General features: G+C 62.7%; 5 protein-coding genes across 22 annotated transcripts; 2 read left to right on the forward strand and 3 right to left on the reverse strand.

The window, feature by feature from the left end:
- Window positions 1-2,149: 2,149 nt before the first annotated feature.
- Window positions 2,150-7,368, forward strand: PERM1 (PPARGC1 and ESRR induced regulator, muscle 1). 5 transcript variants are annotated; one of them, XM_047724459.1, is made up of 5 exons: window positions 2,182-2,267; window positions 2,667-2,889; window positions 3,255-5,397; window positions 5,908-6,033; window positions 6,288-7,368. In XM_047724459.1, the coding sequence occupies exons 3-5, from the start codon at window positions 3,396-3,398 to the stop codon at window positions 6,395-6,397; spliced, it is 2,238 nt and encodes a 745-aa protein (XP_047580415.1). In that variant the 5' UTR covers window positions 2,182-2,267; window positions 2,667-2,889; window positions 3,255-3,395; the 3' UTR covers window positions 6,398-7,368. The 5 variants fall into 5 exon arrangements, with proteins under 5 accessions (XP_047580412.1, XP_047580415.1, XP_047580413.1 ...); XM_047724456.1 differs by lacking the exon at window positions 2,667-2,889 and having other exon boundaries at window positions 2,150-2,267; XM_047724457.1 differs by lacking the exon at window positions 2,182-2,267 and having other exon boundaries at window positions 2,307-2,889.
- Window positions 7,369-7,470: 102 nt separating this feature from the next.
- Window positions 7,471-16,028, reverse strand: PLEKHN1 (pleckstrin homology domain containing N1). 5 transcript variants are annotated; one of them, XM_047724463.1, is made up of 17 exons: window positions 15,174-16,028; window positions 14,975-15,074; window positions 13,086-13,190; window positions 12,234-12,380; window positions 12,064-12,144; window positions 11,868-11,940; window positions 11,410-11,537; window positions 11,196-11,327; window positions 10,830-10,910; window positions 9,983-10,058; window positions 9,720-9,859; window positions 9,433-9,582; window positions 9,099-9,239; window positions 8,796-8,936; window positions 8,427-8,636; window positions 8,099-8,147; window positions 7,471-8,014 (listed from the first exon to the last, which is right to left on the reverse strand). In XM_047724463.1, exons 1-17 carry the CDS (start codon window positions 15,254-15,256, stop codon window positions 7,899-7,901), a joined length of 1,953 nt encoding a protein of 650 aa, XP_047580419.1. In that variant the 5' UTR covers window positions 15,257-16,028; the 3' UTR covers window positions 7,471-7,898. The 5 variants fall into 5 exon arrangements, with proteins under 5 accessions (XP_047580419.1, XP_047580418.1, XP_047580417.1 ...); XM_047724462.1 differs by having other exon boundaries at window positions 7,471-8,017; XM_047724461.1 differs by having other exon boundaries at window positions 8,400-8,636.
- A 147-nt stretch (window positions 16,029-16,175) lies between these two features.
- On the reverse strand, window positions 16,176-22,533 carry KLHL17 (kelch like family member 17). 4 transcript variants are annotated; one of them, XM_047724466.1, is made up of 12 exons: window positions 21,904-22,437; window positions 20,793-21,052; window positions 20,584-20,705; window positions 20,187-20,408; window positions 19,591-19,707; window positions 19,178-19,391; window positions 18,715-18,859; window positions 18,463-18,630; window positions 17,950-18,038; window positions 17,769-17,842; window positions 17,382-17,563; window positions 16,176-17,104 (listed from the first exon to the last, which is right to left on the reverse strand). In XM_047724466.1, exons 1-12 carry the CDS (start codon window positions 22,029-22,031, stop codon window positions 16,876-16,878), a joined length of 1,950 nt encoding a protein of 649 aa, XP_047580422.1. In that variant the 5' UTR covers window positions 22,032-22,437; the 3' UTR covers window positions 16,176-16,875. The 4 variants fall into 4 exon arrangements, 3 of the variants coding, with proteins under 3 accessions (XP_047580422.1, XP_047580425.1, XP_047580423.1); XM_047724469.1 differs by having other exon boundaries at window positions 21,250-22,437; XM_047724467.1 differs by lacking the exon at window positions 18,463-18,630.
- Window positions 22,534-23,436: 903 nt separating this feature from the next.
- NOC2L (NOC2 like nucleolar associated transcriptional repressor) lies at window positions 23,437-36,761 on the forward strand. Of its 2 annotated transcripts, none has more exons than XM_047724453.1 (19): window positions 23,437-23,613; window positions 23,741-23,899; window positions 25,262-25,436; window positions 25,521-25,643; window positions 26,315-26,435; window positions 26,521-26,611; window positions 27,527-27,605; window positions 27,711-27,821; window positions 28,214-28,327; window positions 29,054-29,242; window positions 29,503-29,642; window positions 30,573-30,684; window positions 32,289-32,402; window positions 32,737-32,838; window positions 33,782-33,925; window positions 34,041-34,154; window positions 35,154-35,289; window positions 35,647-35,754; window positions 36,064-36,761. In XM_047724453.1, exons 1-19 carry the CDS (start codon window positions 23,588-23,590, stop codon window positions 36,168-36,170), a joined length of 2,265 nt encoding a protein of 754 aa, XP_047580409.1. In that variant the 5' UTR covers window positions 23,437-23,587; the 3' UTR covers window positions 36,171-36,761. The 2 variants fall into 2 exon arrangements, with proteins under 2 accessions (XP_047580409.1, XP_047580410.1); XM_047724454.1 differs by having other exon boundaries at window positions 35,665-35,754.
- On the reverse strand, window positions 36,705-57,350 carry SAMD11 (sterile alpha motif domain containing 11). Of its 6 annotated transcripts, none has more exons than XM_047724450.1 (15): window positions 56,345-57,347; window positions 55,109-55,200; window positions 52,662-52,778; window positions 51,013-51,194; window positions 49,652-49,702; window positions 45,641-45,765; window positions 42,472-42,561; window positions 42,158-42,292; window positions 40,094-40,256; window positions 38,904-39,019; window positions 38,598-38,650; window positions 38,243-38,514; window positions 37,669-37,793; window positions 37,217-37,327; window positions 36,705-37,096 (listed from the first exon to the last, which is right to left on the reverse strand). In XM_047724450.1, the coding sequence occupies exons 1-15, from the start codon at window positions 56,859-56,861 to the stop codon at window positions 36,822-36,824; spliced, it is 2,424 nt and encodes an 807-aa protein (XP_047580406.1). In that variant the 5' UTR covers window positions 56,862-57,347; the 3' UTR covers window positions 36,705-36,821. The 6 variants fall into 6 exon arrangements, with proteins under 6 accessions (XP_047580406.1, XP_047580402.1, XP_047580407.1 ...); XM_047724446.1 differs by having other exon boundaries at window positions 38,018-38,514; window positions 38,598-38,676; window positions 56,345-57,344; XM_047724451.1 differs by having other exon boundaries at window positions 38,598-38,676; window positions 56,345-57,343.
- Window positions 57,351-64,990: the final 7,640 nt, after the last annotated feature.

The raw sequence follows: 64,990 nt of genomic DNA on the forward strand, positions 1-64,990 counted from the left end.
CTGTGGAGGTGCAGAGACGGTGGGTAAGGAAGCTCTGTGCCAGGGCGCCTGGGTGGCTCAGTGGGTTAAGCCTCTGCCTTCAGCTCAGGTCACGATCCCAGGATCCTGGGATCGAGCCCCGCATCAGGGTCCCTGCTCAGCAGGGAACCTGCTTCCACCTCTCTCTCTCTGCCTGCCTCCCTGCCTACTTGTGATCTCTGTCTGTCAAATAAATAAATAAAATCTTAAAATAAAAAAAAAGGAAGCTCTGTGCCCTTCCCACACGCCTCGCCCTCTCCCTCTCCTCTCTCCAGCTGCTCATCTGTACCCTTTGTACCTCCTTTTGGGGTAAACTGGCAGACCTAAGGGCTTCCCCGCCCTCTGTGAGCCACTCCAGGAAGTTCGTTGCATCCCAGGGTGAGAGGTCGCGAGACCTCTGGTTTGTAGCCAAGTTGGACAGAGTTTCGGGCAGCCCAGGACCTGCTTGTGATGGGCACCCTGTGCGGCTGAGCTCTCACCTGTGTCCCCGGGTAGATGGTGTCAGACTCGAGCGAAACCGTGGGACCCACAGCTGGGGTCACAGATGCAGAAGTGAAGCATTTGGTGTGGGGAGTACAGGACACTTACAGAACAAAATAAGAAAACAAGCCTTTCTTTTCCCACAGACATAGGAGGGAACTTAGGACGCAATTCCACTTGTGTAAGTTCACTTACAGAGCGGGCCAGGCCGGCTCGCGCAAGGTGACCAGGTGGCAGACCCCAGCAGGCGGGTCCTTTCCGGGGGCGGTCTGCAGCCGCCACACGCCACACTCCCCGTCTGGGCCCTTCCTGTGTGTGTGACATGCGGACCCGTTTACCAGGACTCAGAGCACCCCAGCCTCTCTCACCCTGGTGAAGCTGCTCCCTCCATCATCACCCTCACAGCCTCGGCCCTTGCTGTCTCCCACCCACTGGGGCACCCAAAGACTGTTTGGTCCAAGGCCCTCTTCTCAGAGGGCCTCCAGCCCCTCCAGGGCACCCCTTCTCCCCACAGTACTTCCTTCTTGCTGGATGTTACGGTCAGAAACGATTGGACTGACCCAGTTGTTCAGATGTTTACTGTCTGGCTCCCCTCTTCATGTCCCCTCGCCTGGACGCCACAAGTGTGGGTGTCACAGAGAATGCGTGGGGATGGGGATGCGGGTTGGCCTGGAGAACGGCCAAGAGGAGCGGCTTTGGGACCCAACTCTGCCACTTGCCAGCTGTGTGGTTGTGCGCAAGTCACTCACCCTCTCTGTGCCCCCCCAAGCTCAGCTGTGAAAAAAGAGTCCTCCTCGTGCCCCCTCCCAGGACGGACAGGTTTTAGGAAAAGTGCTCATGAGGGCCTGGAACAGGAGGGGTCCTTCTGGAGACCCGTCTCTGAGGCCCTGTCACGCCTGCCGGCCTACTCTTGGTGACTGGCTCAGCTGGGGGCTGGGGGCTCCAGGCCCCCTTTCTTGGAGGGTCAGACTCCACCTCCTTCTTGGGACCATCTATAGCAGCCGAGATCAGGAGAGTTGCTGGGGAGAGTAACCCACCTTCCACCCTGAACCCTCCCAACACTCTGTGGAGGCCCCAGGCCCGTACTCCTTGGGGTTCCTGCCGCCAAGAGCCCTCAATGATCCCACTTGTCCCTTTAGCCCACTGGCAGGCTTAGCAGTGCTGTGGGGGAAGGGGCCAGGGAGCCTCTTGAGGCCAGAGGGGAAAGGTGCAGACCTTGCTCCCCTACTCCACCCCCAGTCAGCAGCAGCCCCCCAACACAGGACCTCTAGGAACATTCTGGAGTGCTGAGTCCCCACTTACCACTCTGCAACGCTCTCTAATCCACACAGGTGACAGGGCAAAGCCCTGAGGCCCAGAAGGGCCTCGGCTGGTGGGGGGATGGGAGATGGAGCTGCTGGCACAGGGCCCGAGAATTTACAGCGGGCGGGGCCACTTGAAGAGGAAAGGTCATCCTGGGCCAAGAGATGACGTGCAGAGTGGCCTTCAGCTTGGGCAAAGGAGGCCCGTGCAGGACTGGTTGCCGGGCAGCATTCTCTGGCCAGTGTCTGACCCTACCAGGAAGGCGTCCCTCACAGAGCTGGAGGCTCCTCAAATGCCATCTATTTGTGTCCTGGACCCTGACAGTGGACAGGAGACATGTGACCACAGGGATGGAGTATTTTTGGCAGTGGGGGTGGGGCCCGCGTGGTGAGCCCAGCACCATGCTGCTCTGGGACAGGCAGCTTGGACGCCCAGCTCCGCTGCCCAGTCTGGCCACGGGGTCCCAGGTATGACACTACTAGTCCCTCGTTCCCACCCTAAGAAGTCCTAAAGTCAGAGAGAGGGACTTCCCCAGGACCAGTGAGGAGGGCAGATTTCAGGGGTCAGGAAGGCACAGTGCTCTGGTCGCAAGGTGACTGCATGTCAGCACTGGTCTGGCCAGAGTGACCTCCCGGCTCCCTGGGGGTGGTGATAGCGGACCGAAGGCCAAAGAGCACTTCCCATTGGAGGCTGAGACACAGGGGGCTCTCAAGCAGTTAGGGTCACTTCTGTTCACTGAGATGAGGCAGAAGGAGGGAGCTCTGCCAGCTGGGCAAGCCTGGGTGAGGGGCAGAGACCTGGAGGACCGCCCTTGTGGTCCACTGGGAGTTAGGAAGATCATTTCTGTTCTGTGACCTCCTGCCTAGGCAGGGGGCAGAGCCAGGCACTCCCTGATGACCCCTGAGTGGGCTCTAGCCAGCACTAGTGTGACCTTGATAATCTCAGTGGAAGCCCAGAAGCCTGTTCCAGCCAAGGCTGGTGGAAGGTCATTGCCAAAGGCTGGTCACCTGCTAGGCACTGCGGCCCCTCCTCCATGGCCAGCTGCCACCTGAGGCGTGCTGGGACTGACCCGGGCCGATCCTCGCCCAGGTGAGCTGACTCCCAGTGAGTGATCCTTGAGATGGGCTCTGCTGTGTCCAGTCGGCCATGGTACCTGCAGGTCTGGAGGGGGACTGGAGAGGGTAGAGCTGACCCAGTGGAGCAGAAAACGCTCCCAGATGTGAAGAAAGCCACTTCTGGGGACAAAAATTCAAACGTGAGGAATGCTATTAGTGCGCTTGGCTAATCTGAGCCGTGTTTGATTCTGGGAACGTAGCACTGGCGCGTCACAAGGTTATCATTTGGGTTGGCTGGGAAATCGGGAGAGTGGGAGTTACAGGTTTTCTAACTTGGAGAAGGGGCCGTTTCTGACAGCCGCTCAGCTCCCTCAGGCTTCTCCTTTGGTTTTCTTTCAGGAAGCAGATGGGGTGCTGGCCCCCGAGCCAAGGAGGGGGGTGCGCCGCAGCGAGCGTCCGGCGGCCGGTGCCTGGGACCTGGGCCCGCGAGGACCCCGCCCGGCCTCCAGCTCTGCCACCCGGCGCCTCTGCTGACCTGAAATGGAAAACTTCCAGTACAGCATCCAGCTGAGTGACCAGGACTGGGCTGAGTTTTCGGCCACGACGGAAGAGTGTGGTCTCCTGCAGGCCGGCCTGGCCTCAGGGGATGAGCTCTTGTCCAGTGACATTGACCAAGGGGACAGCAGTGGCAGCAGCCCTCCAGGGCCTCCACCCCTTCTCGAGGGGCGGCCGGCTTCTGGGGGGAGGGGCTGGCCCGGCTTCAAGGAGGAGGACGAGGCAGCTCCCCGGCCGCTGGTCAGCAGGTCTTGGCATGAGCCTGTCTTGGCCCCGGGGCCCAATCAGCAGACGCCCAGCACGTCCTCACGGTCAGAAGCTCTGCTGTCCCTCAGATCTGATGCCACCCCCCAAAGCCAGAGCTTGTCACTTCGAGGGCCGGTGTCTTCCCGAGGCAAGATGCAGAGGCTTCTGCAGGGGCCTGCCCCTCAGGGCCCTGCCCCCAGTCCCCCTGGTGAGCCTTCCCAGAACTCTGAGCCTCCTGGCTGCACCCCGGCTCCCCAGAGGCCCCCTGGCAGCCCCGGAGCCCCGGCACGCAGCCCTAGCCGAAAGAAGAGGCGTGCCGCTGGGGCCAAGTGGGGCGGGTGCCTGAGCACCCCCGGCCCGGCTCCCCCCCAGCAGGGTTCCCCGCTGCCTCCTGAGGTCAGGCCCAAGGAGCACCTTGGCCTGGCTGTGTCGGGGGGGCAGGGTCTCCTGGCTGGGGCAGCGGAGCAGACCGCAGGAACTGGGCAGGGACAATGGGGTCTGGAGTCTGCAGGAACCCCTGCACAGCTGACCCAGCAAGGAGCAGATCCGGATCTGCCGACACCTGTCCCTGTGACTGCGGAAGGTGCAGACCTCCTGAGAATGGCCCCGGGAGCTGAGCTACACACCACGTCCACACCTGCCCGGGCCGCTCGTCCAGATATTTCAATGGCTGAGTCAGATGTGCCTCTGTCTACACCTGGCTCCAAGCTTCAGCCTGACATGCCTCTGTCTACACTTGCCTCCAAGTCTAGACTGGACATGGACCTGCCTGTGCTGGACCCAGTGGTCAAGCAGGAGGTGGATTCGTCCACACCTGCTCCGCCGCCTCACCTTGTGTCCAAGGCCCAGCCTGACGTGGGCGTGTCAGCAGCTGTTCCCGCTTCCCGGTCCGGGCCTGACGTGGTGAAGGTGGAGGTTGGCCTAGTGGCCACGCCGCATTTGAGCCCTCTTGGGTCTCCAGGAGGACACCGGGAGAAGCCCAGAGAGGAGCCCTCAGCAGGTGCCCCTGGACATCACTCAGGGGAGCCCCCACCAGGCCGGGTCCAAACCCCCAGGAAGAAGAAAGTGCGCTTTTCCATGGCTGTGCCCAGCCCTGAGGGGCCAAGCTCAGGAGAGACCTCAGGACCCCCGTCGCCAGCCACAGCCCGGCCCTCATCCCCCAGGACAGCCACGGGGGGCCGAGGGGGGCCTGGAGGCTGGGACGCCATGGCAGTTGGGCCCCGGTCTCCGCAGCCTCGGATCCTCAAACACCTGCCTCCCCCTTCCCCCTCCGCTTCGGTGGGGCCCAGGCCCGGGAGCAGCTTTGCAGTGACCCTCCCAGAGGCCTACGAATTCTTCTTCTGTGACACTATCGAAGAGGAGGATGAAGGTGCTGAGGAGGCGGCAGAAGCCGACCAGGCCCTGTGTGAAGCACGGTGGCCAGACGTGTGTGAATTCTTCTTCCAGGACCACGGAGCCCAGAGGCCGGGGCACGGGGGGAGCCACCCTGTGGCCCAGCCCCCACGAGCTGAGGCTGTACGGGCCGCTCCACCTGGAGACCCTGTGCCCATCTCCATCCCCGAGGCCTACGAACACTTCCTTGGGGAGGACTCCCCAGGAGGCACGCCTGAGCTGGCCGCCCTGCTCCAGGTGCAGGCCACGGAGCCCCCCAGCTTGGCGCCCTGGGGCGTGGGGCCTGGCACCCCACCAGAGCCCGGCCCAACCACAGCAGAGCAGCTCAGTCTGGCAGTCAGACAAGCAGGTGTGTGTCGTGTGGGCCCCATGGGCTGTCCAGGCCTGGGAACATACTGTCCAGGGAGTCCAGCCAGGAGGGCCACTGGGGAGGGGCAGGCTAGGACCCCGAGTCATGAGCCAGCAGGGGGTGCTTGGGGATGATCTGGGAAGGTCGGACTAGCTCCTGGCCATCGCAGGACGTCGTCCGGGTGGGGCAGACTAGGCCAGACACGGCAGCTGCTCGGGGATCTGTGTCTGCACGGACCATCACTCTGTATCTGGGCCCCGACGACGGCAATGCCCCCAGCCTCTAGCACGGCGGATGCTGGGATGGCACAGACCTTGCCGCCTGGTTAGGCTGTCAGTAGACTTCATGTCACACTCCCCTCGGAAGATGCGTCACAAACCAGGAAGTGGCTCCCCAGAGGCAACCCGCTCAGGCCAGCTTGACTCAACTATGCCACACGCCGCTCTGTGTCTTGGGACGGAGGTGTCTGAGGGGGGCAGCCCGAACACAGAGCGTGCTTCTCTCTCCTAGGGGGGCTCCGAGATCCTCTCACCTCTTTGACCCTCAGCCAGAACGACATGTGCCTGGTGTTTGTGGCCTTTGCCACCTGGGCTGTGAGAACATCAGACCTGCACACCCCAGATGCCTGGAAAACAGGTTTGGGGGCCCTCGGGGAGGAGCGGGCTGGTGCCCGGGAGGACCAGTGCCATCCAGTCTCACCTGCTGGGCCGGCGGGGTGAGGGGTGCGTGGCGAAGCCTAGGTTCCTCCCGTGACCTTGCTCCTCTCACAGCCGACCCACCCCTCGCCCCCCTGGCCTCCTCTTGCCCTTTGAGGACCAGGCCATGCGGGTAGCAGGTGGTGACCAGGCCGGAACGGAGCCAGCACTTAGGAGGCTGTGTCTCCCTCACAGTCTTGCTGGCCAACATCGGCACCGTCTCTGCCATCCACTACTCCCGCCGGCAGGTGAGGAAGGGACGCCGCAGCCCCAGCCCCAGCCGCAGCCGCAGCCCCAGCTCTTAGAACCCAGGCTTGGTCCAGGAAGACACAGGACAGAGAAATGGCCACGGGCACTGAGGACAAGGTGCTGCCCTCAGGTCTTGCCCTTTGACCCCTGTGTTCTACGGCATCTAGGAAGGAGCCAGTGTTCTTGGTCCTGCTCCCTTGGATTCCACCGGGGTTCTAACCACTGGCTAAGGCCAAGGCTACGCTTCACACCTGGGAGGAGGGAGATTCCGGAAGGCTGGGTGGGTAGGTGCTGAGCAAGCAGCTGGTTAGTAAGGTGACCAGATAAGCTCATAAAAACATAGGGTGCCAGTGAAACTTGAATTTCAGACACGCAGTATTTGATGCTTTGCACTGTTATGTGTGGTTTATCTGAAATCCAATTTAACTGGGTGTCCTGTATTTTACTGGGTTATCTAGTCAGCAGGGAGAGGCAGGGTAAGGCATTGGGAACTTGAAGGTGTTGGAGCAGCAGCCCCAGCTGGAAACCTGGGAAGGGGCAAGAGTGAGGAGACTAGATGGCCTTTGGGTTGGAGGGGGGTGTCCCAGGGACACTCTGCCCTGTTGACAAGTAGGGTGAGGAAGGGAAAGCCTCTGAGGCCTCTGTGACCCCTAAGCCCCAGGCTGCCTTGGCTCCTGCCGGAGACAGCGAGCAGGTCCCTGCAGGGGCGGGTTGGACGGTGGCTCCAGCAGCCTCTGCAGGGTGGGGGTCTGTAGGGCAGAAGCTGGAGCCCCTCCTCTGGGGAACCTTGGATGAGGTGCAGAGGCACGATACGGTGGCGTCGGATAAAGGGATCAGACATTTGGGATTGTCCTAAGGCTTTGAGGCATCGGAGATGGGGCAGGAAGGTGGGTGGGAGGCTGGTGGTGGCAGAGCCGTGGAGCCCACAGGGCTGGGTGCACAGGGTCCCCAGGATGGGGGACTCCTGACTGCTGAGCGGAAGACGCATGGACACACAGCACAAATAAAACCTTCTCTTTCTTTCTTATTTAGTCTCTTGTCAGTTTCTCTTGACCTGCCCCAGCCACTGACACTCGCCCAGAACGCCCTCTACCTCTGCTTGTCGTGTCTCGGACTTTGCTGACCTCCTACCGTCACGCCCTCTGACCTCACGTGCGCTGACCCTCACTAACCTGACGTTCTCAGCCCTCTGACCTTCCCACCTGCTGCTCCTCCCACTGGCAGGTAAAGCCTGCGCCCAGTGGCCTTCCTCATTGCTTCCCGGGAGGAAGGGCTGCTGCTGGGTCCCCTGCGAGGCCTGCTCTGATCTGTGGTCCAGCCACGTCGCCAGGCTGTCTTCAGGACGAGGCCCCCCTCCTGGCCCCTCCAGAGCCCAGGGAAGTTTGGGAGCTCTCTTCAGCCTGCTGGGATCAGACACGGACTCAGCACTGGGTGGGGTTCAGGGGTCGGATGCCAGTCAGCCTGTGGCCCTACAAAGAATGCCCCAGGCTGTGCCGTAGTCCCCAAGGCAGAGCCCACGCTGGCAGGTGGTCCTGAGAACCAGCCACCCAGAAGCCATCAGATCCACTGGATGAGCCCCCCCGCAGCCTCAGCTCCTCCTCGGGGCCACCGCTTGTGGGAGGGAGAGGAAGTGTTGTCCCGGATGTTGTCATAGCTCTTGGGGGGATGACCACCTGCTGGGGAGGACAGAGATGCCAGTGCCTTTAGGAAGCCACACCCAGAGCTCCCCTCAGAGAGAGACAAGGGCCCTCACTCACCTGAGGGAGGTGGCAGGGGGTCGGGCGAGACTTCCTGCACAGGGGAGACCTGGGGATCACAACCACAAGTCTGAGAGCTGAGCCCTGGGGGAGGGGGCTTGGAGAGCAGCCCACCCATCTGCCAGATCTGAGCCCTCCCTTTTCTGTTAGGTGGCGTAGCTTCCCTTCCTGCCACCACCCCCTACCCCTGCCGCTTCCTGTCTTTGGTCTCAGCTTGCCCCATCTTCCTGCTTCCATTTCTCCTGCTCCCCCAGGGCCCCAGACCCCCACACTGTTTCTACCCCTCCACAGGACCCCTTACCTGGCAGGGGTGAGTGCTGCTGCTCACATGCTGAGGGGACTCTGGAGGGAGTGGCCCCTGGCCCTTGATGGAGCCTCGGTGCCGCTGAGAGGCTCTGGGCTGCAGGGCTCCCTTCTTGGAGAGCAAGTGGGGACCGGAGAGTCCAGAGCTGGGGCCCGAGACAGGCACAGACACAGGGACCGAGGGGAGCGGGCTCGAGGACTCAGGTCCAAGTGAGCTCTGTGCTGCGCTGAGGAACTGCCAGGGAAGGGGCGGGGACCTGAGGCCCTGGACCAGGACCTCCGTGGAGGGATCCCGGCCCTCTGAGCCCCTTGGCCCCTTGGCCACTCGACATGGCCTAAGCAGACCTCAGGCTGTGGATACATCTAGCCTTTCTGTCATCCACAGGGAACTGACCTCATCCAGGCCCTGGACATCTGTGATCTTGTGATAGGAGGTAGCAGGTGGTGTGTAGGGATCGGCATAGAGTGGGGAGTGTGGGGTCTTCAGAGAGTGGTCTGGGGCCTCAGGATTGTCCTCTAGGCTCTGCCTGCTCAGCTGCAGGCAAGAAGATACAGGTTTCTTGGAGCTGGAGGTGGCCTGAGCCCTCCCTTCTCTGTGCAAGGCCTCTAGGTGGCTCCAGGACCATCTAGGCCTAAGAGATGGAGGCCAGGGAGGTGGAGGGTGGGAGGGAGAACTGGGTCAGTGTGCTGGGCCCACCTTGGTCAGGTCCAAGTACAGCGAGGTGGCCAGGCTGGGCTCCTCGCTCCGGGCCTCACTCCTGGGTGACCGACTGCTGCTGCTCCGTCTCAGCTCGGCCCTCTGCCGGCGGGTGCTGGTGCGGCCAGGGTCGGCCTGGTCCTGCAGAGACCAAAGACCTTCCAGAAGGTTCCCAAGGGCCCTCACCCACTCAGTCCTCTGAGGCTGCACAAAGTTCCCTCCAGGTCCTGCCTGGGGTGGAGTGCCATGGGGACCCATGTTCTCCCACACAAACTGTCCTCACGGCCTCCTGTGCTTGTCTTCTGCTTATCCCTCCTCACCTCCTGATACTCACAGGCACAGGCTGGGCAGGGCAGCCTGTGGTGGACGGCACTGACGACTCAGGGAGAGAGTGGCTGGTGTGGGTGGAGGGGGGCGCAGGGCACCCTGAGTCCCAGCTGGTTCGTCCGTCTGAGGAGAGGGAGCCTCGGCCGCCACCCATGACCTGGCCAGCAGGAGGCAGGGAGTGGGGAGGTGAGACAGAGAGCAGGACCCCTCTCCCTAACCACCCACGCCCTAGACCTACGCTTCAGCCCAGAACGTGAGACGTGGGGGCAGCATCTCCTCCTGTGGACCCCTCACCTGTGTGGACCCCCACAGCCCTGGGAGGCCAGCCGGCGGGGGGCCTCCAGCCCGGGGCGAGACGGTCTGCAGACAGAGCAGCCAGTGGCTGTAGTCCTCATAGCTGGCACACAGCACACGAATGGTGTTGATGAGCGGGCCTGACACACAGACTCCGTGAGGGGTGCTGGCCAGCAGAGAGCCAGGCCCCTGCAAGGCCCCGGCGAGGAGCTGGGGCACCCAGCAGGCTCCTGCCCTCCCTCCTGGGCCAGGCCTCTGCCCACCTTCAATCAGGAAAGAACGGATCCGCTTCTCCTTCTCCTCCAGGTTGATGTGGATGGTACTGAGGGGCAGCTCCCCCTGGGGGGCAGTGACGGAAGATGGGGCCGGGGCCTGGGGGGTGAACTCTGGGCCTCTGCCTGGGCCCATACTTCTGTCTCACCCTGCAGAGCTGGCCTGGGCCCTCAGATGGTTAGGCAGAGGGCAGGACAGGGCTGAGCCGCATCCCTGAGGGAGGTCTGCACTCCCTGACTGGCGTGAGGGATCTCTGTGCCCCTGGACTCTGGGTGGGGCTTCACTGGCCAGTGGCAGGCACAGACAGATGCCTCTGGGGACTGGTTCCCTGGGTCACCTACTAAGACTGGGGGTAGGTTGGGGGGGATCATGGGGAAGACCCCTGCATTTTCCTCAGTGACTAAGGGCCATGATACCCCCAGAGCGGAAGCTAACTGTGGTGCATACAACAGACGCACCCCAGCCCCAGAGCACCGTCCTATACACGCATGCACACGCGTGCCCCCAGACCCTAGGAAAGTGGCCACTCAGAGGTACAGGCCCCTCAGGCACACTGGGGCCTGGTACAAGAGAGTCTCCCTCGAGTGGTTCGGCCCCAGGCGATGGTCCTGCTGCTGGTGGCCAACATTCCAGGCTGATAAGGGGTGCTTGGGAAGGGACGCCTCCTTGGCCACACCACCGCCGAGACCAGACTGACCAGGGCAGCAGGGCGGGTGGGTGGGGCCAGCACACTCTGTCCCAACAGGCCCCGAAATACAGGTTCCTCCTGAGCTGCTGCCCTCTCCCACCCCCACACATAGGGTGTCTCCCGGGGCGCGTCCTCATTCGGGACCCCACCTTAAAGCAAAGCCCATCTGCTTCTTCGGAGAAGATAGCCAGGGATGTCGGGTACAGGACCAGGAGCCGGTCCCATTGCTCCTGTGAGGAGGTCAGAGGGCGGAGTGGGGGCAGGACCTGTATGTGCGAGGCCCTGGCCCCACTTGCCTCCTGAACCCCTCCCTCATCTCCTCCCCCCACCCTCTCTCCTCACCCCTCCCCATCTGTGCACCCTCCCCCATCTCTTCTCACCCACCCTGTGCCTTCATGTCCTCAGCCCTGTGTCCCTATGATCTCACCCCACTCCCATCTCCTCACCCCTCCATCTCCTCTCACCCCTCGGCCCCCACCTCCTCCCACCCCTGAGCACCGCCCCCCACCACATACCTGTGAGGGCAGATGCTGCAGCTTGACCCTCGAGGCGCAGACGGCACTGCCCACCGTCCGATGTCCAGATGCTGCCCGGAGCCGGATCAGCCTGCGCTGCAGAGTCCAGGGCAGCTCATCCTCGGAGGGGCCCTGGTGAAGGGGGGTCAGGAGCAGCAGAGGGCATGGGCACAGAGGGGAGAGGAAAGCGGCCTGAGGGGTCCCCAGCACTGACCTGCAGGGGCGCTGAGTGGCAGAGCTGTGGCCCTCGCACGAGGGCTATCTGCTTTTCCAGGTGGTACAGCCAGTGACCCAGCTCAGCCTGGCTGGGGCACAGCACATGAAGAGGAGCAGGCAGCGGGCCTGGGGGTAGAGGTGGGGCGTGGGCTGGGCCAGCAGCCCATAGGAAAGGCCTGATCCAAGGGTTCCCTGGGCACCACAGGGCCTGGGACAGGAGAAGCCTGTGGCACCATCCCGGACCACTGGCCTCCAACAGGCTCTGGAGGTCCCCTGCCCACTGTTCTGCACCCCAGCTTGGCAAACGCTTATGTGCCCACTGGAGGAAAAGCCAGGATCCCCCCATGGGCTCAGGGTCCCTCCAGGTTCGGAAGCTCAGCCAGAGCTCAGGATCACTGAGCAGCCCCAGCGAGAGGCCCCTCCTGGGGGCCAGATCCACTCATGCCCCCCACACACCTGTGATCTGGAAGGCGTGCTCTCTGGACCCCTCAAGCGGGCAGACGCTCAGTTCCATCAGCGGTAACAGCCCCTGCCAGAGCACATGGAGGGACGGGAGGGCTCGGGGACCCCTAGTGGACATGGATACCCACCTCTCAAGAGGCTGCTCTCTCCCTCTACCCCTGGCCTCCCCGCTTTGCCTATTTCCCCTCACCTGGAAGGTGAGTCCTTTGGAACCATGGGCCTGGAAGTAGAGGTAGGAGGGGAACAGCTCCAGATAGCAGTCGCTGATGTCCTAGGGGAGAGCAGGGCTGCTGGTCTGAGGGCCTGGGAGACAGGCCCCAGGTACCCGAGCACCCCCCACTCGGCCCGGCCTGGCCCCACCTGGCTGTGTTGGAATCGTAGCTGGACCTTGGCGTAGTACACAACCTTGCCCAGATCCCTCACGGGCACCCTCCGCCGCCCCTTCTTGAACACACTCAGGAACGGCTGCTCTAGGTTTTCTGGCTGGATCTCCAGGCCCCGGAGGTCCTGTGGGGAGCAGAGCTCAGGGGAGGGGGCCTGACCTGGGGCCAGCTGCCCCACCCATGCCCACGCCCGTGGGTACACGATACCAAGGCGAGGAACACACACACACCACCACTCATAGGTACAGAAGCCCGACGCACGCTCACGGCCTCTTAGTATGGAACTAGGGGCAACAAACATGCGTGACATCACGTGGTCTGGTGGAGAGACCGTGAGGCCTGAGCTCCATGGATATTCGACCCCGATTTCTGGTATTTCCTAACCTGTGCACCTTCGTCTTGATTATGTGGCCTCCCCAGACTGGCCATGTCTGAGGAAGCCGATGTGCAAACCCCCTCTGGGCCTCCAGGGTCAGCTCCAAGTGTTTACTACCTGGCTCCGGGGAGGGGATCTGCGTAAACACTCCCACCACGGCCACTGCAAGCTAGCAGCATGTCAGTTAACAGGCAGCTGGGAAGAGAGGCGCCCCACCAGCCCTTGCGCGTGTGTGCTGACCGCGACCGCGCACCGCAGCGGGACTGTGACTTCAGCCACAGAGAAAGCCGAGGTCCCGGCACTGGCCCACGGGGTCCTCTTTGATCTGCCTCCTCCCTTTGTCCTCTTCTCCTACATCAGGCACAGGCTGACACCAATACTTGCTGTTCCCCCACCCATTAGGACTTGGCTCAGATGTACCCTTCTCCGTGAGGTCCCGTCTGGTAACCTCACACTGTAGCCTTCCCCGTCCCCTCTGCACACCTTTCTTCCTCTACTCTTCTCAACACCAGCCGCATCTGGGCTTACCATGTCTTTCACCTGTCTTATCTTCTGGTTCTGTCATGTGGGTGGGAACACCAAGAGAAGAGGGTCTTTGTCTGTTTTGCCCACTGCTGTATCCCTAGAAGTAGGCCACGCCCGAGATGTGCTGGGGGTTCCCCGCTTGTCTGCTGAGGGGAGGGAGTGTTGGGGCACAAACACTTGGCCAGTTCTGCCACACAGAGAACCCTCTCTAACTGGGGGCTCCATTATCCTATTGGAAGTCAGATAGGGATGGGCAATGACCGGACACCCTGGCTAGAAGGGTTGAGGTCTAGGGGCTCAGGGGTGAGTTGGGGAGGGGCCATGCTCTATTTGGGAGCTGGCAGAGGCTGCCCTGAGGGCTTTTGAGCCCTGGCCAAGCTAAGCTGCCCCTTGGCCAAGCCCAGGAATGTGAGGCCTCCTTCCCTCTGGGTGGGGCCTCCCGTATCCACACCCAGTGTGGGGAACAACGCAGGGATGGGACCCATGAAAAATAGGCCACGAACAGGAAGGACCATGCAGCCTTCCCTGTGGCCCAGGCTCAGCCTTAGGGGCTAGGGAGGAGTCAGCTCAGAGCCTTGGCTGGGTGCAGAAGCCCCTACGGGGGAGGGCCTAAGAGGTGGCTCCTCCCCCAGCCCCAGCTCCCAGGTTCAACAGGCCTGCTCCCCTCTCCTGCTACTATGCTCTGGCAAGAGAGGACCACCAGGGCCACCACATCTCACGTGATTCCACCAGGCACATATGACGTGTCCTGGGCTTGGACAGAGTTGAGGTGTGCGATGCAGTCACGTGGAGGAGCTCTATCGCGGCCCAGCCAGACCCTGGACAGAAGCGCCTGTCCACCTCTCTGAGGCAGCATGGTTTCTCAAGCCCGCACTTGCCTGCATGGGGCCCTGGGACCTCAGAGGGCAGGAAAGGGGACAAGCCTGGGCTTCCTAGCTTGATGGGGACAAGCTGGAAAGGTAGGCTCTGGAAGCACGCACCAGTTGCTGGAGCTCTGACCCAGAGTGACAAACGTTCCTCCTTCCCTGGCCTGGGGTTAGATTTTGGGTATCATTTCCCTCGCATTCTGGGGCTTTTGCACATAGCAGAACCTCCTACCATACCCGATGCTATCCAGGTTACGGTAAAGGGCTGGGTGTCTCTCCCCTCTCAGCTAACCCTTAGCTCCCCAGGGGCTGGGCAGTGTGAGAGGGGCCAGTACGCAGCTCAGAGGTAGCCTAGCATGTGGGAGCCGTGTCCTTGCTGTGTGGCCTTGGTAGGGGGTATCACGGTGGGCTGCTATGGAATGAGGCAGGGGTGGGTGCCGAGACACCCCCTGGGAGAAACTGAAGCCTGAAGCAGGTGAGACGCTGGCTCAGTGGGCACCTGGAGCCCCTCACTCTTGCGGAGTGACGGCAGCCGCGCCAACGCAACCCCATGCCACACAGCAACAGACATGCCGGTCCACCTCCAATGTGCCCGGACGTGCTGTCTGGCACCCAAGTTGTGGGGGGCAGTGGGTGGACACCCCAGGTAAGGCTCTGGGTGGAAAGCCTGGTCACGGCGCCCCCTCCAGTGGAGCAGAGACTCCGGAGGCCCCGCCTGCGGCCCGCCCCACTGACTCAGTGTCTCGGTTTCGCTCTCTGCTCAGGCTTTCCGCCAGGTGAGCTCCCCAGGGCGGGGCGGTGTCTCCTTCCTCACTTGACTCTGGATCTGACTCCCCCCAGGCTGACAGGGAAGACCCTGGGCCCCGGGACGCTAGGACAGGTACACGCAGTCCCACAGAGACCACCACCACGGCACCCTGTGAGCTGGGACACGCCCACCCGCCTGCTCACCGGCCCAGGGATGTAGTAGAAGATCTTGTCAGCGGTGGCGTCCGGGTCGGGACCTGCCTCGGTGCCAAACAGGCCGGCCAGCTTCCTTGCGCCATCCTCTCTGGGGACAAGGGAAGGGGGGCTCACAGCCTGGTCCCCGGGGCAGCCTGAGGGACCCCCCTGTGATCTGGGGACCAAGGCTGTGCTCCACACCCCTCACCTATTTCCCTTCAGCGAGGGCTTTCTGGAGAATGAGGCCCGGAGCCTCCTAGGGGCCTGAGGGACGCAGTGGTTGTTCCCCATGGGCGGCGGTGGTGGCGGAACGGAGTGGAGCAGGTCGACCGGGTCCCTCGTACAGAGCCTCCTGTCCCGCCTCCCAGGCGGAGCTCTGGGAAGTCTTGCCCCTTGCCTAAGGGCCGGATGAGGGTGGAGCCTCTCTGGGAGGGACCCTGACCTAGGCCCAAGGCTTTCAGTTCTCTGACCTGGGTCCTCCACACGGGCAGGCCAGGCTGGAGTTGGGGGGTTGGTGGGGAGGAGTCTTCTCCCCTGTTCCAGCCGGGAGCACCCATCTCAGCCTCCAGTCTGTATGCGAGGAGCTTCGGAAGCCTGGTTTGTGAGTACTCGGTCTGCCCACACTCAGGCTAGGGTTGCCCGGGGTTGGGGCTCTGTGAGCCCAGGGCTCCCTCTCCCCAGTACCACCCCTCCCCATGGAGAGCACACATCCCGTTTCCACTTAAAGGCCGCATTCTGAGTCACCACTGACTGTAAGGGGGTGTGTGATTGTTCTCAGCTGCTGAAATAGGAGTTTGTGACTTTGGGCAAGGGGAAGCCATGACCCTCCCCCAACCTCTCCCACTCCAGCCCAAACCTCACCCCAGGCCCAAGTTCCAAGAAGGGGGCCACAAACCTCCTGGGTGCACCCAGGGCCATCACGGTGCGGTGAGGTAGGGTTAGTACCGTGCATGCCTCTCCCCAGAGCCTGGGATGAGATGGGACCATGAGGGTCTCTCAGGGCCAGGCTGACCGGGAACCACACTCCTAGTTGGGTGCCCATGCACGATACCACATCCCTGATCCACCTGGGTGTGATGATGTTGCCTTGAAGGACCCAGATACCAAAGCAGAGCCTCAGCCCAGCTGCACACCTGTCCCCAGGCCCTCCTGGTCACCCCAGATAAGACCCCAAAGGGTGGAGATGTACACTCAGCCTGAAGCCCACAGAGCCCGAGAAACATGTTTATTGTTCAAGTTGGCTCATATTGCTGTGTGGGGTCTGGGGCACACTGTGCTCAGCTCAGTGCAGGATCCAGAAGACACACCATGCCCACGAGAAGGAAGCTTGCATCATGCCCTTCTTGGGAGTGTGCCTGGCTGGGCAAGGTAGGGGAGGCGTGCAAAGCCCAGGCTGGAAGGGTCTGCACCTGCTCAGAAACCGCCCCCCACCCCTGCAACCCTGGCCTGCTGCTCTGCACCTGCCCCCGCAGTCCCTCCAGGTCTAGAGTCTGAGCTCACCTCTGACCCACCCACAATCCAAGTGTCCACCCCCATTGCTCATTGGTGCCCCCAGTGGGGCAGGACACCTGGGAAGGCAGCTTGGTCCCAGAGACACAGGACACGTCAAGGGGAAACGCGTGAACTAGTAGGTGCTGCGCGGTTCACTGACCGATAAATAATAAATAAATAAATAAACTAGGAAGTAAGTAAACGGCGCACACGCCCACGCACACGCCCACACACACACACTGAGCAGTGGACACAGAAGTGGCCGGCCTCGACGCAGAGAGAAGGACAGACAGGGCAGGACTTTCTTGGTGGGGGCCGAGCACCCCGCCCCCGACACGCGAGGTGCTGGGGCCGCCCTGTGGGGCTTAAGGCATGTGGGAGACCGCGGGGCCGGGCCTCTGGGCAGTCCGCGCCGCTGGTCAGAGGCTGGTGGACGACACGGACAGCGTGGGCGAGGAGGGCGGCGGGAAGTTGAGCAGCTCGAGCACTGCCACGCCCACGCTGCTGCGCCTCGTGAACATGCAGGACGCGGCCACCCACTTGTTGGTCCTCGGGTTGTACTTCTCGATGGAGTTGAGGCTGGAGCTGCCATCGTTGCCCCCCACGGCATACAGCCAGCCGTCCATGGCCACCAGGTCATGCGTGCTCCTGGGGGTGGGGTGGGGGCGGGTAGGTGAGCCGGGGGCAGAACTGCTCTCAGAGCCTCCGGGAGCTGGGGGAGGAGCCCCCGGGGGCGGGGCCGGGGCGCTGGGCGGGGCCGGGGCGCTGGGCGGGTCGCAGGGAGCTGGGCGGGACGCATACACGGATAGGAGGCGTGGACACATCACACTGGCAGGAGCCTCAAGGCAGACCTGGGAATCTCCGGCGGGCAGTGGTGAGGGTGGGGGGGAGACACTCCCGACTTGTGGGGGAGGGGCCAGCGCACCTTCGGATGTTCATGGGGGCCACGCTCTCCCAGGCACCGGCCTTAGGGCTGTATCTCTCCACAGAGTTGAGGCAGCTGGTGCCGTCGTTGCCGCCGGCCACGTAGAGGGCCCCCTCCAGCACCGCCACCCCTGCGGAGCTTCGTCGGCTCAACATGGAGGCCACGGGGGCCCATGCATTTACCTGCGGTTGAGGGGACCAGCTGGGGGCAGACCCGTCACCAGCCTCCCTCCTCCTCCACAGTGCAGGAACCCTACTCTAGGACAGGTGTCTGTGGGATGGGGTGGGACCTAGAGGGCTGATCATCTGGGTGATGTGGGTGTCCGGAGTGAGGACCTCAAGTCGCTCTTGGAAAGGGAGATTCATGGGCTTGGGGTGTGTTTCCTACCTGGGGCTCATACTTCTCCACAGTTGCCAGGTGTGACGAACTGTCGTAACCACCCACAGCGTACAGGTTCCCATCTGCAGAGAGTCAATGTGCCCGTGGTGTGCCTGCTATGGGTGGGGTCCCCAGGGTGGGGGCAGTGGGGGTGGGGTGGACACCACACAGAGCAGGCCCTGTCACCCACCAAGCATGGCCACACGCACGTATCGCCTCCGGGTGCTCATGGCCGCGATGGACGTCCATGTTCCCGTCAGAGGGTCATAGCGTTCAGCACTGTGGACACCAGGCCTGCCGCTGACCTTGAGCAGTGGCAGAAAGGCTGCCCTGGTCCCAGGACCTGCCCTCTCCCACGGAATGATTAAAATCCCATCCTGGGCAGTCACAGAGACTGATCCCAGAATCCCATTGGAGCAAGTAGCAGGCCCTCTGGGTGGGGACAGGGCCCCTAGCTGGCCGCCTGCACAATCCTGGGCACGTGTCCGTGTGGTGCCCAGCCCCTGGGCTGGGGGAAGAACTTGAGAGGAAAAGAAGGGGCACTGGGCTGGTGCAGATGAAGAGGCCCAGGGTGCCCTGGTGACTTGAGTCAGGTTGGATCCCTCTTTGCTCCCCTCAGGCATGATCTCTGCAGTCCTGATGCAGCCACACCTGCAGCCGAACCAACCCCAAGAGGCCACCCGGCCCTGACCCCGGCCACTACCTGTTGAGGCAGGAGGCCCCATCGTAGCCACCAGCTGCATACAGGAGCCCGTGCAGGGCAGCCACACCCAGGCAGCTGCGCCTCGTGCCCATGGACACCTCAGGCTGCCAGGTGTTGGTCACAGGGTCGTACGACTCTACGGTGGCCAGGTCTGAAGTCCCATCGTAACTAGGGGAGGGGTCCGCTGCCGGTCAGGACTGGCCCAGTGGGCATACGCTAAGCCCCTGACCCCAAACCAGCTTCCACACTTACCCACCCACAGCATACAGCCGGTTCCCAACTGCTGACACGCCCACCCGGGCCCGGCGTGTGGACATGGAGGCCACCACGTGCCAGCGGTCAGTGCGCGTGTCATATGCTTCACAGTCTCCGTGGATGGCGAACAGGCTCCCACCACCTAGGAATGGGGCAGTGACGGGGCAGGACAAGAGAGCCAGGGAGGCACGGCTGGGGGTCTCTAGCGTAGCTCAAGGTCAAGAGTACGGGGGCTCCAGGATGGGTGGGGATGAGGATTGGTGAGTGGGTCATACCACACGGGGTCCTCCACAGGTGAACAGAAGAGCAGGTGTGGGGTGGGGACAGGATGTGACCAGCGCGGTATGAGGTAGGCTTGTGCTGGGCTCAGGGACAGAAGCACAGGTCAGTGATGGGAGAGGAGAGGGGGAGCATGTGGGGGAGGGTCCTGGACCCGAGGGGACAAGGCAGGCGAACATACCCACAGCGAAGAGCACGGGGCCGGCGCCCTCACAGCGCCGGGGCCGCGTCCGGCTGGTGCCCAGGACACCCCTTTGCTCAGGCAGCAGGTGGAACTTGAGGGCCTCGATGAGCAGGTCCTTGCAGTCAGGATGGTGCCTCACCAGGCTCTCAGCATCCACGTGGCCCAGCAGGAAGTCCCGGCTCAGCAGGGGCAGGCGCACGCACTTCATGAGCTGGGAGGCAGGGGTGCCACGGTCAGGCAGCAGGCCCCAGGGAAGAGCTCCCCCTCAGACGTGCTGGCTCTTCTTAAAAACGTCTCTGCATCACTCCTGTGAGGGGGTCTCTGTACACAGCAGACCCCAGGGGCACCCAGGCCCTCAGCCACTATGTGTCCCCTCCTAAGCACAGTGGGCCCCTAGGTGCTGGCCTCACCCTTGGCACATGCTGTCTCCGAGCGTCCACGTCATGTTTGACCCAGCTCAGGACGGCACGGTAGACGTCCTCCTCTGAAGGCACGTTCAGGCTGTCGCTAGAGACCAGTTCCAGCACCTAGGGGTGGGGACCCTCAGACCTGAGATCTAGGGAGGACCTTGGGGGCCCATGGAGCCCTGAAGGTGCCCAGGAGGGAGAGTCCAATGGGGAGGCCAGTGTTCCTACAAGAAGGGACCAAGCAGGGTAAGGAACCACAGACTCGGTTTCCATGGGCCCAGGCTCAGAACAATTCTAGGGATGCAGAACCAGGGCCCACAAGCTGTAGGCAGGGATGTGGTCAGAATAGGATGGGATCCGAAGTCAAAAATTGAAGGTTTGGGTGGGTCAGAAGAAGGGGGTATGGTGGGGGTAGGGTGGGGAGAGGGCAGGGGATGGGTAGTGAGGCTGGAATGCGGGTCAGAGGCTGGAAATAAGGGTTGGGGGGGCAAAGGGCCAGGTCCAAAGGGCCAAGATGAAGGAAGCCAGGAGTCCTGGGGTTGGGGCCAGGGTCTAGGGACTGGGTCAGGGTCGAGGCGGTGCCCCTGCTGGCACGTTACCTGCTTTAGTGGCAACAGCATGAACTCCTCGGTCTTGGCCACATCCACAAAGTGCTGCAGCACGTACCTGTGTGCGGCCTTGAGCAGGTCGCTGCATGAGTGCGTGTCAGCAAAGCCCCGGATGCCCAGACAGTTGGAGGGGTCGAGCTGACTCAGCAGGAACTTGCAGCAGGCGTCACGGACGCCATTCAGCTGCAGGAGGCTGGCAGCTGGGAGCAGAGTCTGTGGGATGACACGAGAGAGAGAGAGAGCCAGGGGAGCAGGGGCAGGGAAACGGGCCATGAGGGACTGAGGGAGAGGCACAGGGAAACACCAGGAGCTGAGGCACAGGGGCCCAGCGGAGCTGTGCGAGGGACTGAGGGAGAGGGAAACTGAGGGAGGGACCAGGCAGCCTCACCTGCACGTTGCCTTCGCCCACCACAATCTCAGCCGTGTATGCAAACTGCACCAGCTGGTCCAAGGCCTGAGGGTCAATGTCATGCAATGTCACGTGCGTCTGGCGGCTCTCACTCATCTCATCTGTGGGGACAGTGGGTCAGGCCGGTCCCTGCCCAGGGAGATCGGAAGAGCCCCCCGAGTGCCCAGAGTGGATGTGGGGGTACTTGCTTGTGAACATGGCGTGGAAGTAGGGACTGCAGGAGGCAAGCACCACCTTGTGTGCTCGGATCTCCTTGGCCGCCACGTGCAGGACGATGTCACACAGGAGGCCACGCTGCCGCATGCGGCTCATGGCCACGAAGGCATCGTGGTAGTGCCGTTTGGAGTTGTGGGACACGGTGTGGCCCTCGCGGCTCAGCAGCTGCATTGCACCCTCCATTGGGGCCGTGGGCCGGGCCTGGCGAGGACGCACGCGCTCTGCCTCCGGGCTGCAGACGGGTAGGGCCAGGTCAGACGCGCGCTGCAGGGAGCTGCTCACCCACCCCTGAAACTGCAGGCAGGGCCAGAGCACCTAGGTGGCAGCCCCCCTCCCTGACAGCTTCCCTACCTGGCTTCCATCAGAACCCCCCCCCTTCCCCTTCACATACAGGGGCCTCCCTAGAAGTGCAGCAAAACTGACCCACACCTGCTCCTCCGGTGACGTCCAGTCGCACCAGATGCCAGCGTTGGCCCTACGCAGCTTCCTCTGCCAGGACCCCTTCTGGCACCGTACTCCCCTCTGCGCAGGTGTCCCCACAGAATAGCGCATCTCTGCCCGTAACTTGTAAGAACCAAGTTCCCTTCGCCCTCTTTGGGACCAGGTGCTCGTCTGTCACTGGCCGCCCTTCCCGTTCCCCGTCAGAGTCCAGTGTCCTCAGCACGGGCTGGGCACACAGGATGTGCACCAAGCGCGACTGGCTAAGGCTTCAGGACAGCTCTGAAGACGGCCCCTATGCCACCAGCAGGTCGAACCTCACCTGACCCTCCCCCCTATCCTGCAGACAAGTCGCCCAAGTCTGAGCGGCGCAGCCAGAAGCCCAAGTCTGAGCGGCGCAGCCAGAATTCAAGGGCGGCGGGAGAGGACAGCGCCTCCGGGAAGCAGCCACTTCTGCGCGCCCGGTCCCACGTCGCTGCGTGCGCGACAAACGGGGGGAGTTGTACCTCCAGGGGCGGGCCGAGCCTGCGGGGCGCCGAGGCCTCCTCCTCCGGGCAGCCAGCCAAGGTGGGCGCACGCCCCTCCGCGCATCCCTCCCGGACCCCCTGGTCTGGCTCACGGTCCCCAGGCCCTCGGCCCACTTACGCCGGCGGCTGCGGCTGCGGCTGCGGCTGCGGCGGCGGCGGCGGCGGCGGCGCCTCCGGCCCAGGCCCCGGGCTGCCGTGCTCTGGGCTTTGCGTCCTGCCAGCCGGGCGCTCGCTGCGCGGCTGCATGGGCTCGGCTGCCGGACCCGCCGCGACCCGCGGAGAACGCGCAGACGAACGGACTTCTGACTGCCGGAGGGCTGCTAGGCGGTGGCGGCCGGCTCAGCGTCCCTCGCTCCCGCCCGCCCGCAGCCGCTGTTTCTCGGCGCCGCCCGCCCCGCCTCCCGCGCTGCCCGCGTCTTCGCGGCCGGAACGCAGCGCTGCAATCCTCCCAGCCACGTCCGGGCGCCTCGCCCGCTCTCCCCTCCAGGAAGCCCCCGCGGCCCCGCCCGCCGCCTACGTCGGAGAAGCCACCCCGACCATCCATCCCCGCCTGTTCCTTTAAGAAGCCCCGCCCCCGTAAGCACCCTGGACGGCCCTGCTGCCCTTGGGGCCTGTGGCAGCTCGGTGCCACGTTCTGCCTGCCCGCGTTGTGACCCCAGGCCGGCCAGTTTGCCCGGCCGGGCTTCGCTGGGTTCGCTCCGTGAACCGCTACAAGTACCAGGCCTGGGACTGGGCGCCAGCGGCGGGGTGGGGGTGGGGCGGGGGCGCAGGGCCCGGGGGATCTGCCAGGAGTCACGCCTGCTCCCAAGAAGCCTGCGGGATCGGGCGTCCCAGGCTCACACACTCCGGCCCTTTAGGGGGCGGGGATAGGAGGGCATCGTCTGGTTCTCCCGCCCCTTCTGCAAAGCAGCCTTCCGGCCTCTGGGCTTCTGTACCCGCCCTTCCCACAGGCGGGGCAGGGAAGAGTGGCCGCTCCCGCCCAGCCCACACTGTGGACTTAGGCAAATTCCCGGCGGAGGACTCGGAGGACCCAAGTATCCGGCGCAGTACTTCCCGGACGATTTGGCCAAACGGGCTTCAGTAACAGCTCCGGGATCTGTCCACTGCCCCCCACCCCCGCCGTGGCCTGTCCAGTGAAGTAGAAGCGACTCTCATCATTCTGACCCTCATTCGATGCAGGCGAGACTGGCCTGGCCATCAGAGCGTCATTTTTCCCGGCGAATTGCCCACCGATGGCATTGCCTACGCGGCTAGCCTGCTTTTCCTGCGAAGCTGGGCTCTTTATTATTGATTCGTGAGAGCTCTTTGCATAGGAGTCCTGTCTGTCAAGTGTCTTCCCCGGGGCGCATTTTGTCCGGCGCCTGTGCATTGACCCCCTTCCAGGCACGTGCTTCTGGAGCTCTGGGGAGGCTGTGGGCAGCAGGGGAGAGGGTGCCCCAGGTCCTGGGCCTCGTCTTCCCGGGGCAGGTGATTCGTGAGCAGCAGGCCAGCGTTCCATCCTGTGCAGTCCTGCCCGACTTTCGAGATCGACAGCCCGACACTCAGCGATGTGTGCGGAGCCGTGACTGAGTCCGGCCTGCGCCATTAGCCTCCATCCGGCCGGCCACCCTGGGAGCCCGGAGCACAGAGGATGTGAACTTGCCCTCCCGCTTGGATGCCACCGGAGCCTCCGTTAGAGAAACTTAGAGCCGCCACTGGGGCGCGGCGGGGCGGGGCCGAGGGCGGGGCCGGCCCGGAGGAAGTGCGGCTGCCGGACAGCATTCTGGGGCCGGAAGTGGGGCGCACGCTGCGGGCGGGCGGCGATGGCGGCGGCGCGGGCCGGCAGGCGGTGAGTCGGGGGTCCGAGGCCCGATTGGGCCCTCCGGTGCCTCCTGGAGCATCTCCGTGTCCCCGGCGCGCAAGGCTGGGCAGGCCGGGCCGGCGGGGAGGCCTGACTCGGCGGTCGTAACCCGCAGGCGCCTGGCGGAGCTGACAGTGGACGAGTTCTTGGCTTCGGGCTTCGATTCTGAGTCTGAGTCCGAGTCCGAGTCCGAAGGAGCCGCGGGAGCCGGGACGCGGGCGGTGCGTGGAGCCGACCGGAGACGGGATGGGCCAGGCGGGAGCCCCTCGTCCAGGTGAGGGGAGCGTCCCCCGCGGGACGTACGTGAGGCCAAACCCTTTCCACTGTCCTGGCCCGTCACGCGGGGGGGGGGCCGGGGGCCTCCGACCCCGCCCCAGACCTTGGGCTCGTCCGTTCCTGCCGCGTTTGCTGTGACGAGCCTCCTTTTACTCCCTCGTGTTTTCATGCCTCGCCTTCTTAGAGAGCCGTCAGCCACGTGCTTGGCCCCGAGAGAGACCGCGGGAGAGGCGCCCGGGCAGGGGGAGAGGGAGGGCGAGCAGGCTCCCGGCTCAGCAGGGAGCCCCTGCGGGACTCGATCCCAGGGCCCTGGGACCGTGGCCTGAGCCGGAGGCAGGCGCTTCACCGACGGAGCCCCCAGGCCCGGACAGCCCGGATCTGGGGCGTTCACTGGTGCGTCATGAAAGGGTCCCTTTCCGGTCTGGAAGAGGTTCGGCAGCCCCGGTGAAGCAGAGGCGCGGTTAGGGCCAGAAGACGAAGTGCGGCAAACGGCGCCGGAAGACGGGTTAGAGGAATGGGGAGGGGTGCGCGGGCTCCTGTTGCTGTTGGTGCGGAAGGGCCTTTGAGGAGCTGCTCGTGGGACAGAGACCCGAGGGAGGAGGCCACGCAGACGGGGGAGAATGCTGTGGTGTTTCAGGTTTCGGGGATTCGGAGCGGCGGAGCTGCCGGCGTGGGGGCAAGTCTTACAAGGGAGGAGTGACAGGGAGAGTGGGAGGTGGCCCTGGAGAAATGATGGCGGAGTCAGACCTCGCAGGCCGCTTATGCGACGTGCGGTAAGACGGGAATTGCTCTCAGCGCTTGAGCCGTGAGTCGTGTCACAAGACAGAAGGCTCAGGGTCCCTTGGGCTGCTGTGTTGAGAATAGCTCGGAGGCGGTGGGTGCAGAGGTAGGGAGAGACCGCTGTGGCAGGCGGGAGGTGGACAGGTGGTGCTGGTTTATGAGGAGCTTGAGGGCTTTGAAGGGGTGTTGCCGGTGAGAGCTCATGGCACTTCGCAGGCTGGCTGGAGAGCGCGGCGTCTCTCCCTTGAGAGCCTGCAGAGGTCGTGCGGTGGGTGCGGGAGATGGAGCGAGTTCGGGAGAATCGAGAATCGGGGCTGTGGGACATGCAGGGGTTGCAGCCGCAGAGAGGCTGTCCGATGCGCAGAGAGGCTGTCCATGCGTGCGTCCAGAGTTTAGGGGAGGGGGATCTGCTGAGAACGCGACCCTGGAAACTGCCCTGCAGCCCTCGTGGAGGGAGCGGTTCAGGCCCTGCGGCGTCGCTGTGGAGGCTGGCAAGCTTACAGCGTGGAGGCCAGGAAGCCTGTGCCCCCACCCCTGTGGGCCGAGCCGGCCGTTGTGCCTGATGACCCCCCCTTCTTAGCCGGCGTAAAGGTCGAGCATCTGAGCACAAGGACCAGCTCTCTCGGCTGAAGGACAAAGACCCCGAGTTCTACAGGTTCCTGCAGGAGAACGACCAGAGCCTGCTGGACTTCAGTGACTCAGACAGCGCGGAGGACGAAGAGGGCCAGCTGCACTCCCTGCCCGACACGCTGGAAGTGAGGACCTAGGCCAGACGGGTGGGGGCAGGGGCACACTTCGGGCCCGCCCCCTGCTCTAGCCTGACCCTCTGTCTGGTACAGGAAGCCAGCGTGGAGGAGGAAGATGTGGATGAGGGTGGGACCCCCCGAGGACTGAAGGGGAAGAAGAGGGATTCTGCTCCTGTGACCCTCGCCATGGTTGAGGGATGGAAGCAGGCGGCAAAGGTGAGGCACGGCCTGGGGTGGGCAGTTGGACACCACCGCCACCTGCTTTAAGAGGAGTCTGCCCTGGCCTCGTTGCAGTGGCTTGGATCTGTGCCGTCGGCCGGAGGAGGGTGGGAGGAGGCCTTCTCTGAGCCGTGGCGCGGAGTCCTGCTTAGCACATTTCTTTATGCTGAGGGGCTCCAGGATTGCACTCTGTCCTTCGGTAGAGATTCTAGGGGCTCTTCTGCCTCCTTCCCCTCAGCTTCCCTCTCAGGTGCTCCCCGGTGCCTGGCATCCATCGTGGGCAGGACATGCTGTGCCTTGGTCGGTCCCTGGAGCCGGCGCCCTTCTTCAAGGCTTTTGCGTTGGTTTCTGTGGGAAAAGGAAAGGACAGAAGGGAGAGTTTGGGATACCACCTGTCATAGGTTGCCACCCAGGTCTCCGACCCTCAGCCTCTCCTCTCTGACCCTGAGCCAGGCTCCCTTCCCTTCCAGGAACATTTTGGACTCCTCTCTGTTCCCTGCACGTGTCTCCATAACAGGGCTTCCGCTGCTGCTCCGCGTCTCAGAGTGTGGGCAAGGGGGCACCTTTCTCTTTCAGAGCAGGTTTCTGGAGCTCTTGTTGCCTCATGCTCTGTCTGACGCAGCTGACTCCCCCCTCCCCAACATTTTGGGTCCTCTTAACCCCTTTAGCATCACCTTACTCCAAAGCTGTTCCACGAAGTCGTGCAGGCGTTCCGAGCTGCTGTGGCCACCACCCAAGGAGACCCGGAAGGTGCCGAGGCCAGCAAATTCCAGGTCACGGACAGTGCTGGTGAGCTGGGCGAGGGGACGCGGGGTACAGGCCCTCTGTTCCGTCTTCTGTCCTGTGAATGGCATCTGTGGTCCCCTGATTGTAGTGTTCAATGCCCTGGTCACCTTCTGCATTCGTGATCTCTTTGGCTGTCTCCAGAAGTTGCTGTTTGGAAAAGTCCCAAAGGACAGTAGCAGGTAAAAGGGAAGAGGGGAGGTAGGGAGGTGTGGTCAGGCCCCTGCATTGGGGAACGCAGAGGCCTTGTAATCTAGGGGTCCTCTAGACCCAACCAGGACAGAGGGTTGTTGAATGAACATAGAGCCAGGCCCGTTGCAGTGTTCCTGGGAGAGGCAGGGCCACTTGGGTGGCTTTGTCCTCCTTTCTTTTTTCTTCCCAAGAAGGTACATCCTCTACCCAGAATTTTTTAGGGGGCCCAGAGTGTGTGCTTGGCTTTGCGCCACTAGTTTTCTAGGTCGGGATTCTCTCTTTTTTGATCTTTCTTTCTTTCTTTGAATGAGTATCTTCTCCACTCCTTTGCTGTTTGGTCTGGGGAGGTGTGTGTGCCCATATAGGTAGGTGCCTTTTCACAGCTGAGTTTCAGAACCTTAAGTTCCATATTAGAGGAAGACCGAGCAGAGGAGGCTGTGAAAAGTCTTCAGATGAGAGAGAAGAGCAGCAGACCTTTGGCAAAAGGGGAGGCACATTTGCGTGGGAGGGCCGTGCAGCCACGTGACTAGGAGGTAGTGAGGGCCTGAAGGGTCAGACTATCCCCAGACGCCAGAAAGAAGGCTCCAGGGAAGGGTCCTGCGTTACCTTCTGAAAGGGAGACTTGGGGCGGTGGCGGACCTGGAGACAGGAGTATCTGGGTCTGGTGGAAGTTGCGAAGGTGAGACTCGGGATCAGGATGGTGCCGTTTTGTGGAGGCGGCCCTGTGGGAAGGGGGCAGGGAAGCTGACAGACAGGTAGGGGTGGGGCTGGCGTTGGCCAGGTACGGACTCTTGCATGAAGGGGGCCGCTGCATGGGGAGAGCAGTCACCAGGAAGGGTGGTGGGCTTGGGGAGAAAGTGCATTGTGGGGGTTCACTCACGTGGCTGTGGGTTTGGTCTCTGTAGGGTGCTGTACCCGTCTGGCAGCCCACTGTGGGGCAAGCTCCGGCTGGACATCAAGGTTTACCTGAGCTCAGTTATACAGGTGTGGTTCCAGAGGGGAGAGGGCCTGCTGTGCTCCACGGGGCCTGGCCGTGTCTGGTGGGCCAGCGTGCGCTTGGGGCCTCACGGCGCTCTCCTGCTTCCCCAGCTGGTGGCCTGCGTGGCCGAGGCGACAGTGGCAGCGGCCGTGCTACAGCATATCAGCAACTCCGTGTCCTACTACTTGACCTTCCCCAAGCAGTGCCGCCTGCTGCTCAAGGTCAGCCGGCCGTTCCCCGTGCCAGGGTGGTGGGGGTGCGCGTCGCTGCCCTTCCAGCGTGCCCCTCTCGTGTGCCTGTCCCCACCAGACCCCTGCTTGGGTTCTGTCTCTGCCAGCTCTTTGCTCCTGGGGCTGCCCAGAAACCAGTCCCTTAAGGTGGGGGCTTTCTGACGTTTCTGATGAGAAGCGAAGCAAGATGTACTCGTTTTCCCACGTGCTACGTGGTACTGCCTTCACGGGGTCAGTTTTACGTTTTTGTTAGCCCCGAGTTGAGTTCTGAGTGGTTCTCCTCTGAGATGCTTTAGGAAGGGCTGTCTCCCAGCCGTGGCCACGGGGCTCTTCGGCTGGGCTTGGGGAGGCTGGGGCCGGCAGCGACATCTTGCCTTCTGCAGAGGATGGTGGTCCTGTGGAGCACAGGTGAGGAGACGTTGCGCGTCCTGGCCTTCCTGGTCCTCGTCAGGGTCTGCCGGCATAAGAAGGATGTCTTCCTGAGTCCTGTTCTCAAGGTAGTGCGGGCCCAGGGCTTCTGCCTCTAGTGCCCCCGAGTCCGTGTCCATCAGGGTCTAGGTTGGAAGTGCTGGCCTGAGGGCCGGGGAGCTGCCTTTGTGGTTGGTGCCCTCTGTTGGCGCTGCGGCTCTGGGCTCACCCACAGCGTCGTCATAGTTCCCTCCCTGAGAAGTTGGGGACTGTGGCAGGGATGGGAGTGCTTGAACGCCCGGGGCTCCACATCGGCTACTCCGCACACCTCTCTCCCTCAGTGGATGAGGACGTTGGGTGTGGAGAGGGCAGGGACCGTGCTGCTTGGCCTCAAGCTTGGATGGCCTGTCCCGTGTGGAGTCCCTCTAGAAAGCCCTGTGTAGGCCTGGCACATAGTGGGGCTCTTCCGCCTCCCTGCTTCCCAGTCCCTCCATGGTGTCCTTGTGTCTTCTCAGTTGCTCATGCTGCCTCTCCCCTTGGCACTGTCCCCTACCTGTAGGGTCCCTCCTCGGCACTGCAGACCTTGTTTGAGATGGGTGGCTGTACGGTGCGGAGGCTGAGCAGCAGTAGGGGGCCCAAGGGGCAGGCAGTGTGTAGGGGGAAGGGTCTGCAGCAGACATGGCCAGACTGTGGCTCCTGCCAAGGCAGCAGCTCTGAGAGAAAGGCCCAGGTGCCTGGCGGTGGCTTGGAGCTGGGTGGTGGGTACCTAGGGCCCTGGGAGCTCAGGTGGTTCCAACTGGGGTCTTTCCGGGCAGCAAATGTATATCACGTACGTGAGGAACTGCAAGTTCACCTCTCCCAGCACCCTTCCGCTCATCAGCTTCATGCAGCGGACCCTCACCGAGCTACTCGCCCTGGACTCTGGCGTCGCCTACCAGCACGCCTTCCTCTACATCCGCCAGCTGGCCATCCACCTGCGCAGTGCCATGACCACGCGCAAGAAGGTGTGTGGGTGTGCCTGCGGGGCGAGGGATGGCCCCAGCCTGACCCAGCTGAGGGCCTGAGGGCTCCTGGAAGCCTCAGTCTCTCCGGAGAGACAGCCCAGCATGTGTCTGGGGTCAGGGCCTTTGCTGGTGGGGGCTTCGGGCATGGGCAGCGGCGGGGGGCGGGGGGCTGAGATCCTGTGCACCTGGCGGGTGAGGAAGAGCAGGGCCTTGCCGGGAGCCCCGCGCTGAGCCGGAGACGGCCCTCGCTCTGTGTGCAGGAGACGTACCAGTCTGTGTACAACTGGCAGTTTGTGCACTGCCTGTGCCTGTGGTGCCGCGCACTCAGCACCCTCTGCCCGCGGGAGGCCCTCCGGCCCTTGGTCTACCCCCTGGCGCAGGCGGTGATCGGCTGCATAAAGTGAGTTCTGCTGTGGTCGCCCCAAGGTCGGAGGGAGGCCGCTTTCCGGGGGCCGCTGTGGGGATCGGCTCGCTACAAGGGGAGGCAGCCTGGACGGCCAGGAGGAGCTGCTGCCCTGGGAGGGTCTGGGCCATCCCTGGCCCGCGGGTCTGTTCCTGGGCAGTGCCTGAGGAAGTGGGGGGCGGGAGTGGTGTGGTCTGTGGCCCAGTGTCCCCGGCTGGTGCACTCTAGGCGATGCTGGCAGAAAAGGGTAAGTACCCTTGGGGGGAATTTGTTTTTTGGGCAGGGCTGGGCTGCGTGGCTGTGACTCTCGAGTTGTGGTCGTATCCAGGGCGGGTCCTGGAGGAGCTGTGGGAGGCCAGGTGGCTGCTGTCGTTGGCCAGGAGGGTCGCCCCTGAGCTCCCGAAGGGGGAGGCGTCCAAGCGTGGGCAGTCCTGCATTGAAATGAAACCAAGTCTGGGGGCGCCTACGGGGCTCAGTGGGTGAAGCCTTTGCCTTCGGCTCAGGTCGTGGTCTCAGGGTCCTGGGATCGAGCCGCGCATCGGGCTCTCTGCTTGGCCGGGAGCCTGCTTCCTCCTCTCTCTCTGCCTGCCTCTCCGCCTGCTGTGATCTCTGTCTGTCAAATACATAAATAACATCTGAAAAAAGAAAAAAGACACTAAGTCAGAAGCCATTTGGGGTGTTCTCTTACCCCGACAATCGAGTGAGGAGGCAGGTCCTTGAGACCAGGATGTCAGTCGGGGCCTTTCACTCTGCCGTGTTCTGTCTGGAGGAGTCAGAGGGGCAGGTGTGCCCACCCACCCTGACAGAAGTGAGGCTAGAACCCCGTGGGTGGAATGGGTCATGGGCAGCCAGGCCAGAAGGGGGAGGCTGGTTTGGGGAGTCTCTGAGGCTCAGGCCTCTGCTCACCCCTGCTTTCCCATGCTCCAGGCTGGTCCCCACCGCCCGCTTCTACCCCCTGCGCATGCACTGTGTGCGTGCTCTGACGGGGCTCTCGGAGAGCACCGGCACCTTCATCCCAGTGCTGCCCTTCATACTGGAGGTGAGAGGGTGCCCGCCACCGGGGACTGGGGCGCGGGGGCGCGGGGGGGGGGGTGTCTGGTGCCTCTGGGCTGTCTTTGGAGGCACCTCCCGCTGTCTCTGGACTGTCTCTTCCGAGATGCGGTGCTTCCAGCTGGTTTTCTCATTTGTAGAGCAGGTTCTGGGAGGGCATTGCCCTGTGTGGAGCTTGTGTCCTGTGCTGGTAGGCGGCAGTGGCCGTGAGGACACGGACTGCTGCTCTGCAGGGCTGGCCTGACGGTGCTGGTTTTAGGACACGCTTGGGTCTGTCCGGTCTAGTCCAGTGAGCAGGCGAGCTGGGCCAGAAGCCTCCGTCTGATTCCAAAGCTGCATTTCTTCTGCACGCTCCTGTGTGCGTTTGTGTGTACGCGCACATCTGTGTGTGCACACGTGTGTGTCCTTCATGCCTGCACGCGCGTGTCGCTCAGGTACCGAAAGGTGGTCTGACTAAAGCCTAGAAGCCCACTAGGAGCTAGGCCTGGACCCACTGTATGCTTAGGACTTCACGTCTCCCCGTTAGAGAGGCCTGAGTGCCCCCCACCGCGAGATGGGCCAGGTTAGTGTCTGAGTGTGGTGTGCGGTGGCCCCAGGGCTGTGTTCTGTGTCTCCTTGCCAAGTAGAAGAGAGAAGGGAGACCCCGAGGGTCCTACTCTGATTTCTTCCTCTCACAGCTCTTGTACGGACTGACCCCTGCCTCAGCATGCCGCTCTGCAGGGCACGTCCTTCACACCCAGGCCTCTCCTTTCCAGAGAAAACACGTCAGGAGGCAGTTTCTGCCCTGCCCTTCCCGGGTGGGTGGGAAGGGGTATTGAGAGCAGCCCCCTTCCCCGTCCCCACACCACCTCAGGCTGAGCCAGTTTCGAGAATGCTGGTGTCCCCCTCGGGAGACACTGTTACTGCCACAGCTGTGGGTGCTTTTCACCTGGGGTTGCATTGAGCTCGGCTGGGAACCATCATCCCCGGCTCTGTGGCGTCTTCTGTGTTGACCACCCATGTCCTTCAGGACAACATCCTGGATCACCTCTGTGCACAGGCTGTGCAGGGGGCAGGCATGGCTCCCACTCTGCTGCCCCAGGGCCCCCTGCAGCCTTCAGCGTTTGGACCCAGGGTGGGCTTCTCCAAGACGCAGAGAGCGATGGACGCAGCCGGTGGTCTCTGTGGAGGATGAAGGAGTGGTGGCTCCCCAGGCCTTCATCGGAGATGCTCCTGGGGATGCAGCCCCGGGGTTGGCCCAAGGCCTCGGGGATGCGGTCACGGGGAGAACGTTGCGCTGGCCGTGGCTGTGTGCAGGTTCTTTGGTCTGTAGGTGTTGATCTTACAGCTTCTTGGCCTAGATTCAGGAAGGAGTCAGTAGCATGTGTGTGCTCCCGGTCCCGTTCCCTTCCGCCAGAGCCCCAGTCGGGGATAAAGTGATGGCCTCAGAGGCCAGAGTGCTGTATGGCAGGGGCGTGGGGGCCTGCAGGGCTGGCACTGCACGTGGCTGCCTGTCCCTGGTTCCACAGTGGGTCTGTAACCCAGGATATGGGTGGAGTGTGACACAGTGGGGCATGAGGCAGAGCAGGCCGGGCTGATGCGGCCTTGGGACAGGTTTTCCGGCAGGTGGACTTTAACAGGAGGCCGGGGCGCATGAGCTCCAAGCCCATCAACTTCACCGTGATCCTGAAGCTGTCCAAAGTCAACCTGCAGGAGAAGGCATATCGGGTGAGGCTGGCCTCCTGTGGAGGGGCGTGGGGAGATGCCTTGGGTGGGGGGTCCCAGCTGGATGGCATAGGGCACTGAGGTCAGTGTGTAGGGTGGCAGGGGTCAGATGAGTGTGGAGTTCGTGTGGACCTTCCTGGGTCTCTCGGGATGGGAGGGGAATGGTGTTCCTTGGCCTCAGCCACACTGAGTGTGAGCGTGGCTTCTGGGAGGCTGTGGGGTCCCGTCCTCCAGTTTCCATCCTGCAGACTGAGTGGACCCATCGGACTGCTCTGGAAGAGTGCGGAGCTCCTGTCTCCCCAGCCCCAACCTTCTCCTTTCTTCCCTGCTGCCCCAGGACGGCCTGGTGGAGCAGCTGTATGACCTCATCCTGGAGTACCTGCACGGCCAGGCCCACAGCATCGCGTTCCCTGAGCTGGCGCTGCCCGCCATCCTGCAGGTGTGTACCCACCGTCTGGGTCCACCTTTCCTTCCCAGACCCCTCGATGACCTGCCCCCGTGTAGCAGACAGAGCTGCTTGATGGGCTCAGCTCCCCATTCACGGAGTGACCAGAGGGAGGCATCCTTGTCACAGCCACACAGGGCCAGGAGCCAAGCCTAGCCTCTGTCGAAGGTCCACCTGCTTTCAGGCCAGATGTTTTCCATCTCATGGAGGCAGGTGCCTCTCATGGAAAGGGCCAGGTGGCACTGCCTGTCCCTGTCTGGCGCTGGTGGGCAGAAGCAACCCGCACAGCCAGAGGCCTGTTCAGTGAGTTGGGCTGGGCTGCTCTCCCCAGAGCCGCACTGGCCAGAGACGCATCCAGACACAGGGCTGGCTGTGTCTGCGAGCCTTTATTTCTGGGCTCCAGGTCCCAGGGGTCCCAGTGTGGAACGGGGCTTTGCAGACTCTGCTGGTAGAATCTGATGGTAAGTGTTCTAGACTTCACAGTCATGGGCTTTCTCACAGCTGCTCAGGTTTTCCTGTCGTTGTACCAAGAACCTACAGAAACGCGTGAGTGAGTAGGTTGGATGCGCACCGGTGCGACTTTATTTACAGACGCAGGCTGGGGGTGTTCTCTGACCTGGAGGGTAGCCCCGTGCTGCCCCACTGCTGCTGCCGTGCCTTTGCCTGGCCTGTGGGATGGGCCGTCTGCTCTCCAGCCCCCACAGGCCCAGGGCACCAGAGATCGTGCAGCGCCCCCCACCCCAAATCTGGTGTGTGGACTTGGGTCCTCTCCCCAGGTGTGTTCACTAGGGCTCCCCATGGCCAGAGCTGTGCGACACCTGAACCCACGTTCCCCGCTCTCCCGTCACCTCCCTGTGGTCATGTGTGGCCCAGACGGATTGTGAGGTGCAGAGCAGGTCTGTATCTGGACCTTGACTGAGCCCCTCTTCTTCCGCAGCTGAAGTCCTTCCTCCGGGAGTGTAAGGTGGCCAACTACTGCCGGCAGCTGCGCCAGCTGCTGGAGAAGGTGCAGGAGAACGCAGAGTACATCTGCAGCCGCCGCCAGGGGGCCCCCTTCGCCGTGGCTGACGGGCACGCAGTGGTCAGTGGGGAGTTCGGGAGGGGGGCGGGCAGCACCTCTGAGGGCACCGGTCAGGGCCAGGCTGGGCTTTGGAGGGTTGCCCAGGGTGGGACTGATCCCGGACCTCTCCCCGCAGGATGCCTGGGAGAAGCAGACCCGAGAGGAAGGGACCCCGCTCACCAAGTACTACAGCCAGTGGCGGAAGCTGAGGGAGCGAGAGATCCAGCTGGAGATCAGTGGCAAAGAGCGGGTGTGTCTGCAGGGCACGTTTGCTGGGGTGGAGGAGGGGATGTGGGTATGGCCCACTGGGTTACTCTGACACCGGGATCCAGCTCCGTGGCTGTGACACCAGAGTGGGGAAGGGGGCTTGTGGGAGGGGACAGTCCCAGGGACGATGTCGGCAGGATGGGTGGGGGCCTGTGTTCCAGCTGCGGCCTGTTCTCTGGTAGCTCTGAGGGGGCAGATGTCCTGCAGAGCTGGGTAGCGGTGGGGGGACTTCTTCTCTCATGACCTGCAGGAGGAGGTCACTGGAGGCCAAACCGGCTGGGGATTTTGGGGGAGTGAGTGGCTGGACTGACCTTGGCACCAGCAGTGGAGGCAGGGAGCCACAGGAGGGGCTATGCCTCTGAGTCTGGGCCTGGCCAGTGGGTGTGGGATGGTGTGACTGGAGGGGACAGCTTCATGCTGAGTGGCATGCCTGTGACTGTCTGTCCCTGCGCTGTCCCTGTGGGTCTGCTGTCATTTCTGAGATGGATGGTTGAAGATTTGGAGGCAGAAAGGTGAGGGGCTGCAGCTGGGCCTCCAGCCCGTGGGTGTGACTGAACCTTTGATGGCACTTTGTGGCCAGCGTGTGGTTGGGGCCTCCTCTCCTGCCTGGCAGGATGGCTGTCCAGGAGTCCTGTCCGGTGATGTGGACCAAGAGTTGGTTAGAAAAAGTGGCCAGACAGAGTCTTTGCGTGGGGGACCGGTCGGGAGGCAAAGCTTAAAGGGGAACGGGGGAGGGAACGGGACACTGGGATCGGATAAAGCCTTTGGAAATGCGAGGGGTGGGGAGACAGGAACCGTGGTCAGGAATCTTGCCATGTGACGCATGATGTGGCCTGGTGTGGCCTAGCCGTGGCTAGGGCTAGGCCTTGAGGTGGAGGGGGTTCCTGGGGCTGAAGCAGGGCAGGTTGGGGACTGGGCTGGGGTGGGCTCTCAGAGCCTCCTGACGACCCTGGCCTCCTGCTCTGGCTTTGGGTCCTGCCAGCTGGAAGATCTGAACTTGCCAGAGATAAAGCGGCGGAAGGTGGGAGACAGGAAAAATGAAGACCGAGTGGAATTTAAGGATCTCTTTGACCTGGACAGTGATGGGGAAGACAGTGCCATGGACTTCTCAGAGACAGGTAGGGGCCTGAGCTCCTTGTGGGGAAGGGGACGGTGGGCCTGGAAGGCTTTCTTAGCCGCCTCATGGAACCAGAAGAGGGTGCCGGCTCCCACCTTACCGCTCATGTCCGCTGGGGCCCTTCTACCGCTCTGCTTTGAGGTGAGGGCTTCCTGGCATTGGAACACGTGTTCCCAGACCTTGTTCCCTCGCTCTCACTCTGGGCACTTGGGAATCCTCTCTACCTGCCCAAAAGGGGCCTGAGTGAAAGGTGGGTGGGTGTGGGGCTGTGAGCCTGGCCCAGCCTCCTCCACTAACTGCCCCCAGTGAGCACCTGCTGGCGGGCCCACTCCCATGGGCTTTTCTTCTTGGTCCCCAGGGATGCCTGGGTCCCCAGGAGCTTGGCAGAGGGTCGAGGAAGAGGAGGAGGAGGAGGAGGAGGAGGAGGGCAGCTGCGGCAGCCGAGAAGCAGCCGGCAATTCAAAAGGTACGCCGTTCCTGGGCGTGAGGGGTGGTGCTGTGGCCTTTTGAGCCTGCCTGTCCGGGAGCCCAAGGGTGTCATGGGTGTGGCGGGGTGGGTAGGCAGGGCAGTCAGCGGGGAGGATAGCTCTAAGCTGGGCCCACACCCCTCCTTGGGGATCCCAGGCCAGCTGCTCCGTTCCCGCTGGTTCTGGCAGCCAGTAACAGTGGCACCAATAAATTAATTAGGGCTGTGGTTAATTAGTGATGAGGAATCTCCGAGGCTGGCTTCTCCCTGGTAAAGTGGAATTCATGTAGCCTTGGTCTCTCCCTGCAGATGGAGGCCCCGACACACAGGCGGGCCTGGGCCTCCGGGAGCTGCGGCGGCTGGCTCAGGGGCCGGAGGACGAGTTGCAAGACCTCCAGCTCTCCGAGGAGGACTGAGGGCTGCCGGCCAGGGGACCTGCAGGGACTGTGACGCACAGCTCCCAACTCGGCGGGCAGTCGGGCACATAGCTTCTTGGCTGGCCCTGAGCCTGGCGGTCAGGACCCACGCTGGGGTGGGGGGAAGGGCAGTCGATGGCGCACAGGGCTTTATCTTTCCAACATGGAAGACCAGAAAGTACCGAGCCCTGTGCAGACCCCTGCAGTGGTGGCTGTGGAGCCCGTGTCTACCACTGCGGCCCCCCAGTGTTGGGTCAGAGGCATCAAGACCGGGAGAGGAGCCGATCTGGGGCGGCACTCTGCCCCAATGGCAGGCTGCTGAACGGACTGCCAGGAGCCGTCCCAGTTCCAGACAGAGCTGGTGGGCACGGCCCCTGCCAGGGTGGCATGATGGGCCACCTCTGTGTCCTTCGTCATTCTTTGGTCTGTGTGCTGGTACCCAGGATATGGAGTCCCTGTGCTTGGGCTCAGGTGTGGGTCCCCAGGCTGTCTGCACCAGGCTCTATGGCCACCCCCAGAAAGTTTTGGAAACTCTTTTCCTCTTAACTCACATTTTCCTTTAAAAAAGTTCTTTGTGTTTTTGCATCCAAATCAAAAAGAAAGGAAGCTGTGGGGTGGGTCTTTTGCATCAGAGCTGCTGGCGCTGGAGGGTTAGGGAGCAGGGTCGCTCACCCACCAGTTCAGCACAGAGGCTGGGTGGGCTCTGCAGGCCCTGGGAACGGAGCCACGGTTCCGTTCTCTTGCTTGGGAGAGGCCCGGCCAGCAGGGGGATGCCCCCCCACATAGGGGGAGGGGACCATCGTGGGGGACAGGGGCTGTTCCCCAGAGGTGAGCTCCCGCTCGGGGGCCCGCAGCGTTGGTGGCTGCAGCGGCAAAGCCACAGGGAAGCTGGCCATGTAGAAGACTCGGCCTAGGCGCTTGGCCACCTGTGGAGAGACGGGCCTGGGTGGGGGACTTCTGGATGGTGGCTTGCAGCCACAAAGAGCCTCAGTGCTCCCAGGCCTCTGTCTGGAGACTACGGCTCCCCCTCCCCCACAGGCACTCACCTGGGCCCGGATCTTGAGAGCAGGCCCTAGCTTCAGCCCCATGGTGGTCAGGAGGTGCTCCTCGGTCAGCAGGGGCAGGGTCTCCCCGTCGATCCCCTGTTCTCTGAATACCTGAGGTGGGGGGTGTCAGGGCCTGAGTGCTGGGACCAGTTCCTGCCCACCCTGTTGGGTCCCTCCAGTCCACCAAGGGCCAAGTGCCTGGGGTTGCCTCATGGCTTTCCGGAGAGAAGCTGTTGGTGTAGTTTGCTGGGGAAACTTGTAAACGAAAGGAACATCTTCGTGTTGGGCATATGCCTATGTTGGGAGGCAGAAGCACTGACAAGGGGGTGGGGAAGCCATGCAGCAGCACCCTTTCCCCTCCCCACATGTGGTTTTTGAGGAGGGGAGCTTTGGGGTGGGAAGGGGCGTGGGGAATGAGGACTGAGAAGGTGGGTGTCCACTCCCGCCCTCACCGGTGCATATTCTCCACAGCCAGCCAGGCCCCCCACAAAGCTGCAGACATCGTCCACTGTCCACTTGCTGAGGTCCTCGGGGGCTGTGGCCTCGTCCCCATCCATGAAGAGTCCCCCCATGGTGCCTGGGTTGGGGGGTGGTATTACTAGGGCGATGGCCAGTCTCTCCTCTCCTCCCACCCAGGTCTACTGAGCTTGGCCCAAACTGTTCAGAGATGTTGGACTGATGACTAACAGGGGTTTATTTTCCCCCTCCCCATGGACACCCTCCCTAAGACCCAGGTGCTGGTGGGGACTGACTTTCTTCCACCCCATGGAGGGATCCAAGGCCTGGAGGGGGGATGCCCACCTGTGTGGAAGTAGGGGCTGACGGCATAGGGTAAGCCCAGGGGCAGGGGAGGGGGCAGCATGGACCCTGAGAGAAGCCCCTTCCCCTCAGGGCTGGCCCCTCCAGTTGAGGCTTGGCCCCCAGCAGCCACCATCTCAGGGTCCTCTCCTTCTGAATCCTTGGGGCGCTCGTCCTCAGAGCCATCTTGTGCCCAGAGCCCAGCCCCGGTGGTCTCCTTGGACTCACTGGAGTGGACTGAAGCCGGGCTGGGGCCCCCCTTCTGAGAGGCGCGGCGGACAGGCTCCCCGGGAGGGGTGGGCGGGCCGGGGCCCGGGGGCCCCTGCGGGGGCAGGGCCAGCAGCGGCGCGGAGCTGTGTCTCAGCACCAGCATGGCCCCGCGCCGCTGCAGCTCCTCCGCGCCCTCGGACGGGCGCAGGGCGGCTTCGGGGGCCAGCAGCTGCGGCCGGTGCGCGCTCTCCAGCTCCTTCTGACGCAGCAGCTCTGCGGACATCTCCAGCCTGGACCAGGGGAAGCGGACAGTCGTGTGGGTCATGCGGCTCGGCGGTTCCGCCTTCGCCTCACCGGTCGCCACCGCACTTACCGGGCCAGGCTCTGCTTCCGCAGGAGCTCCTGCTGCCGGGCGAGCATCTCCGCCTGGGCAGGGGGCAGGAACCCGTAACCTGGTGGGAGGGGGACAGACCACGAGGCCAGGTGGCCGAGTGGTCTAGGGCCGCCCAAGCCCACCTGGTCCGCCCTTAGCTTCAGCAGGGCGGGGATGGGTGCGCGCTCGGCGACACGGGGCTGGTCACCGGCGAAGCCGGAGGCACCCACTCCGACGGCCTCGTGGCAGGTTCACTCACCGGCCCCTTAGGACACAAAGAGCTCGCACACCCCGCCCACTCCTCACCTGGGGTCTGGCAAAGGGCCGAGGGCACCCCCAGAAAGGGGGGCCTGAGGTGGGGGCCCAGGGTGATGTGCGGGGCATTCTGGGGCGACAGCAAGGGGGGCGGCTGCGACAGCTCCCTGTGGACGACAGGGCGGTAAGCAGTGCGCGCCGCAGGCCCCGGCCAGGTCCCCGCGAGCCCCCTCCGTTCCCGGAACTGCCCCGCGCCCCCGCCCCTCCCCCTCCCCTCCCGCCGCCGCCGCCGCCGCCGCCTCTACTAATTGCCGGCCCCGCGGGCGGTCGATGCGGCTGCTCGTGACGACTCCGGGTCGTGCGCCGCCCCCGCCCCCGGCTGGCGGCGCCAATTAATCTCCGCGGCGGCGCGGAGGCGCGGACCCGGCGGGCGGCGGCGACTGCAGCGGTAATTACCGCGCGGGGCGCGCCGGGTCCCCGCCTCCGCGCCTGCGGTGGACCCTGTGCGGCTGGGGGTTGGGGGGCGTAATTAGCTGCAAATAGCGCTCCGGGGGGGCGGGCGGGGGCGGGGGCGCACCCTGGCGCCCGGCGGGAGACCGGGAGAGCTGCCCGGCCCATTACGCCCCGTAACTCGCTCACCCCTTGGCTTCTGCAGGTGGACCAGCGGGGCGCCCGCGGTTGGGGTGTGTGTGTGTGTGTTCCCTGTCCCAGCTCTCCGACTTAAGGGTTTCCAGACCTCGCCCTGCTCCCCTCTTCTGTCCCCCTCCTCACCGCGCTCTCCAGGAACTCCCCCAGTCTGTCGCCAGCCTCTCACCTACCTGTTGGGGGAGCAAAGCCCTCAGCTGTCTCTGGGGCACCTGGATTCCGTGAGTCCCACGGTTGCTCAACAGAAAGGCCAGTCACCCTTAACACCCTGCCCAGAGGGGCGGTCACCCCCACACATTCTACTCCAGGAGTGTTCTGGACCTCTGACCAGCTCAGTGGGTGTCAGGACCTTTCTGCAGACCAGGAACCTAGTGCCAGCCCCATACCTGGCGCACTCTAGCACCATGGCAGCGTGTGGCTGCGATGGGGGAGAAGAGAATGCACGACTGAAGGCAGGTGACAAGGGAAGGAGGGGCAGGCCGTGGATGTGACCTGCAGAAACCACGTACGAGGTTTCTGAAAGGCCCGCCCAGTTTTGTGTCCAAGAAACTAGCAAAGAGAAGATGGGGGCCTCTGTGATGTGGGCACCTCAGTACCTCTCTGAGAAGGATGGGGTGCCTGCTGGCACGGTGCCCTCTCGGTGCTGAGCCAGGCCCTGCTTTCGACGCTGACCTGCCGTGGATGAGGGCAGGTGGACTTCCAGGCCACTGGGGCTCCTCACAGCTGCTGCTGCCACCTCCTGCCGGACTCTGAGGAGATCTGGGAGTGGGGGAGGGGGGTCAGTGGTGACCCCGAGGCCAGGCTACCCCTGGTCTCTGACAACCCAATCCTGTCCAGTGAAGGACACCAAGGAGACCAGAAGCCAGTGAGAGCACAGCCTTACAGTGACCTTGCTGGTTGGTCATGGGAACAGAAAGATGAACTGAAGGCCACAGGACTGGGAGACCCAAATCCTTACAGTGCAACTAGCTTTGTATGGTGTCAGGAATGGGGGATGGGAGGCACCCGCCTGTACTGGGCGTGGGGCAGGTAAGGTTTGAAAGGGATTTGGGGATTTCCGTAACCAGAATGCAGTGGGAGGGAGGGAAAGGCTCCGAAGACAGGGGTTCTGTGGTGCCTGAATGCTGATACTGACAGGAGTTCAGAGGTTATGGAGAGCAAGGCTGCAGGAGCCTTGAGGGGCGGGGTTGTGCAGAGACCCAAGACTGGGGGCGCAGGCTTGCCCCCGGGGGAATGGGTTTCCAACCTTGTACTGACAGTGCCCCGCGACCCCCTTCTGGGTCACACGCAGTGCACGCTCAAGGCGCCTAGCACTCTGCTCCCCATCCGGGTCCCCCGTGCAGCTCAAGGCCGGGCCTCCGAGTCCCCCCCGCCGCCCCCCATCTGTTCAGGCTCCGCCGACACCGCCGCCGCCTGTTTATAAATTAATTACCCGAAAAGCGGAGGTGGGTCCTGCCCGGGCCGGGTGCCAGCCCGCAGAGCCCAGCCGGCGCGGCCGCCTGCATCGATCCCAGCGGGGCCCCTCGCCCCCGCGCCCGCCCGGCGGCCTCGGTTATTTACAGTCGGCTCCGCGGGCGGGGGCGGCGGCGCAGGGCCTGATTGACAGCCCGGCTCCCGGCGCTGCTCCCCGGTGGCCGGCGCCCCCTCCCCCGCGCAGGCCAGCCGAGCGGGCCCCAGGCAGGGCAGGGAAAGCAATTAAAAAGGAAGATTTTTAAATTATTAACATTTGGTGAATTATTCAGGCTCTCGGTGCCTGACTGCCCTGGGGGACAGTGCCTTGTGTAAAGAGAAGAAATCCTGCCCCCTTTCCCAGCACTCCTCACCCACCTCCAGCCGGAAAAGCCAAGTTGGGGGCAGCACCGTGGGCAGGGGTCTGCAGGCTAGGGTGCAGCTGGTCAGGGTGTCAGATGGTGGGTGGGTGAGAGGCAGGAAGGACAGAGGGAGCACAGGGTGGGGAGCTAGGTGGGGCAGGGACCCCCCCCCCCCCCCGCTGGCTCTCCTGAGCACCAGCCAGCTAGGTCCTGCTGGCCACATCCTAGCTGCTCCCCATCCCGCCTTCTGGATGTCCTAGCCTGACAGCCTCCCTCTTCCTGGCACCTTCTGCACAGAGACCCAGGCTGTCCCCAGGTGAGGTGTCCAGCACAATCTCACACACTACGCTGATGGCAGCGGCAGTAGGAGAGGCCGCAGCATATGGACCGGGGACAACGAGAAGCTGCAAGTACTGGAGAGAGGTGGGTGGGCCTGGCTCAGTCCCCACCTTCCACTCTCACTGGGGCTCATCCCAGACTCAGTTTCCTCATCTGTGGATGTGGATGACTGTGCTGGCATGTCACAAGGGAGGGCTGGCCCTGCTGGAGAGTCTGTGGGAGATGGCGGGGGTGGACTGTAGGGATATGCAGGTGGGGGGTCCCTCAGATCTACTCAAACAAGTGGGTGCTGGGCAGAGGGAGGAGGAGAGTCTCCCCTCAGTGCTCACCCACAAGGGGCTAATGGGGGCTGAGGGGCCTACAGATCCGCATCCAGACCCAGTCTCGGTGTCAGCAGCCACAGACCCCAGGGCCTCTTGCCAGGCTGAGCAGAGGCCTCCAGGGATAGCAGGAGCCCAGCACGCACGGGTAGACAGGTAAGGGATGGTGCTATAGGGTGGGGGCACATACCGTGGCTGGGGAGGCCCAGGTGGTAGAGGCGCTGGGGGTCCTCAAGGGTGCCGGCTCCACTCAGGGCAGACATAAGCCTGCGGTAGTGGTCCTCAGGGGCCATGCTGGGCCCTGGTTCTGGCAGCAACAGAGTCTCTGTGTTGGGGAGAAGGTGAGGGGTTCTCCTTCAGGTGCTGCTACACAAAAGGCAAGACCTCCCCTCTTAGAACCTGCTGCTGGGCCGATTCTGCCCTGCACGGGGTCTAAGTTACCCCTCTCTCCTCTGTAGCCTGTCCCCCCCCCCCCCCCCCCCCGCCTCCAAGTTGAGCTCCCACCTTGGGGTGACTTGCTCCGCGCCTTCTTCTCCAATGGGCAGTCGCCGCTGCTGTGGGGGGAGCGGCCTAGCCTCTTGCCTGACAGGTCACCTGTTGGGGAGGATAGAGTGAGTCCCCTCATGCATCTCCAGGCTTGGAGGGGGTGGAGGCTGGGAGGTCCAGGGGCCAAGAGGGACCCAGTCCAGGTCTCAGTCCCAACCAGCCCCAGCTCAGCCCAGAATCTAACCCATCATGGCCCAGATGCCCTTGGATCCCGGGCAACTCAAAGCCTTTTCCAGTCCAGGGTCCCAGGCCTTCAGCCAAAGGTCATGTTGCCAGGGTTTGGATAGGTCAAGGGACGGTTCTGATTCTGGATTTTGGGGTACATCGGTATCTGTGGCAGTAGTGTCAGGTGGCAACTCAGGAGTCCACAGGCGCCCTGTTGCCCCTGCCCAGCCAGACTGGTCTCCTGTGCAAATTCTCAGGTCCTCCTGATCATTCTGCCAAAGAGGAGCCGAAGGCTTTGGTTTAGCCTGGAAGTCACCCTCCCTCCCAGGGTGAGGACCCCAGCCTCTGTCCACTCAGGGAGGTTGCTAGGCAGGCCCCCAAGATCAGCACACCTGCCACACCCACTCCTGGGCACCTCCACCTAGGTCACACGCCTCCCCGCCCTCGAAAGGCCTGAGCCAGCACTCTGGCCTTGCCTGTCACACACCTGCCTGCCTGCCTGCCGGGCTCTGAGCACTTGAGAGCACAGCACAAGAACAGTCTCATCTTGTGTACAGCCTGGCCGGAGCAGTGGGGGAGGGGCAGCTCTCCCACGTCCTCCCTCCAAATTATGTTCATCTGTCTCCCCAAATCAGCCCTTCTCCAGCCCAGCCCCCGATCCCTCCTTCCTGAGCTCAAGGCCTGGGATGGGGTGTCTGATGAACAGCCCTGCAGATGTCCCGGTCTCTGGGGCCCACCACAGTGCTGGCCTCCGGGCTTGCGCCCGTGGTCTCGCACCCTCTCCCACCTGAGGAGGCTGCCTGGGTAGGTGGGGTGAGGGGTACCCACTCCGTGAACCAGGCCTGCTGTGACACCTCAGCAAGGCAGGCTTCCCAGAGCCTAATTCCCAGAGCCTAATTCCTTTCTCTTATTCCCTTAATCTGTCATTTTTATCAGGCCAGGGAAGTGCGGCAGCAGCGAGAGGCCAATCAATCCCTACTTTACAGCTGACAGAATGGTGCTAATAACTTATCGATCTCGGCCACCTCGGCAGCCCAAGCCCAGGCCTTGCCCCGAGAGGGACGAGGGCCTTACTGCTTGGCGGAAGGGCTCCTACCTCAGTGACCTGGCAGGACAGGGAGCCACACACCCGGCATAAGGGCCCCTTGAGGAAACCAAAGCTGGCCCCCAACAGCTTGGGGGCATTGGGGCCCAGCTGGTAGGAGAGCCACAGCATCCCACTGGTGGGGGGGGTCTGGAGGGGGACTCGGGCTGGGTCCACACCTGCTGCCTAGGCCCCTTCCTGCACACACCCGATCCAGCACTCTCACTTCCCGGAGTCCCATTCCCACCTTCCACAGTGGAAACTCCCCCTTGCCTTGCTGCGGGGCAGGGGTAGATGGTGGACGGTGCGGGGTGGGCCCCTCTCTGTCTGGGAGAGAAGGTAGAAGGAGGACCCCCAGTGAGACCCAGCTCCGTGGCTGCAGTGAGGTCCTGCCAGGGTAATCTGGGGCTTCCCTAGTCCTTGATAAGGGCCACGCTCACTCACAGACATAGATACACAGTCCTAAGACGCCAGCTTAGGGAGCCCCTCACAGTCCTGCATGGCCCTTCCTGTCCAGGGTCCATTCCTATGGGAATAGGGACTGACAGGTGGCTCCTGGGGAAGCAAGAGGAGGTGACGGCAGGCAAATGTCCCCACCCGAGGGCCGACAGGAGCAAGTGGAAGCCAGTGGGGGACGACAGCCCCAAGGAGACACAGTACACACATGTGACAGTTCACGCAGAGCACCGGTGACCCCTGACATGCCTGTGCGCCCGCCCTGCACTGCAGCATAAAGGAGAGGGGGACACCCAGACACAGAATGTGCCCTAGGTGCCTGGGCCACACCATGGCCCTGAGCACACAGCCCTGGCAGGGAGCAGGGCACACGTGCCTGCTAGCACGCCTGCACACTTGTGCCCGTGTACTGTGAGGTCTCCCTGTGTGCGGGCAGCAGGGGGAGGGCCTGCTGGCTCAGAATGTCTCAGTCACTGTGGGGCTCCCGCGGCCCCAGCCGATCGATGCGGCAATTAGATTTTATCAGCTGCCTGCTCGCTGCCTCCAAGGCCTCCAGCGAGGCTCCAGAAGCAGCCCCTCACACCCACCCCACAAAGGCCTTCCCAGTCACAGGTGTGCCTGGGGGAACCAATGGGGATGACCATCTCCTGCCCAGCTTTTCTGAGAGCCACTGCTGGAGACTTTCCTGCCCTGGGGCCGTAGGGCTGCAAGGGACCCCTGCCTACTGGTCTGACAGTCCAAGCGCAGCCATGCCCCATTCTCTGCAGCAAAGCCACACAGCCAAGTCTCCTCCGGCCCGCTGCTCTGGGGAGGGCCTGGGTCCCCCAGCTACCCTCTCGACCTGAGCTCCTGCTGCCTCCAGGAGCTGTCCTTCCGAGATGACCCTCTGAGATGACCATGGGAGCTCCTGGGCCAGCACTCTCCTGCCCCACCCCTGCAGAGGTCCAGGTGGCAGCCCCCCATCTCTTGGGCCATGGTCCCCTTTCCTCTAGGAGCCTGTGCTCTGTGGGGCCGGTGGGCGCTCTCATGCACACAGAGCATGTCCCTGCTCTCAACTGAGCCATTCAGGAGGTGCATTTCTGAGCCTGTGGGAGGCCCGCGTGTCCCTGACTGTCCTCCCTGCTTCTGCTCCTGCGGGAAAGGGGTGGCAGTGGCCTTGACCCCTTCAAGCCCACCCCAGAAGTAGCCACGGTGGGACCACTGCCTTGGCCTCCTGTCTGCCTGGCTGGCCTGGATTAACACAATTACCATCCCGTGGAGCCCCAGGGGACAGCCGGCCTCCCTGGCCGCCAGCCAAGGCTGCTGGGGGCGGTGGCATCCGGAGCTGCTGAGCAGAGACGCCGGGAGGACGGCAGGGTAGGCTGTCCTTGGGTTCAGCCGCAGCGGCCCAGGCAGCCGTGGCCTCTGCCCCTCGCTCCTCACCTGTGGCCCCCAGGCCTAGCTCCACACCAGCTCTTCGGAATTCACAGCGGCTCTGGTGCTCGGGCATAACGAGGTGGCGGCTGCGATGGACGCTGGATAGGAGGGCGGGCAGGTCGCTGTCCTGGCTGCGGTGGAGCGAGACAGGGAAGGTGAGACCCCAGAAGGCCCAGCCCTGAGCCCGACACGTGCCTGACTGAGCTCGGGCACCTGCCTGCGCAGGGCCAGAGGACAGCCTGGAAGTGTGCACTCCTGTGTGGTCTGCGGCAGCACACACGTGGGCGTCCCCACTACAAGTCCTGAGGGAAACATCTAGTGGGTGCGACCGAGGCAGGTCTCACCCAGGACCAGGACCTGCCAGGTGTCTGCCCGGCACGGGGCTCGCCGCTCAGGCCCCACCGCAGCTCCCAGGGAGGGTGTGTGCCGGGGCCAGCAGCCCAGCTCAGTCTTGCCACGCTCGCCCAACAGTGACCGCGGCAGTCACCCGACGAGGGGGTGTCCGCTCATGAGGAGCCGTGACGGGAGAGGACACCACTGTCACACGTGCCTCTGGCATTTCCTCCCAGGCCAGCCGCTTCATTAAGGAAGTCGCACGCGCTCTTTCAAGGAAGGCCGGCAACCGCCCACAGACCCTCTTTCTTCAAACGCGGAAACCGAGGTTCCTACCACAACCCTGCAGCCAGCGAGATGTGAGCACACACAGGGACACACGCGCACTCACACAAGGGCCACGAGAGTGTGCGGCCACACGCGCACGCGGACACGCAGCCCTGGTGTGCTCGGGGCTCTCCCTCTCCTGGCTGGAGGCTCCCAGCTAAGAGCCTCGGCCACAAGGCATGTGTGGGCCTGGAGCAAACGTGTGCTTAACTCTTTGGTTCCCTCGTTTCTCTTTCCGCTCAAGCGGCTCAAGCTTACACCACAGAGTCCCAGAGAAAGGGCAGAGCAAGCAAATGTCGGTGGGACTGTGTGGGGGACCGGCCCCTACTCCGTCTGCTCCTGGGGCTCTTGGCGTGGAGAAGGGGCCCCTGACACAGAACAGAGGCAGCCTGGAGCAGCGGAAGTCAAGACGGAAGAGAGGAGGGGCAGGGATGGCCCTGGCACTGCACCCGCCCCCGTCCCCTTGCTCCCTGGCCCACCTGTAATAGGGCAGCCTTCCAGCTGGGCCGCTGCAAGGGGGCCTCCACGGAATGACCTGGGAACCGACCCTAAACCTCATTAAATAGCCCCCAGCCCCCCTGGCCTGGGTGGCTGGACCAGGCTAATCCAGGCTGCCCCTAAGCAGATCAGTTTCAGCCCCAAAGACTCCAGGGCTGGGCTCTAGAGCCTTCTGGGAGACCCAGACGCGGGTCCTCTCCCCACCCCCACCCCCTCTCCCAGGAGAGAAGGCGCCCCCCATGCAAGGAGGAGGGCAGTGGGGTGGGAGTAAGTACTTTATGGGATTAACTGGCAGCAATTCTCATCCCTCTATCATCCTCATCAATGCGAGGGTGTGGAGCAGAGAAGTGCAGTCCTCAGCACTAGGGAGGGGTGGGGGGTGGCTGGACGCTGCCTCCAAGATCTCCTGTGAGGGGATCCAATTCTGGTGTCCCCAGGACTCCCACAGGAAGTGGATCAACTCCCCGAGACAGGAGGTGAGGAGAGGTCCCATCAGTTTGTTCCCCTTGAACCCCTCGTCTAGCGCCCACACAGGGACCAGGGACGGAACCCCTACCTCGCCTGCCCCCACCCTGACCATCAGCTCTGTTACTCACCGGCCAGTCAGGCACTCGGGTGGTGCCATGGCAACATGGAGGTGAGGCCTGGTGGGAATCAGGACACTGCCACTCACCATACCCCTGCTCTCTGCCTTGGGGGTTCGCCCCACGGGCCCCAAGACAGCGTGGCCTGCCTCTGGAACACACGTTCTGGCCACTCAGTGAACAAATTATGCCAGGTTTTATATAAAGAACTACAAAGAAACACCAGGCTGAAAACACATAAACTCTGCATTTGGTGTCCCAAGTTTGAGGCTCCTGCAGCCGTAGAAACACTGTCTGCTCCGGGCTGTGCGTGAGGGACCAAGCCCGGGAGGCTCTCTGTGGCAGCACAGGGTGGGGCTGTGTGTCAGAAGGTGACGGGGAGAGCCCGAGTGACAGAAGGGGCTGCATGCAGGAGGCTGTGTGCCAGAAGGTTGAGGGAGAAGGGTCTGGCCCTTCCGGCCCCTCTCCCCCAGAGGGGCATCCTGGCCTCCTGCAGGCTCCCTCAGCTGACTGTCCTACTGTTCAGTGTTTGCTCATGTCCCAGCCGGCGCAGGGGCCTCAGGAGGGCAGGCACGTCTCCTGCCAGCTGCTGGGGGTGCTCAGGTACTGAAGCAGGAGCTCCAAGCAGGTCACTGGGCCAATGGATGGAACTCATGGACAGATGGAGGGACAGACAGATGAAGACTGATGGATGGAGGGAGAGGGACAAATAGAGTGAAACATGATGACAGATGAACAGACGGGCACTACTGAGTGGACGGACGCAGAGACAGAAAGGATGGGCATAGCAGAGAGAGAAATGGACAGGGCCTGGAGAACAGACAGGAGACTAGAGATGAAGGACAGACAGAGAGGCCAAGAGGGGCCGGGCTGTCTGCTGGCTGCAGCCCTCCTTGGCCCAACATTGAGGTACCCCCTCTGCAGGGGGAGAAAACAGGCTGGAAGACCTGCCCCAAACTACAGTCTCCTCTCTGGTAAACTCCAGAAAAGCATCCCAGCCACCCCTAAGGCCTGTGCAGGACTGAAGGGGCCCCCGCGCCCTTGGACTTAGCTTCTTCCCAGGGGCACCCTCCGTCTGGACTCCTGGGACCTTCTCTCACTTTACAAGGCTGGGGGGTGCTCAGGAGGCAGGAAAGGTCATTGTAGGACTGGAGGGGCCTTCCTGGGGTTCGCTAGAAGCTTCACTGACAAATTCATCCTGTAGCTTCCCAAGCAAAACGCTCATAAAATGTCATCAATGTTCATCACGGTTCATGAAAATGATCAGTTGAGTAGGCAACTTCAAAATGAGGTGGAAATAAGTTTAAAGATGTTTTCGTTGTAATTTGGCTCTAGGACTCAGATGTTTTCAGAGATGTATATAATAATACATATGGCACAGAGCTAGGCTGGGAGCGGGGAGGACAAGCTCCCACCTTGGGGGCCTGGCCCCTCAGTTTTGGCTGAGGAAACCAGGCCTGTGCTGGGTGCCCGCTGCCTCCTTGGTTGGGCCCTTCCTCTGCCCTCCCTGTGGTTAAGACTTGACCCCACAGACCAGAAGCCACAGCCTGGGTTCTACCCACAGACTAACCATCTTTGGCTCGTTTGGAATCTAGAACTTGGGTCTCCCCAATGCCCCCCCAACCTCCTCTTCATGTCCCCTCATTTTTATCTCCTTGGTTCTGTAGTCCCCTGCCCTCCATCGTGCTGCCTCAGCCTGAACCACAGCTGCCTGGAGCAAACCTCCAACCTCCCGGGCAGGGCCTCCAGAAGGACCCCATGAAAACACACACTCTGTCACCCCTCTGCTCAAGAACTTTGGTCAGCCCTTCACTGCCTGGAGCATCCTGTCCCATAGGCTCGGCTCCCAAAGTCCTTTAGCATTCGATGGGGCCAGACCTGCCACCCCCCACCCCTCACATCCCCTTCCCTTGTTCTTCCACATCTTCGAAGACAAACTCTGTCCCTGCTGAATGTCTCTGCACCTAGGAGACGCCATGCACACATCACCATTCTCGTCTCCTGGTGGGTCTTTGGGAGGGTGGGAGTGGGAGGTCATGGCATCCTCTTTGGGCAGACCAACTCAAATGGCCAGTCCCATGCAGGCAGGTGGTGCCCAGAACCCGCACTTTCACTGCTGTCAGGGCCCGGGCACCAACAGACACAGCACAGAGTAGGGAGGGGAGGAGGGGACGGTGGCTGGAGCGATTTAGAAGCAGGCTCAGGGGAGCAACAAGGCGCTATCCAGCCCATGCACAGTGTGTGGGGATCAGCCTGGCCCAGGCCCAGACCCTACCTGCAGGACGTCTCTCGGAAGGAGATGTTCACGTCCCAATGGGTGTGGACTCTGCAAGGAGAGAAACAGAGGGTCAGACTGGCCTCCAGGGTCTGGTACCCGAATAGCAGGGCGTGTGGATGGCATAGCCCTCATCCGCCCCAGAGCACTGGCCCCCAGGGAACTGGGCTGGCTTGGATCTGTCTCTACTGCTATCTGGTACCAGCTCCATCAGCCGGTGGCTGCCGCCAGGACAGAACCATGGGGCAGGAGCCGACTCCTGGTCTCACCAAAGGAAGTGGGAGGACAGACTTGAGGCTGCCACAGCTCTCCTTCTTGGGGCAGCGAACCCAGAAGAGTGGCCACACTGGGCTCCGGGTGAGGGCTGCAGCCTCTCCCACCCATCAGCCACCGACTGAACCAAATTCCGTGTGGTTGGAGCAGCTCCACCAGGCTGGACCGGTCAGGGAGCAAGGCCCAGGGCTGCTACCGGCAGCAATGGTCCCGGGGCAGCCCCAGTGGGCGTGGCTTCCTGGGTCGCAGCTGCTACTAGTCGGCCTCCTGCCTCACACTGTAGGTAGGGGGTTGCTGGCACGAGAGGTCAAGTAAGGACACAGCTCTGCCCTGGGCCTGTCCCCTCACCCACAGCACTGTTCCCGGAAAGACCCTCAGGCTGAGGGATGGTGGCTGAAGACTGTGTGGGTGTGTCACCTCAGCAAGCGTGGGTATGAGGGCTGGGAAGCGGGGGTGTTGGGGGTTAGGGAGGGTTATTTTAGGGTAGGAGAAATTGGAACATGTTCAGAGACTAGGTGGGAAGAGAAAAAACCTGGACACTCTGGGGGTGAGTAATATGTGCTGGAAGGACAGACAAATGAATGGACAGACAACAGGTAGGTGGTGGGATGAAGAGGTGAGTGGACAGAGGGAGGTGTCTCTCCCAGGGGACAGTGGAGAGCCAGGAGGGCCACTGCCTGCCAAGAAGAATGAGCACATGAGTTTTAGGGGCTGGTCCTGGGAGAGGGGCTGCTCAGATCCTTTCTCTCTGCCTGGCTGTGGTGGTGCCAGGCCCTCCCTTCCTGGGTCTCCCTGACCCTCCCCCTGGAGCCCCTGGCCCTTCCTAGAGTCCCCTCCCTTCCCCACATGGAGCCACATGGACCCCCCTCCCTCCAGGTGGGGGCAGGGTGGGTTCTCGCCAAAGACTCCTGGCATCCAGGGTTCAGGCTCTCTCAGCTTGAGCAGATACCAAGACATGACAAGCTAAACTTGAGCCCTGTCCCCGGGGCAAAAGGCCCTCCCCCTGGCCCGGCCTGGCCTTCAGCCACCCAGACATGTCCCGACCAGAGTCCATGTGCCCTCCCCACCCTGGTCCCTCGTAAAGGTACCTTCTCTTCATGATACGGACATGTGGGGTGTCCTCCTGTTTCAAGCCTGGCCGCCGCCCACAGGCTGGGCCACTTCCATCGCTGTCACCATCACTGGGCGAGAAGCTGGGGGTCAGCTCCTTTTTTAGGACCCGTGCAGTGGGGAGGGCAACTGTCCTCTTGTCCGCCAGCCGCCCCCGGTTCTGGGCACGGAGGGAAGAGAGGAAGGTTAGGCTGAGCCGGGGCCCTCAGGCTGCTGGGAGGCCTGCACTCCAGGCCCACCCCTCAGGCAGGTGCAGGCCACAGAAGCCCTCAGAGCAGCCGCTCAGATCAAAGAGGCACCACGGCTGGCCCTGCCACAGGGCTTCTAGCCTGCAGGACAGGCCCAAGGGTCCACGGAGTCCCAGTGGCCAGAGGCGAAGATAAGAGCAGGGAGGTGAGGCCTGGGTCTGCCCCCCCCCCCCCACCCCTGTGCTGGCAGGGGGCGGAGTGAGGGCTGTAGGCCCTGGCCGGGCTCCTCGTGACTCTTCGGTGTCCAGATTCTGCACTCCAGCCTGGCTCCCTCCCCAGGCTATCAGCCTGAGTGTGGGGATGCCCACTTGGAGGCAGACTCCTGCTTTCCCTGGCTCCAGGGAGCCCCAAGGGGCCACGTTTGCACAGCACAGTACATCCGCATTCTGCCACATGTTCAACGTGCAGCCGCCTCCGTGTCGGCTGAACAAATCCCACACAGCTCCTTCTTGAACCCCCAACAAACGCCAAGTCCTTTTTCTACTCTGCTAGTGCTATGCAGGGGTTCCAGGGGTTGTTCGAAGCCCGAGTCTGGGGCCTGATCCTGCTGGACCCTTGCAAACTGCAGGCCTGGGGCTCACAGGTCACTTGCTGGGGAGCCCTTCCCAGCCTAGATCCCATGTCCCAGCCTAGATTCCTTTGTCCCATGGGCCCCGAGGGAGCCCACCTTCTGGGTCAGAAACAGCGACTCGGTTTCTTCCATGACACCCACTTCTTCCCTCCCCGTCCGCATGTCGTGAGTATGGGGAGCTGCTGCATGTGCTGTGTGCTGGGGGTCAGAGCAGGAAGGCAGGCCCTGTGCACAGACACGGGGGCACTCCCCACCGAGCCTGTCCCTGCTCAGAGCATGTGCACACACCAGACAAGGTCACCACACACCGCAGCTCCCTCCAGGGTCTTTGGGCCCTGCTGCCCCAGAGGATGAGGAAGAGTTACTGATTATTTTCTGGTGTGCAGGAAACTTTTTCTTCTTTAATAAGGAGTTGCTGTTTCACGGAGGTGGCAGGACCTTGGGACCATCTAATTCTTTCTCATCTTTTCAGTCACCTGGGGACCCATGGACACCGTCTTTCCTGTTGCCAGGACAACCATACCCATGAGCCCGAGGAGGAAAGTGTGAAGGAGGGTTTTGCTTCACCCTGGACCAGTGTCATCCTGGACCTAAAGGACAGCCGTGAGGCCATTATAGTCCTGCTCTCCAGAATAAAGAAGGGCTTTTCTTTCAGACCAAGCCCACGCCAGCTCCAGATTTGGGCAGTGTTCCCAAGAGGGCCAGGGAGCCCTATTCTTCTCTCTTTGCTGGGTCTGCGGACCACAATTACCCCCTCTCCACGTCCCCCCTCCAAGACTCTCCGAGCCACAGTCTCCCCCATACTTGCCCTCGTGAATCCACTTGGGACACCCTCCGTGTTCCTCTCTGCAACACTTAGTGAGATACACTGGATGGCATTGGGGTCAGGTGGGGTGAGGTGGGGCAATGGAGTCTGAGGGTTGGCCTGGAAGATGAGATGGCCTGGTTTGTGGCCCCTTCGGAAACCCTGGCCTGGGCCCTGTGCTCTAACAGCAATAGAGAGAGTGGGCAAAGCTGCAAGCGGAAAGGCCTGTCTGGTCCCTGCGCCCCTCTGTGCCAGCCAGCAGGCTCCAAGGGAAATGCTTTTAACATTCTGCCCTGTCCAAAGTGTGCACAGCTGGGAAGTCCCACTCAGCTCTGTCCTTCTCTAGCCTGTTGTGGCCCAAGCACCAGGACCTCCTCTCCTGCCTTTCTGTTTTAATTAAACTACTCTCTTCAGAAAAAAAGGAAATTTATTTCCCTCTGCTTCTCATCTGTAAGACAACGAGGAGGAGAGGAAAATGATAGCAGTAAGCCTGCCACTGGGGATGAGGCCAGACTACCTATGCTGGCCTGGGGTGGCTCTTGGAAGTGCTCCTGTGGGAGGCAAGCTGAGGAAGAGGGACCAGGATGGGCAGCCCTGACCCCGATCAAGGACAGGGAGCATACTTTCCTCCCACGCACACCCAGAACCTCAACCCCTCATCCCTGCACAGCAGCACATAGATCTGAAAGCACAGGCCCCCCAGAACGCAAGGGTGGGCACAGAAAAGCCACATTGCCTGGCTGTGACCCCTGCATCATAGGCGCACCTCAGTGTGCCCCCGGGTGTCTGCGACCATGAGGAGTGTACGTACCTCTGGGCCTGGCTGTGGGGGATGGAGGAAGACAATCTCTATGTGGCAAAAGTGGGGGCTGGAAAGTCAAGAGGGACTGTGGAGGTCCTTCCTAAGTGAGGGGTACCGGGATGGGCCTGGAAGGGATCTGGTTCAGGAGAGGCAGGCCCAGGTCTGAGGCATCCCTCATACAGGGCAGGGACCTGGGAGCCCCAGACCAGCAGGCAGTCCAAGGCTGCGGCCTCATCCCTGCCTGAACTCTCCACCCCTACCCAGTCCAAGCAACGTCCTGGGGAAGTCGATACTGGACTCAGGCCACCTGAACCAACACTCCTCTGAAAGACCTCTGGAGGGGGTGGGTTGAGACAGGCTGGGCCCCTCCAGTCCGAACAAAAACCCCAGGCTACACTCGAGGGTGCCCAGAAGACTCTTCTCCAGTACCAGCTGCTTGAAAAGGTGGGTTAAGTGGAGAGGGAGATTGGCGTTTTGCCCCAGGCAGGTACCGTGCTAGTGGGTAGGAGGTAGGCTACCTGTGCGTACATACTTTGGTGACAAGTCCATGGCATGGTGTGTGGGGTGGGCACACACTGAGGCATGGCTGTAGCCCCCTTGCGTGTCTGATCTGGTGTCTGTCTTCACAGCTGTGTCTGGGGCTTCCCAGTCTGCCCAGGTTACTTGCCTCCAGGGTCCACGAGGAAACCAAAGCGTCCCTTCGTCCTTCCTACTTGCAGTCCAAAGTAAAGAAGCTCAGGTGGGCATCTTGGGTCCTTTCTCACCCCTTTCTGTGTGAGGGCGCTGCTGATGGCGTCAGGAAGAGCAGCACAATGCCAGCCACCCCCAGGAGCTAGGGCCCTAACTGGATCTCCCCTAGCAGCTCAAATTGGTTCCTCTCAAGACGCAATTTCTTCTTCAGACCAATCCTCCAACTATTGCTACCTGGAGGGCACAGGGTGTGGGTGACAGTGCTTCAGGGGCAGGCCCAGAACCCCGATCTCTGCTGCTCCCCTAGGCCAAAGAGGGGGCTGATATACGTCTACACTGGGTTCGGGGTCCTGTATCCGCCTCCATCTCCAGTTCTCGCCGCCAAAGGCCCACACTCCTCAGATTCTGCCCCATCTGGGTTATACCCTCACTCAGACTCTCCTGGATATGCCCAGCTCTTGGCATCCCAGATGTTAACCCATGTTAACCACATCCAAGCTGTGACCACCCCAGAATGCACACCCAGGCCTGACAACAGTGTCACATCCCAGGACAAGTGTTACCTTAGGATCAGCCCCTCTCCCAAACCGGGCCAGCTGACACAGTGACAACCCCCCTCCCCACAAAGACCTGTGACAGGGCAAGGTCCCTAGGCCACACTTGGATGGCACTGTCCAGGGAGGGGACCTTTCCAGCCTAGACTGTCCCCAGGACCTCAGGAGAAGCCGCTCCAAGGCTCCCAAGAGATGCTCCAAGATAGGCAGCAATCAGACCTGCATCTGGAGAGAGGCCTCCTCCAGGATCCCACCCAAGGCAAAGTCTCCCTATTTGCCCTCGGGGGGCTCACTCCTGCACACCGGCAGGGCTGAGGTTAGGACTCTGGATCGGAGAAAACAGGCACAAGCTCCACAGGGGAGAAGGAAGACCCCCAAAGCCCCAACTTTTCTCTACATCTCACCACCGGGGAGGATATTCGGCAGCCTGGACAGTCGCAGATCGGAGGGTGAACCTGCAGAATCCCTTTGGACATAAGCGTCTTCAGGCTCTTTCCTGGGGAGAGAGCCGAGGCAGGACCGATGAGAGAGCAGCGCTGGGCCGCGGCAGCCGGCGCCCTCGGACGCAACCCCGCGGCGCAGTAACCTGCTGGGCCGGTTCCACCCCGGCGCGCGCGTGAACTTCCAACTTCCGAACCCGCTACCTGGCCCTGCCGCCCACCCCACCCTCGCGGACGCCGCGGGGATCTGCAGAGCCCAGAAACTCAAAATCCGGGGAAGCGCCCTCCCCGGACCGAGGGCGGCCTCCTTCCCGCCCCCTGCGTCCCTCCTCCCGCGCTCGGCCCTCTCCAAGCCGGTCCGGGGGAGCTGGGAACCCGGCCGGGGACGGTCGAGCCTGCGCGCAGGTGAGCGGCGCCGCGGGGTCCTGGGCTGTGCCTGAGCCCGCAGCGGGAAGAGGGCGGCCACAGCAGAGCCGCGAACCCAAAAGCCCAGCGCGACTGGGTCCCTAACTTTCTAACGACCCCCATCGCCACCCCCGCCCCTGGCGCTCACTGAGTTTCCCCCGCACATCGCGCCCTCGGAGCCAGACTCCTGAATCTCCTCCAGGCAGGCTGCTCGCAGCCCAGCCGCGTTCCAGCTCCGCGCGCGCCCCGCCCCGACGCGCGCCCCCGACGCCCCCACCTGCCTGCGACACCCCTACACCTTCCCCTTCCGTCCAGCAGCTCGCACCCGCACCCCGGCAGCCTGCGTGCTCCTCTACTCCCGCTAGAACCTGGTGGCTCCCCGACCCCGGAGGGAAGTTGAGTCCCGCCCAGCCGGCCTCCCGCAGGCTCCCGAGTTCCCGTCAACTTCCCCTGGGCCGCAAAGCTCCGGAATCCCGCAAAGACCTTCCGAGTGGGAGGAGGGGCCGGCTCGTGTGCCGCGGGGAGCCTAGAGCGCCGCGGTTGCAGCTGGGGTAACGGCGGAGGCCGAGGGCGCTCTGGTCGGGTCCACCAAGGCGACCGCGCTGGGGGCGGGGGGTGGGGGGGGGGGGGGGGGGGGGAGTGTCCCTGCGGCAGCCCCAGAGTCGCAGCGCCCTCTCTGGGCGGAGATGGTCTCCCAGGTGGCAGACCGAGGGGGTCCGGACCCAAGGGTCCTTGGGGAGCCGAGGGGAGGGACCGTAGCGGCCTGCGCCCCCCGCGCCCGCCCCGCGGCCGCACCTTTGTGGCGGATGCTGCGCTTCCAGTCCTTGGCCGTCTCCCGGCCGCTGACGAACTGGAACTCGTTGGGTGTGAGCCACTCCCCGCGGTGGCGGATGGACGGACCCTTGCTGCCCTGGCAGAGTTTGCGCACGTAGAGCAGCGCGCGGTTGGCGCCGCACTCCACCTCGATGCACGGCTCGCCGTTGTCCAGAAGCGGCTGGAAATCCGGCGCTGCGGCCGAGGCGGACGAGAAGCGCTCGAGGGCCAGAGGGTCCCGGGGCAGGTGCAGGTGCGCGGCGGCCTCGTGCAGGCTCAGGTAGGCGCGCGGGGAGCGGAGCGGGGGAGCCAACAGCGCCTCGTAGCCGGCGGTCGCGGCGGGGAGCGAGGCGGCCGGGGGCAGGGCGGCCGCCGCCGGCAGCGGTGTCAGGTAGCCTGGGAGCGGCGGCAGCGGCAGTGCGGCCAGGGTCGGATGGAAGGTGGCCAGAGCCAGGGCCAGGTCTTCGCGGCCTGGGAGCTCCTTCTTGACCGCCGGCATGGCGGGCCGGTGGCCCCGTAGCCCGGCTCTCCGCTGCCGGCTCAACTTGTTCGGGCCCGGGCCGGAGTTGGGTCTCGGGGGCTGGGGGCCCAGGGGCCTCCTGGCCGCGCGCCCGCCGCACCCGCTACTGCGCCCCGGCACCTGCAGCCGCGCCGCCCGCCGGGCCACCTCCGACCGCTTCTCACCCGGCCGGCGCGGCCTTGGCCGCCCGAGACATGGTGCTGCTGGAGCTGCTATCGATCCGCTATCGACCTGCTTCAGATCCCGGGCGCCAGGGCTCCACAGGACGCCGGGCCACTTGCGCCCGCGCCCCCTGGGGCGACCCCGCGCGCGCCTCGCTGGTCCACCGGTGGGGCCCAGCCGGGCAGTGGAGTCCAGAAGTCTCCGGCCCTGAGCCCGCCCCGCCCGGGGGTCCCAGGCCCCCGCCCCGCCCGCCCGCCCGCCGCTCCGCCGCCCCGGCCGCGCACCCGTGTACACAGGCGCGCGCCCGCCCGGCAGGGACTTGGGAGACTCCCGCCGCCGCCGCCGCCTCCGCCGCCGCCGCCACAACTTGGCCCATTTAAACGGCCCCGGCGCGGCGGGCGGCGGGCGCGGGCTCCAGCAGGGGGTGCGTGACGGCCGACTGGGCTCCCACGGCTGGCGGCGGGGGCAGCGGGACAGGGCTGCACCCCTGCCCTGTTTCCGAGTGGGCGAGGGTGTGGGATGGGGCGTATGCTAGCGAGGAGCTGCGCGCACAGGCCGCGCCATTGTCGAGGGAGTCACTGGGCGCCGCGGGAGGCTTGGACTACACGTGGGGAGGGGGCGGAGGCCGGAGGCGGAGGAGGGCTCTGTGACTAGGGACGACCCGCGGGCCCGGTTTTGGGAGGGAGGGTTTTCACAGCGGCGGGGGGTGGGGGGTGGGGTGGGCAGCAGTGTCGGGCGTGGGGGGGTCCCTGCATCTGCAGGGTTGGCACGTGTGTGTCGGGAGGCTTCCTGTCTGTCGGTTACTCTGCACTTGACGGGCTCATCGCAGGACAACTTTTCCTCATCGTTCTCACTTTATAGATGAGGAGGGTGAGACACAGAGAGGTCACCTAATGAGCGGTTTTAAATCCGAGCTCTCTGACTCCAGGACAAACAGTATGTGAGCCATGCTGTGGGGCAGGAAGGTGGGTGAGGGATGGAGGGCGTCGGGAGGAAGAGGGGCCCATGAATGTGAGATCGAACCCTTGAGCACATTTCTGTTCCCTAGTATGAGCCATATCCACTTCGGTGTCTTGAGGAAGCAGGTCAGCCTTGGCCCAGTCCTGGAACGGGGGAGGCTTGTTCTTTGGTGTTGAACCCCATCTCCCTGCATGCGGGCATGTCAGCCTTGCGGCAGAAGCATCAGGAAGAGAAACAGAAACCTACGAAAAGCTGATGAGATAGGCTTGTCTTTCTCACAGGCATTATTCTGAGCAAGTTAGAGAGTAGCCTCAGATCCCATCCCAGCACCGAGACCCCCACCTCCACCCCTCTAAGATGCATTCGTCTGGGCATCTGTCTGACCAGGCTCTGGGGGCTGAGCCGGCTCCCAGGCATGTTCGCACACACGCCTTGTGCAAGGGAGGGATGGAAGTGAGGGAACACACCACCATCACTCACCTCCTACTAGGCACCAGCACCAGCTGGGTGTGAGCCTGACCACTGGCCACTGCTCTGCTTTCCCGTGCTGAGACTCACAGCCAAAATCAGTCGCAGGTGGGGCACCAGCCATCCCCCAGGCCAGCTAGGAGGGCAGGGTCTGTGCTGAGACTAGACACAAGTCTGGGAGCACACAACCCTCTATGTCCCCTTCTGCTTTTTGCATATCTGCCTGCTGGGCTTCCAGGAGCCAGGTGTGGGCATGGGTGTGAATGTGAGTGACCCTAGTTAGTTTGTCCTATGTGCAAAATGGACTCCCATGCGTGCCTGGCCCGGGTGCACACTCAGCTTCTGTGGCCCATGTCTTGCTCTCGGGTGTGCTGGCTCCCTAATGGATGCAGGAGGCTGTTCCTTCCCCAGAGCCAAGGCCCAGGGAGGAGCCATCATGCTAATCTGTGGTCCGGACACAGTTTGGAGAGGTTACCAGGGCTCAGTGGGAGGCCCACCAGCTGCCTGCAGCCCTGAGACTGCTTTTGAAAGACGGTCCCCTCCGCTCAGTTCTTCTCATGTTTGCCTGCACCTGTTCACGACCCTTAGGCCTCCTAACCCCCGGCCTTTAAAAGGTTTGGGAAGGGAAGGCTAGGGAAGTTCATCTCTAGATTTGACAAGGTACTATGTCGTCTGTGGAGGGGGCCTCCCTTCCCTTCTGCAGGACCACCCCTGACTCACCCCTGGCCTCTTTCATCCTGAACAGGCCCACAGTGGTGAAGGAGGGGCAAAGAAGTCCCAACTCTGGCTTTCCGGAGCGGGATCCAGCTGGCAAGGCACCAGGCTAAACCTACCAGCTCATGGCGGCCTCCGTGCTACTCACTGGCTCCACCTCTCCCGGAGGTGGGGGGCGGGGGGGGGGCCTTCCTGAGAAGACCATGACTGGGTTAAACGCTCCCTGCAGGACCTCTTCTCCTCCAAGGGCCACTCCATGACTCTCAGGAGACCCCCTTCCTGGACTTTGGCTAATCAGTTCACCCCTCCCCACACCCCTAACTGTTTCCCTCCCGCTCAGGGGATCAGAGCCTCTTTCCCACAGGGATCAGGCATCCTTAGTCCTGGACATTATGTGCCTTCCACAAGGATCTGCTCACTTTCTCGCTCCTGTCCACCCGTGTCCCGGTCGGCATCTGGTAGCCCGCGCGCTCCTCTGCACTTCTCACTGGAGCCAGAGGGTCAGAAGGACAATTTTGGCTGTAGAATCTCCTCCAGCCTGGAATTCAGGTCTGGTGGCGCTTTGGGGAACACAGGTGGGATCAGCGGCCAAAGCCCCTCCTCCGGCCCTCAGAGGCCCCGCCCCTGACTCCCTGCGGCCTCCGCGGCGGTATCGCTGCTCGCGGTCCCCCCGCTGGGGGCCCTTTGCGGCTGGGCCGAGGCCGGAGCCGCCGCCGCCGCAGCGGCCGCCGCCGCCGCCGCCGCCGCCGCCAGGGAGCGGGAGGGGGAGGGGGGGTCATAAATAACCCGCGGGGCGGCGCGGGCCCGGGCGCTGCAGACGGTGACCCGAGACGTCCCCGGGGAGCGCGGGGGCAGTCTGTAGACCCTGCTGCCCCCAACCCAGGCTCGGCCAGCCTTGACCTCCTCTTCTGGAGCTCTCTGACCCCGTCTACAACTGGCCCTCCCGCCAGAAGCCTCCCTCCCATCCTGGAGGGCCTGCTTACCCCCATCACCAGACTGTGCCCCTTTGAGCCCCTTCTTATGCTTTCCCTCACCAGTCCATCATTTACTGAGCACCAGCTGTGGAACCCCAGGAGATCTGGAACCCCAGGAGATCTGGAACCCCAGGGTTCCAGAGGCCAGGCTGGGAGTAAAGCAGCGTGTGTTCCTGAGCTCGCAGGTGCATACCGGGCCCGCCCCCTCCGCCTTGGTATGGCTGAGCTCATTCAGGGTGGCTGTCAGGGCGGGAGGGCAGGAAGGCAGGCAGGGACAGATGGGCTGGTCTGCGAGGAGGTGCACACGTCCAAGTGCTCAGGCAGGCCCTGAGAGCCAGCCACAGATGTGTAGAGTCTCAAAAGCACACGCAGCAGCTCCCAAAGCTGCACACACAGGGCAGGGCTGGGCCCAGATGCTGACTTCTTGACCGCAAATATGGACACACAGTATAGGTGTCACTCACACCACAGCCTGTGGTGTGCACCCCAAAGTCCTGTGCACAAACACACAGGCCTGCAGCCTGAGCCCCAGAAAGACAGCAGGGCTGGGGCAAGGGTCTGGTTTAGGAAGGGTTAACTGGAGAGATCAAAGGGCAGTGATGAATCAGCTGGGGCTCCCTCAGGCTCTGGGCAAGAGTGGCCAGAGCTTCCAGGAATGTGTCTGCTCCCAGCTGCAGGTCAGACAGGGGGAGCTGCAGGCCACCGGGCTCTGACTGTTCACTGACCTTAACATACGCTATTTAAAGGAGCAAAGACATAAGACCTAGGGTTAACCTTCAGTTCCCCCGTGGGTGTGCAGACTTGGGGCACCCACAGGGCCCATGCTGCCAGAGCATTTGTAACATGATACTCACCTGCTGTGTTACACAGAAGCTCACACACACACACTCTCTCAGACACACACACAAACGACACAACTGAGCTCAAGGCGCAGGGTGAACTGGGTACTCTGATGTACAGAGAAGGTTGTTGGTCCGGCAACATGGGCGGGAGTCTGGCTGCTGTTGGCTCTGCAGGTCTGGCCCCTCTTGAGGAGGAAGGAAGACCCCCACTCCCCCGCATCCCTGGGGACGGAGAGCAGTGCCTGCTTCCCAGCAGCCTGCCGGGCGCTGCGGGCCCTTTCAGGCCTGGGTTATGCTGGGCTAGGCTGCCCAGGCTATAAGGAGGGCAGACTCTGCAGTGGCTTGAGACTTGGGTCCTCCTGGCTGGCCACAGAGTGACCCAGTCTTCTCTGCCCTTCTTTGGACCTTAGTTTCTCTGTCTGAAAATGAGATAGGGACACAAAATCTGTGGGTTCCCTTTGGCCCAGAGGAGCGCTGTCAGGGTGAGATGTGGCAACAGGTGCTCTGGTCCACACGGTGAGGCAGGCATGATACACCCTGGATGCTTTCTCCGTAAATGGGCCCAGAATGCAGGGCCAGGGGCAGCTTCACTGCGAGGTGGGGCCGAGAAATGTCAGGAACAGTCTTCCAGGGCCCCTAGGGACAAGAGAATCTTTCCCAGTGAACAGGCATGAGGGCTGGTTTCACCCCTGTCTCTTCCTCGGGATATTGCTGCTTGGACATGGCTTGCGGTGGACACGGGGTTGGGAGGACACTCGGGGACGGCTGTTGCCCTGCTGGGCGGTTGTGGGTGCTCAAGCTCCATGGGGTCCTCATCCCTCATGGCACGACCCTCTGCAGCACCGGTCACCCTCTCCTTCAGATAGCAGGTCAGGGAGATGACCGGAGTGGAGTAGCAGAGCTAGGGTACAGCACATGGACTCAGTTCGTCCCATTACAGCCCTGGGTCTCAGGAATGAGCCATCAGGGGCTGAGTGTGACCTGAGAGTGTAGGGTGTGCTCGTGTGGGACCTGAGAGTGTACCTGTGTGCTCGTGTGTATCCTTACCATGTGCTCATACGTGACTGTGCTTCCCTTCTCCTGTGACCACCGTCCTGCCGTCCACGTCAGCTCACACTCAGCATGGATCCCACACGAAGGCCTTAGGGACCATGCTCCTCAATGTGGGGGTGTAGGCCCTGGAGGCTCCATCCCGACTCGGCTGGTCACATGTGCCCTCGATGCAGTCCCTCTGTATGGTCACCCGTCTTGGCCTGGGCAGACCTGTGAGCATTGGGAACCTACCACAGTCCTGATGGAGACGTTATGCTGTGCCATCCTCCAAGTCATAAGGCAGTGGTCAGCCTGCATGGGGGGCGTGGGTGTTGGGGGAGGAGTGGGCTGGGATGTGGGAGGGGCCTCGGAGTTGAGCGTGATGAACATGATGGGGTGGCACGGGCTCAGGGGGGCTCTCTGCCAGGGCTGCCGGGTGGAAGCCGAAGGAGGAGCGGGGGGGGACCCTCAGCACAGAAAGCCTGGAGGCAGAGGGAGCCTGGAGTGAGGGCTCAGGTGGTGGAGGGCTAGGAGGGCAGATGGCTACAGCTGCCATCTCCAGGCCCAGCTCTGAAAGCCTCCCAAGCTGCGTGGGGACTCCAACCTGGCCCTTGGAGCCACCGTTTACATGTTGGACTTCCTGCAGAGTGTGAGCTCCCTACGAGCGGGACTTTTGTTTTCTGACATACCCCCATGTCCGCATTTGAGGGCTGCACACAGGGCTCTGTCCTGGTGAGGCCCACCCAGCCCCAGGCTGGCCTCTCTGGCCTGGGGCAGCCCTATCCCAGCTCACTTCTTCTCGCAGCACCTGTCCACTGGGCTTCTGCCCAGGCAGGACTCCGAATACCCTCCTCTTCCCAGAAGTTTATTAAGAGTTTGGTCACAGGCATCCTCTTCATCAGAGACAGAGAGAGAATGTTCTCAAGCCTCGTGGCAGGGCGTCATCCTATGTTCCAGCGGGACTGTAAGTCTGCACCTGCCCACATGGGGAGGAGGGATGGGTGGTCTGGATACCACCGTCAGGGTCACCAGAGAGACCAACAGTCACTTTGACAGCACTGATTTGTCACATCAAGGATTTTCAGAAGGAGCAAGCTGAGGCGGTCAGTGAGTTTTACTATTTCACAAGTCCAGCCCAGGCTGGCTTTTTGAGGTCACTGACTTAGTCTGCCCCCATGCAAGTCCCAGTCCTTGACAATGGGCCCATTCCTCCAAGGGCTGGTTGAGTTGGTGATATCCCTGTGGGATGTACTGAGTGCACTGACATCTTTGTGAGCGCCTGTCCGAGAGTGAAGTTTCATATATATATTTTTTTATTTTTGAAGATTTATTTATTTTGATGGGGTGGGGGAACAGACAGAGAGGGAGAGGGGAAGCAGACTCCTCGCTGAGTGGCGAGCCCGTGCGAGGTCCAGTCGCATGTCCTGAGATCCACCTGAGCTGAAACCAGGGTCAGACCCTCAACCCACTGAGCCACCCAGATGCCCCTGGTGTGAGGGCTCCTTTATTACTGCACCTGACCAAGTCCTCCGTGGGGTCAGCGCACCTTCTGCGCTGGTGTCTCTGGTTCCACAATGGAGTGACCTTGCGCATTGTGCCATGAGAACGGGAACTCTGTGATGTCCAACCTTCCGAAGTTAGGCACGGTGCCCCAGGGGCAGTCTTAGCAGTGGGTGGGCTGAAGAGCACAGCCTGGTATGGGCTGAGACCCTGAGCAGAGCCCATTTGCAGAGGCCAGACCTGAACCTGCCTCCAGCCAGGGAAGGGGAGCAATTCCAGGGCTTTGTCCAAGGCCACGTCCTGGCACATTCTCCCGGGCATTTAACAAAGTCCAAGGTTCGTGCTTGGGGGCTTCCCACCTGCAGACTGGCCAGACTGCTTGAAGGCCCGGGGGAAGTGGGAGCAGAAGAGGCATCTGGCAAGACTGGGCTGATCTGAGGGTGTTTTTACCTCCGTGTAGCAGAGTACGGGCATCCCCAAATGTGTGGTCCTCAAGCCCTGCTCAGGACGAAGGAGCCTGACCCTTGATGCTCTGCGTACGTGTGGATGCTAACAGATGTCAGCATGCTCTAGAGCCCTTCCAGGAAAACAGACAGAGCATTCTTCCAGACTGGGTGGCCTTGCCCAAACCCAAGTCTGCCACATGCTGGCTGTTGAGTGACAGCGTGTCTAAGATCCAGCAGGTACGTGTGGGCCCCTGAACTCCTGGGGCCTCAGAGACATGGTGGGTGGTACGTGATTGGTGAGGGGCAAAGCCAGGACTCCTGCTGGGTCCTCCAGCTTCCAGCTGGAACATAGCCCTTGGCAAAATCGTCAGCTTCCGCTTGATACCCTGTTTTGGCCTCAACGCATTGAGATTTTTCTTGGTGCTTCTAGTGGACGCCTTGCTATGTATTAGATGAGGGGCCCTCGTGGTCCCATGCCCTGAGACCGTTTCCTCAGATCAGCCTCACCTCTCATTCCTGCCTCACCCACCTCTCCAACATAGGCTGGCTCGAGGGGCAGATGGGTGAGGAGATGGGTTGATGGGTGAATGAGTGGGTGACAGGTGACTGGGTGAGTGGCTGTGTTCTACACTAGGCACTCTTCTCTTTCACAAGTACTTCTGAGGTTTCCTTTACAGACTATGATCCTGAATCTCTAGCTTCAGTCCAGACACTCAGAAGTCTATAGCCTGCCCTAGGCATCCACCCCACAGCCCCACGAACCCCTTTCCCACCACCATGCTGTCTGTCATTCCCGTCTCGCTCACAGTCCCTCAGAGAGCAGGCACCGTGCTGCCCCCCATTAGTCAAGCAGCAAGGCTCATCTGTGCTCCCTCCTAGAACCCTTTCCTGCAAATACCTAATCTGGTCCCTCTCAGCTATGGTATTTCTGAGACACTCCCAGACTTTGCCCCACTCACCCAGTGCCTGATGGGCACATCTGGCTGGCTTGTTCTCCAGGGGCTCTCGGG

The sequence above is a fragment of the Lutra lutra genome, chromosome 4 (assembly GCF_902655055.1).
Source record: "Lutra lutra chromosome 4, mLutLut1.2, whole genome shotgun sequence".
Taxonomy (NCBI): domain Eukaryota; kingdom Metazoa; phylum Chordata; class Mammalia; order Carnivora; family Mustelidae; genus Lutra; species Lutra lutra.

Excerpts from the sequence above, each read along its gene's own strand:
- PLEKHN1 (XM_047724461.1), bottom strand. The coding sequence starts at position 15,256 with ATGGGGAACAACCACTGCGTCCCTCAGGCCCCTAGGAGGCTCCGGGCC. Across the intron at positions 11,941-12,063 it reads CCAAAGGACTCACCTTCCAG|GGGCTGTTACCGCTGATGGA; the intron begins GTGAGGGGAAAT and ends GTGCTCTGGCAG. Across the intron at positions 9,240-9,432 it reads GCCCTGCCCAGCCTGTGCCT|GACCAGGCCGACCCTGGCCG; the intron begins GTGAGTATCAGG and ends TGGTCTCTGCAG.
- NOC2L (XM_047724453.1), top strand. The coding sequence starts at position 23,588 with ATGGCGGCGGCGCGGGCCGGCAGGCG. Across the intron at positions 32,839-33,781 it reads CGCTGCCCGCCATCCTGCAG|CTGAAGTCCTTCCTCCGGGA; the intron begins GTGTGTACCCAC and ends CTTCTTCCGCAG. Across the intron at positions 33,926-34,040 it reads TGGCTGACGGGCACGCAGTG|GATGCCTGGGAGAAGCAGAC; the intron begins GTCAGTGGGGAG and ends CTCTCCCCGCAG.
- SAMD11 (XM_047724445.1), bottom strand. The coding sequence starts at position 56,861 with ATGCCGGCGGTCAAGAAGGAGCTCCCAGGCCGCGAAGACCTGGCCCTG. Across the intron at positions 45,766-49,651 it reads TTCCGAGAGACGTCCTGCAG|CCAGGACAGCGACCTGCCCG; the intron begins GTAGGGTCTGGG and ends GCTCCACCGCAG. Across the intron at positions 42,562-45,640 it reads GCTAGGCCTGGGGGCCACAG|GTGACCTGTCAGGCAAGAGG; the intron begins GTGAGGAGCGAG and ends CCTCCCCAACAG.
- KLHL17 (XM_047724466.1), bottom strand. The coding sequence starts at position 22,031 with ATGCAGCCGCGCAGCGAGCGCCCGGCTGGCAGGACGCAAAGCCCAGAG. Across the intron at positions 19,392-19,590 it reads GGAGACAGCATGTGCCAAGG|CTCATGAAGTGCGTGCGCCT; the intron begins GTGAGGCCAGCA and ends CCTGCCTCCCAG. Across the intron at positions 17,564-17,768 it reads TGGAGAAGTATGAGCCCCAG|GTAAATGCATGGGCCCCCGT; the intron begins GTAGGAAACACA and ends CCTCAACCGCAG.
- PERM1 (XM_047724456.1), top strand. The coding sequence starts at position 3,396 with ATGGAAAACTTCCAGTACAGCATCCAGCTGAGTGACCAGGACTGGGCT. Across the intron at positions 5,398-5,907 it reads TCTGGCAGTCAGACAAGCAG|GGGGGCTCCGAGATCCTCTC; the intron begins GTGTGTGTCGTG and ends TCTCTCTCCTAG. Across the intron at positions 6,034-6,287 it reads CCCAGATGCCTGGAAAACAG|TCTTGCTGGCCAACATCGGC; the intron begins GTTTGGGGGCCC and ends TCTCCCTCACAG.